Source organism: Anopheles gambiae, chromosome 3 (assembly GCF_943734735.2).
Source record: "Anopheles gambiae chromosome 3, idAnoGambNW_F1_1, whole genome shotgun sequence".
NCBI lineage: Eukaryota > Metazoa > Arthropoda > Insecta > Diptera > Culicidae > Anopheles > Anopheles gambiae.
In genome coordinates, this window is record NC_064602.1 from 44,207,140 (window position 1) to 44,278,541 (window position 71,402).

At 41.6% G+C, this 71,402-nt stretch overlaps 5 protein-coding genes across 9 annotated transcripts; 1 reads left to right on the top strand and 4 right to left on the bottom strand.

The window, feature by feature from the left end:
- Positions 1–470: 470 nt before the first annotated feature.
- On the top strand, positions 471–2,107 carry LOC4578106 (pupal cuticle protein 36a). The gene is made up of 3 exons (XM_001238069.4): positions 471–605; positions 728–1,016; positions 1,179–2,107. Exons 1-3 carry the CDS (start codon positions 588–590, stop codon positions 1,874–1,876), a joined length of 1,005 nt encoding a protein of 334 aa, XP_001238070.3. The 5' UTR covers positions 471–587; the 3' UTR covers positions 1,877–2,107.
- A 5,284-nt stretch (positions 2,108–7,391) lies between these two features.
- Positions 7,392–13,334, bottom strand: LOC133393780 (uncharacterized). Of its 3 annotated transcripts, XR_009766384.1 has the most exons (5): positions 13,187–13,334; positions 12,630–12,735; positions 10,206–10,371; positions 9,545–10,128; positions 7,392–8,475 (listed from the first exon to the last, which is right to left on the bottom strand). XR_009766384.1 is itself a non-coding variant. In XM_061660247.1 (4 exons), exons 1-4 carry the CDS (start codon positions 13,214–13,216, stop codon positions 9,609–9,611), a joined length of 819 nt encoding a protein of 272 aa, XP_061516231.1. In that variant the 5' UTR covers positions 13,217–13,334; the 3' UTR covers positions 9,475–9,608. The 3 variants fall into 3 exon arrangements, 2 of the variants coding, with proteins under 2 accessions (XP_061516231.1, XP_061516230.1); XM_061660247.1 differs by lacking the exon at positions 7,392–8,475 and having other exon boundaries at positions 9,475–10,128; positions 10,206–10,368; XM_061660246.1 differs by lacking the exon at positions 7,392–8,475 and having other exon boundaries at positions 9,475–10,128.
- A 4,077-nt stretch (positions 13,335–17,411) lies between these two features.
- Positions 17,412–29,103, bottom strand: LOC1279293 (uncharacterized). The gene is made up of 10 exons (XM_318993.5): positions 28,991–29,103; positions 28,721–28,927; positions 25,487–25,678; positions 21,907–22,062; positions 21,586–21,768; positions 21,330–21,504; positions 18,779–18,810; positions 18,163–18,716; positions 17,929–18,094; positions 17,412–17,832 (listed from the first exon to the last, which is right to left on the bottom strand). Exons 1-10 carry the CDS (start codon positions 29,000–29,002, stop codon positions 17,761–17,763), a joined length of 1,749 nt encoding a protein of 582 aa, XP_318993.5. The 5' UTR covers positions 29,003–29,103; the 3' UTR covers positions 17,412–17,760.
- A 4,802-nt stretch (positions 29,104–33,905) lies between these two features.
- Positions 33,906–40,090, bottom strand: LOC1279296 (pupal cuticle protein 36). The gene is made up of 4 exons (XM_318997.6): positions 39,859–40,090; positions 35,068–35,368; positions 34,759–35,008; positions 33,906–34,694 (listed from the first exon to the last, which is right to left on the bottom strand). Exons 1-4 carry the CDS (start codon positions 39,865–39,867, stop codon positions 34,094–34,096), a joined length of 1,161 nt encoding a protein of 386 aa, XP_318997.6. The 5' UTR covers positions 39,868–40,090; the 3' UTR covers positions 33,906–34,093.
- A 13,265-nt stretch (positions 40,091–53,355) lies between these two features.
- On the bottom strand, positions 53,356–56,512 carry LOC1279297 (endocuticle structural glycoprotein SgAbd-1). 3 transcript variants are annotated; one of them, XM_061659674.1, is made up of 5 exons: positions 56,285–56,512; positions 55,922–56,218; positions 54,865–55,105; positions 54,473–54,750; positions 53,356–53,597 (listed from the first exon to the last, which is right to left on the bottom strand). In XM_061659674.1, the coding sequence occupies exons 1-4, from the start codon at positions 56,303–56,305 to the stop codon at positions 54,560–54,562; spliced, it is 750 nt and encodes a 249-aa protein (XP_061515658.1). In that variant the 5' UTR covers positions 56,306–56,512; the 3' UTR covers positions 53,356–53,597; positions 54,473–54,559. The 3 variants fall into 3 exon arrangements, with proteins under 3 accessions (XP_061515658.1, XP_318998.3, XP_061515657.1); XM_318998.4 differs by having other exon boundaries at positions 55,922–56,221; XM_061659673.1 differs by having other exon boundaries at positions 54,440–54,750; positions 55,922–56,221.
- Between the last annotated feature and the right edge of the window lie 14,890 nt (positions 56,513–71,402).

The window sequence follows — 71,402 nt, forward strand, 5'->3', positions numbered from 1 at the left end:
CCTGTTGCTGGTGCGGAGACGTGCGCGAACGATCGCACGCCAGCCAGCCAGCGAGCTAGCCAGCCAAACGGCACCAGAAGAAGACGGCGACCACGGAGAGAGATGTGCGTGTGTGTGACAGTTAGAGTGGGAGCGAGCGTGCGATGTACCATTTGGCTTAGATATCGGCAAACGCGATAGTGGGGCTAAGTTCGAAACCGTCATCCCATATGGATTTGGCTGCTAAACGATCCAAAAAGTGTAGATATGTGTATGTTTTTTGTTGCTGCTGATGCTGCTTCTGTTGTTGTTGTTGTATGTGGTCCATCTGCTTAGCTCGGCTTTGGTCATTTTATCTGGTTTGGCATGCGTGCGATGGTAAGTGTGTGTGTGTGTATATGTGTGTGTTTGTGCCGGACGGGGCAGAATCTTCGTTCAAACTTTTCGGAGCACATTTCGGCTAAATCGTACTATAAAAGCTACGCGAGCGCGAAGATGCTACAACATTAGTTCTTCTGCTTTCGGCACAGTATAAGCCTAAAGGAGGAGCAGCAGTGAAAGTGCAAATATCAATTTTGCCCCAGCAAACCGTTGAAACGATTTCCACCATGAAGTGTGTTGCATTGGTAAGTGTGGAGTGTGCTGTTGGTGCTGTTTCGAAAGTGTTGGCTGCGGCGCCCTGTACAAACCTGGAAGCGTTCTGTTCTAATTTTCATCCGCTGTGAATGTTTGATGTGCTTCTCTGCAGTTGGCGCTGGCCATGTTTGGCTGTGCTCTGGCTCAGGCCCCCGTACCGAACGATGGTCGCTACTATCCCGAGTACTACGAGACGAAGTGGGATGATGGCCGCTGGCGTCCTGACGGTCGTGGCCGTTACGACGATGGCAAGTACCGTCCGGGAGCGCCGGGCAAGGTAGGCGGCTCGGGTGGCTTCGGAGGTGCTGGTGGTGCAGGAGGATTCGGCGGCGGTGCTGGCGGTGCTGGCGGATTCGGCGGTGCTGGTGGTGCTGGTGGATTCGGCGGTGCTGGAGCTAGCGGTAAGTTTCACTTTCAGCTGGGATGTGCATCAAACGTAGCTCGATAGTCATGGCTTGTTTGAGCCTGAAAAGGGGCTTAGCTGTCTATGGCTTGTTAGGAACTTTGAGCTTTATTCTTTCTATACCCGGACAATGGCATTCTAACCCTATTTTTCGTTACAGGTGCCGGCGGTAGCCGTTTCGGAAGCGGATCGGGCAGCGGCAACGCTGGTGCTGGTGGATTCGGTGCCTCGGGCTTCGCTAGCGATAGCGGCAGCTCGTTCTCGGCTGGTGCGTTCAACGATGGCGGTGCTGCTGGTGCCGCGGCTGGTGCTGGATCTGGATTCGGTGGTGCTTCGGCTGGTTTCGGTGGTGCGGCCGCTGGATTCGGTGCTGGCGCCGGTGCCGGTGGTGCTGGAGGATCGCGCTTCGGAGCTGGAGGTGCCGGTGGTGCCGGAGGCGCTGGTGGTGCTGGATCGGGATCGCGCTTCGGATCGGGTTCGGGCTCAGGCTCGGGTGCGGGCACTGCCTCGCGCTTCGGAAGCGGCAGCGGAAACAACGGCGGTGATGCCGGATACGAGAAGATCAAGGAGCAGGTGAAGCAGTTCAACGACGACGGATACTACTACAAATACGCCAACGAGAACAACATTGAGGCTGCCGAGTCGGGCAAGATTGACGACCGCAACACCGAGAACGAGACGCTCCGTGCCAAGGGATACTACGAGTACATCGGCGATGATGGCCAGAAGTACCGCGTGGACTACGTTGCCGACGAGAACGGTTTCCAGCCGCTCGGCGACCATCTGCCGACGCCGCCGCCGACGCCCGAGCCGATCGCCCGTGCCCTGGAGTACATTGCGAGCCAGCAGCGAAAGTAAAACCATTCTGTCTGAGAGCCTCGGGTAAGCGAGGCAGTCAGCTTCGTCAGAAATCAGTCAGCAGTGTCAGTCAGTCATGGGGACATTGTCGCCACCGTGGCTTGTCACGCGATGGGTGCAACAACTTTTCCAACGATCGATTCGCTCGATCCCGCCACAAATGAACTGTGTTCTATTGTAAATTATTAGTTTTCGACATCGAATAAACGAGCGTTAAGTGAAATTTTAAAATTCTGCTTATTTTTAACTCAATTTCCGAACGAGATTCACTTTCAATCGTCTAGAATGTTCTCACGAAGCGCCAGTTGGCGAATGGTTTATTGCATAACATGGCGCTCCAGTTTGTGATCATTTACCTCGCAAATGTGCCATGTTTTAATCCAAAATCATCCGTTTGTCGAACAAACTCGATCGGGAAGCGCAACAAATTGGTATATGCACTAGAAGTGAATATATTAAACGACAATCGTTAACAAAAATGGGTCCCTAACCAGCCGACATTTATTATAACAAACATTCTAATCCACCAAAGCGTGTGTGATGGAAAGAAACGAAAAAGAAAAACAAAAAAAAGACACTCCACCAATGACATCCACTGCAAAAAAGAAAAGCATACAAATTTGCATTTATCGATCTCATGATGTTTTCCGCATTGGTCCGTGGCACGGTTCGCGAAACCCACGGAACGATTTGTGGCGGAGATTAACCACGTCAATATATTTCCGACCGAGCATCGCGAGCGTCAGTCTTATCTGTTTCTGTGTTTTTTGTTGTTGCTGTAGGATGAGATCGATTTAAAAGCACTCAACCAGCGAGGAAAGGATCATGGCAGATAATCCAAACAGTAAAAAGAAGAAACATGTGACACGTTCCACGGTGATCGGGCCGGCGTGAAGCCATCGCCAACGAAATGGTAATCAATTTATGCGGGACTTTGTTTTGGCTTCTTCTGCTCGGACTGGACGACCTTGGAAGATTTGGTGCTGGACGGCCGTCTTTCTTTTGCCTGCGCTGGACCGACAGGCCTCTGCAGTATAGCGAACGATATCATAATTAGCAGGTGTGTTTGCATACACCCATCAAGTTTATGGATTGGATTTGTTAACTGTAACGTTGGCCCTAGTTTTCGAGGCGATGCGATTAAGCAGACCGTAGCAATCGAGCCCTTTGCCATGCGTCGAAAGCGAAAGGGTCACACGATTGGATGCAGACAGAGATTTTCTTTTGAACCCTTTTTTCCACGTGCAGTAAAGGTCGCTTTGGAAGGTTTCCGATAAGTGATAAACCACGCCGCCCGGTTGGTTAGCGAGTGGCCAAAAATATCGTGCCTGGGACGAAATCTTAATTTGAACCCGTTCTGTTCAAGGTCGGCGCCGCTCCCTTCTGAAGATGGCAATTTTGTCACTCCCCCGAAGATGTCCCCCGTCGCGATCGACTAGAACTAGTATAATGAGGCAGGAACGATCGCGGCCCGCTGGCATTTCCATTTTTCAAAATGAGGAAATTATTAAAATCCAACCGCTAGTGCGGAATGTACGGTGTGGCGAATTCCGGCAGCTAATTTAATGGAGCCGGCCTACGATCATTAGGATCGAAGCATCGAATCGGTGATCGAATTTCTGAACCGCTGTCGCGAGATCGGTAGGGCTATAATTTACGAGTCCAAAAATGAAACCCTCCCGTGTGCCAGGCAAACCGGTAAGCCGGCCCCGGGTCGTGACGATATGATAATGTGACATCGTATTTTATGGAACCATTTTGTCTTGGGGTGGTTTTGTTTTGGATTTTTCCCCTGTGAAAGGGCTACAAAGGGCTTGCAGCCAGATGGTTTCGGTAGGTCGGGTGGAATTCAGTGTGTTGATCCAGTTTGCAACCACTTGCCTGTCAGCAAGTAGTAGCCGCTGGCCTATGTGAGCGCGGAGGCATGTAAGCTGTACCCGTTGTCTGATAGGTGTTTGTGCATGCATTAGCTTTTTTGTTTGAGATCGCGTCCAACGGGCGAGGCCGCGATCGCGATCATCCCCCCAGCTGAACTGCTGGCACGTTGACATTGAGCTTTTATTTATGGTGTGGCCAACCCCAGTCGACATGGCTTATGCCAATGGTAGGCGCATCGCTTTAAGAGGGATTTTATTTATGGCGTCCAGTTTTTCCACCTCCCCGCCGAATCTTTCACCAACCTCTGGCGGTCGGTTTTGGTGAAGTTCCGGAACGCCAAACAAGAAAAAAGACAAGAAAGCAGTATGGTGCCGCAATGATTGTCCCTTTTGCGGAGTAGTTTTGGGGTGAAGGGAGAGAAGCAAATTAGGCTAGATACTCATACATCATCCGATGCAGATATATAGATTGGGTCTGGGTTCACTAGATTAATAGATTGCATTGACAGCACGGAAATAGGATTAGAGTGAGCCGTAGGAATTTTAGAGTTATTTTATTAAACAGGGTGTGATCTTTAAATAGCAGATTATTTTTCATCATTTGTAATCGTTTGAGATATGAATGGGGAGTTATTTATTATAATAACATGCGATTGGATTGAGAAGCCAGGATCATACGTTTTATTTATAATTTTGGGTGGAAATTTCCCACAGAAGAAAACACACATTTCGTAAATAGTTTAAATCTGTTTGTATCGCAAGTAAAAGTAATTTCGGAAGTCTATGCACAATAGTGTCTTTGAAAAATTATTTGAAAAAGAGTGCTACAACATAAATAAATTTCATACAAAATTAAAATATTTATAATAGCTATATCGTCATTTCACCATTGAAAATGTGGTTTGTGCTTTAACACATTAGTCCCTAGAGGTTATAAACATGACAACTAATAAATGAAGTAGTAAAGGAAATTTAAAAAAAAACTCATAAGTGTTTTTTTATAGTGTTATAGCTGCAGCTTGATATAGAGCAAACCTTGATTGTATCGCTAACCTCAAGATCAGTGGTTCTCAAACTGTGTTCGACCAGCGCTCACATAATTGGTATAATTTAGGCTAGCGCTTATTCATTGAAGAGTTTAATGTCGTGTTATTGTAATCTCAGGGAAAATTAATGGAGAGTTCGCCATTAATGAATATTCTTTTTATCATAGGCGTCATTTATCAATTATGTAATGCAACAGTCGCGAATTGTAACCTAGTATAACAAACTGCAATGCTGTTAGAAACCCACCTCAAAAATTACAAAATAACCTCACCCCCTCTAAAGCATATTTCGTGAAACAAAATCAGATTTTTTGTAAATATTTCTTTTTAACATTATTGTGGTACGTTCACAATTTTTAGAATAAAACAAGATAAACTTATATTGCATTTTACATAAAGAAAATTTGTCCCATACAGCATTCAAACTCAAAAGTGAATATAATTTGGTTCCTGCATCACCATCATCAGAAGCGTATTTCATCCAGTCATTTTCCTGATCCTCCTCATATATGTCCATCTTTCCAGAAATGATTCTATGGCTTTAAATATTATACCATCATCAAATTTATTATTCTATTTCACAACATATGTGATGCTAGGCATGTTTCGCATGTCTTACAAAATTACGAACAAAATCGATAGTGTTTGCAAGTGTTTGGCTGAATTTTCGATTTATCCATAAAATTACGACCAATGATCAACTTTGATGAAAAATGGGTTAACTGCATTAACTCCATTACCAATTTGTTTGAAACGACTATTCGTTTGAAGATTGCAAGGAGTTGGATTGAGAATACACCTGTTCCAGTGTTCTGCGAATCGCACGTCACTATCATCAAATGCGAGCCTTTACAATCGAATACGTGTCACTGCGGTCTTTGCAGTAACGGAATGCAACGTTACTGCGACGATCCTTTGGTAAGTTCTTCCGTCCGACCTTCCGTGGTAACCAAATTCCGTCGTGGGTTCAATCCTCGTACGAGCCGACCCCCTAGCAATGACGAACTATTTGGCTGCGTGGTACATACAAATTAGCGAATTCCTTTTCAGGCCAGCATAACAGCAAAGGTCGTTCATTCCTCATTTGTAATTAGCAAGAATTATCGTTTATTCCTCATTTGTAATTAAAAAAAAAAAAACACATTTGTACATTTGATTTTGTGTTGGGTAGCAAAGGTTCCACCCCCTCTTTCCCCTTCAAAGTTTCCCTCTAAAATAATTAGGATTGACAACACCCCCTCCCCTCCCCATATCAGCGTTAAATAATTGATGGATGACGTTATACCTTTTTTATCATAGCTCTCAGTTATGGTCAATACAGGAATAACTATGTGTATAAATGTTATCGAATTTGTACTCAACACTAGATGTTCAGAATACTAGATTAGAATCAATGGTCCATTTGATGGATCATTCAAATACGACAGGTAGAGGGCGCTACTTGCGTTTGCGTAGATAACAGGTGAAATAGATTGGGCTGCATCATAGCAAAAACTAATTCCAACGAGACGAAGTTAGTCTGAAGAAAAAGGAGCAATGTCCGATTCACCGAGGGAGCATAGGAGAAACTATTTAAACGCCGACCGCGGAAGATGGATGCTTTTTCTCGCGCGTATAAGTCCCCAAACAAAGATTTAATTTTTTATCCCTGCCTGAAATAAAGGATTCGAAAGAACTTTTTGCGTTTACTTTTCGCGGACTTATGAGTTGAGTAAAAGCCCTTTTGCAGCGTTGCAACACTACATATATTAGTTTTAAATACGAGTGATGAAAAAGCAATGACAGCATTAAAGTATCATTACTTTTTCATCAATCAGGTCCTCCTTACAACTAAACTATCCTGCTTCTAATTGTGGTTTCGAGGTTTTCATACAAATGTGTCAAGTAGGAGAGTTTTATCTATGAAAATGTCTACGGGCTCTTTCGATTCCAAAGTTGATTCAAACCCGTCAAATTTCTACCAAATTTCTCGACTTGAGTCGAAATAAAAAATAGAAGAGGCCTGAGTATCACATCTCATGATTATTTCGGATTCATCCTATCCTATCAATTGAAGTGCCATAATTGGCACATAATTCTCATAATTCACACAGTTCTCGAGCCAGATGTGGATGTAGACACACTGTTTTGGTAAACTGAATTCAAATAATTCTATCAAATAAACAAGCTTAGGGGATGCCATACGTGAAAAAATCGCAATACGACCAGTCAGATACTTTATTAAAATTAGAAATTGAAGTTTTCAATGCCGATCATCCACAGCACTCATCTGTACACAATTTCATTCTCACCGCTCACTAAAAATGCCTTGCGCTATTTGGTGTGCAGTAGAGATGCACTTTGAGAATCACTGCTTAAGCCACACCATTCGTGTAATAGATAGGGTATATATATATATATATATATATATATATATATATATATATATATATATATATATATATATATATATATATATATATATATATATATATATATATTCATTTTACTGCTATATTGTACCCCTCATGTAGGTGTGATTCCTAAAGTCGTGATATTATAAAATAATCCCATAGTAATGGCAGTGAAACATACCTTAACACAACTGACATGCACCTTAGCACCTTTTTTATTGACTCAAGTTAAAGTTTCTTATAAAATATCAAACTTCTGTGTCATTGAATTGTGATAAATGCATACATTTGACTGTTGAACATATACAGTGTGACCGCATGGAACAGAGCCAATTTGCCAACAGTCAATTTGTTAAATTACTATGTGGTTGGATTTGTAGATGGTTAAGAAATTATTTTAGGTGTCGATATTTGCACTAATTCATGAACTTAGGCATCTTTCACATACATTTGCCGATTACGAAACCAAACTGGGATCAACTTTTTTTTAAACCAAATGACCAAACTGAGAATTCTTAAACGATTCAAATATGTTTTTATTGGAATTTACCATAGTCTATTACGCAATGCCTAATGATATAAGATGATAGAATTGTTTCTCTAACAGGATAAACGGGTATCTTTTCTGTTAATAATGCTACTATTTTAATTCCCTCCTTCTTGATATGTAAATCCTTTACTTGATAAAATGATAAGTAGCACGGAGAAAATATACCAATTTAAACGCATATGTTGTTCCATTCGTCGAACAGAAATAATCAAAACAATTAAAATGATAAGAACGGTCCACTACCACCGTGATTTTATATTGCTTAATTTATCCTCTAGAAAAAGCTTTTTGCAACTATTTGTTCAATATGCTCCCAAAAGCTAAGTAAAAATAGAGCGACACAAAAGGTCAAAACACAGCAAACGAATGCAAATAAACCACTATAAATGGTACAATCTTGCACTAATGATAGACGGTTCGTGGTCAAAAACAGGAATCGGGAAGTTTTTTTTTAAATTAAGGCACTCGTTTTGTCGCTTGCCCTGTCAACCAGCCAACAGCCGAAAAGTCCATGAGTTCAAATGTTTTTTTGAGTCAACAATGGCGAAAATAATACGGAACACTGCTCGGCAACATAGATAACGGCCCACGAAACGGAGGAAGAATTCTAACGATCGCTTAAAGGCGATCTTGTTTTTCGACCTTTAGCGTCGATGATCTTTTCACATTTGCAGCGCAAGGATGACGATCACCGGGCATGAAATTTGCCTCCGTAAAGGTCAGGTGCCAGGACCTACAAGTAAAAAAGAGAATATTTATAGAGAAAGAAAAAGAAATAAATAATAAGAGAGTTAGAGAAAAAGAGAGAGAGAGAGAGAGGGGGGGGGGGGAGAACAGATAAAGAGAGACGAAGCTTGAGAATCCTGTAAAGAACAGCGTTCGAGGAAGAACCAATATGGTGGCCAAAAATATTTGTAAGCATTAAAAGGATTGCTAACGAGCGAAGGATGATCGCTTTCACGGTGGTGATCTAGTTTGAACAAAGCAATGAAGGAAATCAAGAGCAATATTTCCAATGTGTGCGGGTGATCTTGACATTTAGACCTAGCATTGCAAGCAGGTTAACCGAACAGTGTCGAACCATGGAGCATCCTCTGTTTTCCGGGGTTTGCTGATTATTATGATCGCGTCTTCTTCTTTCTCTTCTTTTTCGGGTCGTCAACGAAGCGTGCAGAAAACATGCAAATCAACCGTATTAACCATAATGATGTAGGCGTATTGTTTGCGACAAGATCAGCGGCATGTGAGCAAATGGGCGAGGATCCGAAAAGCCAAACACACAACACCTCATCAACCATCCCGAGCAAATCCTTCAGATGACATACGGCGAGCGTGTGGTTCGCCTTTGTTCGCCACTGCCGCTGCACAGTGGAGACACTTTGGGATGGATTTGCATAAATCTGCCCTCAAGTCAAATGCGACACCGTTTATCTTGTCAGCCAGTGTTGCTCAACTCATTAGAGCATCGGAGTGTTTCTTCGGGTCATGTTTCGGTAGCATCTGCAAACGAAGCATCATCAGCACCACCGGAAGCAGTTAATTTGTCACCGTACTTTATGACGTTCAGGTGGCCTTTTCGGAGGGATCTGGAGGGGTTGTACATACCTTCGGTATGCCTCTAGTCGGTGATATTTTATGGAGGTTAATTTTATACCTTTATCAAAACAAGATCACATCACACCGCTCGATGTGACTCGTGTCGTCAAGGTCGTAACAATCTTTCATCATCGTGTTTGTGGGGGGAATATGTTTATGGGGCAACAACTTTCAAAATACAGAGCACGAACCGCTTATCAACTAACCTAAGTGGATCATCACAGCAATGCGGTGAATCCGTAAAAGCTCGGCGAAGCTTTCATTCACTCGTCACGTTTTGGAGAGCTTTAGTGGGGCGCTGGTGGCAAAGCAGGGACGGCCGTGCAGCGAACTGTCATCGATCGGATCGGACCGATCGGTTAGTATATTAGGCACTGTTGTCGTCTCGATCGGAGGCTGTGTTGTCGTAGCACGCACGGAGTTACGATCGGAGCTCGCAGCCGTTGTGAGGTGATCTATACTGTCGATGCTATTAGGATGAGGAAGGATTTTTGATCGTTTTTCGGAGGAGCCGATCGCAAGATTCTGTTCTTTGGAAGACACCACAGGAAGGTACGCCGTTCCCGGCCCAGGAAGAAGTGATTGACGAACGTCGAGTTCCCCTGATGCTGGTACGGGTAGGTATGCCGTTCCTGGTCCGGGCAGTAACGACTTCCGGACATCCACTACACTGGAGGCGGTGTTAGTTTCGGACACCGAAGGTATACCGTACTCAAGATAGATGGATGGTTTCTTGATATCGTATGAATCCGCTCGGAAAGGATCGTACGAATACTTATTCACTTGTTCGCTGCAAGAGAAAGAAAACAAAAGCATGTAAAAAAGGTCACAAGCAGGATCCAGGTCCTTTTTCAACGATCCACTTACGCATACTCTCCGGCTGGATCGTACGGTGGGAATCGGTAGGGCTCGTGGCCACCCTCGTAGTTGCCGTAACCACCATCATACGGTATGTGTATGTGGTAGTACCTTCCGCGATCGCCATCGTCATAGTGCACGTACCGGTACCGGCTCAGATCCTCCACGTAGTCTCCTGTCCCGAATGGAAGAAGATATCACGATCGCTCGTTAAACACATGTCCATCTCTTAAATTACACGATTAGATATGAATAATTCTCCTGTCCGTCATGGTTAATGGGATACGATTTAATTCAATTTTTAACATTACAATTAATATTAACACAACTTATGTTCGGCGTCCGCTCTGGCCGCCTCGGGCTGCAGATCATTCGATAGCAACGGAAAACTCCTGTAAACATAAATGTTTATGATGTCCAATCAGAAACAAATTATGCAAATTTCCGCAGCCGACACACCACCCAATCGCTCCTACCAGTGTTCAGCGGTTTAGAGAAGTCGTCAAAAAGGGTTGCGAGTGGACCGACAAACACATTATCTTGATTTGATACGCTCGACCAATACGCGCTGGTTTCACATCATATACATTCGAATTGTGCGGCTCTGTTAGTTTTGAGGGTGATTTGATGTGTCTGCGTATTTCCGTTCAATGCAGATTTTCTTCGATGGGTAGCTGCGTGTGTCCAAGATGTGGTTAATAATTTGGAACAAAATATGGTCGTATGATTGAGGAGCATGGAAAACATCACAATTTAGCGTGGTGACAAAGCGTAGTGTCATCCTTTTGATTGGAAATCCAAATCACAGACACAATCACTGTATGCTAATGGGAGATCGTAGCATTAATGAAATTAAATGATTGATGATTTGGAAAGTTTGCGGGGATCATTTAGTTATGTGTAAATATCTATTGCATATATTAAAATCTAATCGATTTTGAATGGTTCAAATGTGTCAGTGCCCTTTTCCACATTCATTTTTAATTCCTTGTAACTGCTGGGTAAGTAAGCTTTATGTTTCATTAAAATTTTTATTAATTTGAGATAAACGAGGAAGTTACTCTATTAAAATAAACCACATCTCTTTCTCTCTCTCTCTCTCTCTCTCTCTTTCTCTCTGACTCACTCTCTCTCTTTCATTTTCTCTCTGCTGTCAGTCTTTCGTTGGTCAGTTCGCTGAAGAGCACGTTGTCGTGACATGGCCCGGTTGACAGAAATGATTCGTTTTGAGCCACTTTATTTAAAATGTGTGATTCAAGGTGAAATATGTGGTATTGTTATTGTTTGAAAGATAGTTGATTTGAGAATTTTAGTTAAACTTTGACGTTATTAATCTTTAAATTTTATTTTCTACATATTTTCTTGCAAAAAAAAACCTTGAACTCAAAACTGAACATTTGCAATATAGCTTTGAATAGCATTGGAACAAATCATAGTAACAACGAACACATTTTTTTTCGTTCTGACATTTTGGAAACTAGTAAACAAAAGTCAAAATGTTTGAAAATGAGATACTTTTTTTCCGGTAGTTATCTGCTCTTTTTCAATGCAAAAAAGTACACTCTTGTAGTTTTCATCATGTGAAAAAAGAACAATTTTAGTACAGGTGTTCCCCGAGATATGACTGTTTTTAACCGAAGTTGAAGAGTTGGAATCTATGATATCGCGTATTTTGTTGTAAATAATGTTCGATAATGTATTAATTATATTCCAAAAGCCGTTTACACGATATAGATATTCAAGATCGGGTAGTTGTGGAATCTTTGGAAATGTGTGTTTAATGTGAAATGTGTGTGTTATAAGCATAGACATTCAAAAAAATACATCAATTTCTTCTCAATGACAACTTTTAACTGTCAAAATCAAATTATCGTATTATCGTTCTGTATTGCTTAGTTTTATTACTTGTACAAGGTGAATTTATTTGACAGTATTTCTCCACAGTAAGGTAAATGCCAGTAGTTCTTTATGATTTTTGTCATTACTTTAACTTTAACTATTGGTGAGGTAATAATTATGCAGATAGCGTAGACAAAACATTATTGCACTAATTTTAGCGAAATGTTAAACACTAGATGACGATTCAACGAAAATATTTGAACCATCTATGACAGTAAACCAATTCAAAAAGATTATTATAAGGACATGCTACAACGCTACAAACCTAAATGCCAATAAAACGTATCAAAACTCATAAATGGACCGACTATCCCATACTATGGACAGATAAATATAGCCTAACTTATTATTGGTTACCTAGGTTCAATCCGTAATTTTACTGTTTACCGAGCAAAATGTCAAGACAAAGAGTTTAAACAAGAACACATATAAATCTTCCAGGACTCTTATGCGACGAAACGTCTATCTGTTAGCACGCTTAATTTTACTTTTAATTCTTTCCTTTTTCGCACACGAATATTAAACACAACTCACCTTCACCTCTGTGCACGTATTTTCCATTTTTGTTGTACTTTCTCGGGTTATACTTTCCATCGTTCGGTGCACATAGAGCTATGTGGCACACCAAACAGAAGAAAATCTGCAAAACGAACCAAACAGAGAAAAATGGGTATCACTAAAGAATTCCTGTTGCACATTCCACACATTCCTGGACATTGAACGCATGGCGTCGTTGGAGACACATCGTTAAACGGGTTAATCAATTCCGGAGGCACACTAAGTCAGTCCACCAACACAATAGGTAAATCATTGCGCCACTAGCACCAACCACAAGGTCGATGACGATCGTCGGTTTCCGGATAGTTCCCAGGCATTTGTTGATGACACTATTCCCACCTCACCCAACGCACACGCACACACACACACAAACCCCACAGTTTCATAGGGCAGCTGGGGATAGGCAATAAAGTTTTCACCATCCCACGCACCCGAGACACCCGTTGATTGACATTCTCTAAGCGCCACAAATCCGATCGCGGATCGTAAACCATCCTGCATTATAGTAACTGTGTGTAACTGGGATGACTCACTAAGATGGACGTAGGTGTGCGGTACTGCATTGCCACTGGATTGCCACTGTCCGGGTCGGGTTGGCTCGAAGTTGCACGAACTCGCCTGCGAGCGCGTACTTGCGGTGTCCGTAATTGATTAAATCAAACTAAACTGAAGCTGCGGCAAAGTTCCTATTAAATACTACACTGACGCGGTGTGGTCGCAATGTCCAGCTAGATGGTCGGTTTGGGAGAATGCCATACTCGAACGAAACAAAATGGGGGAGAGCTAGTACTACGGCCTTCCTGCGCGGTGTGAGAGGCGCCAAAAAATATGACAGTAAAAAGTTTATGTTTATTGCCCGTCCGAAGACGATCGATCGGCGATCTGGGGACCGACACAACACTCGCCCGTCAATTGCACTCTACGCGGCTTCCATATGCCGGCGCCGACGGGTAGGGACGAGGGAGGCTTAAGTATTCAGGATAATTGCGCTCAATCGTTTCTGCCCAAAAGCGGGCCCGCTGGCGACGCTTGCTTCCGTGCGGTCCATCGATCCTGAGAGGGGTGAGATTGATCACTCAGCGAGATGCAGGGCACCAAAATTTAGAAACATCCCATCGGTAATGGCGAGGGAACGGACGGTAGTTAAAGCTTACCGATAAACCACTCGCAAGGCCATCCAAGGCCGGTGATGTGAACAAGGGTCAAGGTGAAACGAACCGAATCGAATAGAAAGTAGTGCCCACATCGATCGTACCGGGAATGCACCCCTTTCCCGTGAACACACTACACACTCATAAACGAACAAATGCAAAAGTTACGCATTTTAACACTTTTTATAGCTTTATTTACATATAAGGCAAATGAGCGGAAGAATAAGATGTGTACGGTTTTTATGGGTCGTAAAATCGTTCAGAATCATCCCCTCTTCCCCTGTTTTCCGGGGCGCATTTGTGAGGTGAAGCGAAAGTGGCGTTTATTAGACGCCCAGTAGCATTGTGGGCAATCGTGTGTTTGTGTGTTTAGCGATTAGATGACAAATCATCGAAGGTGCTACTCGTGTGAATGGATCGTTTTGTACCGAATCAACTCACTTTCGGTCACCCTTGGGTCAGGAAGGATACAGTCGACCTTACCATGCTAAAAGATGGGTTCGTTGAATTTCGTACATGGCGTGCAAGTCCTTCACTGGGGCCGAATACGATCGATTGTGGGAAGAGCCGATGAACGACGCTTTAAATGGAGAGAACATTACAATTGTGCAGAATTTATCTGCATACAGTACGGAGGTGGTCACTGGTGCCGTATGCGTACATCAATTTGCAATCCTTGAGCCGTACTTCATTTTCGATCGAATCTTCGAATTTCGAAAGTAGCGTTTCTAAATGTTTTGTGTTTGGAAGCGTGTTGATGAAACGGAGCACTCAACGCTGCGGTTGATGGGTGGCTGTACGAATTGCTAGTTGACGTTTATTACAAAGGAGAATATATGGTGTATGCAACGCTGAAATATTTAGCCTTGTGGTGTCGCAAAATGTATGCTTTCGTATTGGTGGCACTTGTTTGGGGGAAATGTTCGGTTAATTGATATCATTAACGAAAACTGCCTATTTAGTGCATTTTGGTAAGAAACATAAATTTCTGAAGCATTTACAAATATCCTATTTAGTTCTGGTTTGCTTGTTTTATCAGAAGGATCGGCTTTAGCCGTATTGTTTGAAAATTGTCGCTCTTTAAATTAATTTAAAAATATGCGGTACTGTGGAACCCATCATAACGAGTACCCCTTACAGCTAAATTTTTGCATCTAAATCTAACTTGCAAATCTAAATACTCTACGAATACCCCTTCGAGTAGAGTAACGAGTAAAATCTTGCATAACGAGCAATTTCATTTTTGTTCATTTCCCGATAAGAAATCGTGATAATTTCGAAAGCTTCAGTACTAAGAATCGTTAAATATCAAGCTATATCCAAAAGAGAATGTATAAGTGTGGAGGAAAAATGTAAGGGAGGTGACACATCAACACCCACTGACAGTCCAAAACTCACGAAGTCATACAAAAATCGAAAAAGCCGGAGCGGGTCGTGGACGCGTTCACTCCACGTCCAAATAACTCTTTTGCGATCAGCAGCCACTTTCCCAAACTCGATCGAAGAGCAACTATAGTTGCCGTTCCCTGGATACAACGGTCGCTTTAATTTATATCACCGCGCGGCGACATGAGGTGAAATATACAGAGAAATGAACTATTTGACAGGCGAAATATCTGATAGATAAAGTTTCAGAGCAACCAGCTAATGTGCAATGTAAACAAATATCGTGCACTAAATCGTAACTAAATTCATTGAATAACTTCAACATCGAGTACTTCGTCAATTTTCAGTCAACAGTTCATAATTTCTACCAATTAGGGAATGTTCTGCTTAAGAAGATATTATTTTTAATAGAATTTCGAAAGCGGATGTTGTGTCTCCCCCAACCCTTTAGCTGTACATGTCAGATATTTCACCAGCCAAATAGTTCATTTCGCTGTATATTTCACCTCATGTAGCCGCTCGGTCATGTATCCTGCTCAGTTATGCGTACAATATGGCAAAATGTTAAAAAAACAACCAAGTAAACCATCATTTTATATCATTTTGTGAATCGCAACGACCGTTCCCGAATTCGATCAAGTATGGAACAAGCTGCAGATAGCGGAACTGAGAGTTTTGCTGTGTTTATCGACAGGTGGAGTAAGTGAGGTAGTGTCTTCAGTTTAATTGACCCATTTCTTTCCTTCTTATTTGACCATATTGGAGGCTCTCTTTGGCTTGTAATATTGATAGGAATTGTATTGATAGGTGTGTTCTTGCATGCATTCTTGATCTACTTACTCATGAAGGCAAATATTTCGAGACTATCTATTGATAAATGGATTACTGTCGCCACTTGGAAGTGTTCCGTATGGTTGTGATGCATATAATCCCTATATACCTGCACTTTTCATGACCTGGAACCATGTTTTAAAAACAAACACATTTGACTTTTTTTTTTTAAATTTATTATATTCTTTACAGACTTCGACCTTACGAGTTCATGTTTAAAAATAATTTATTGGTCAAAATGAAGTTAAAAAAGATCAACTCTATACTAAGATTCCTTGCATAAAAAATGTATATCTAAACTAGCAAGGCTGATTTAAAAAACATGCAAGAAAAAAAAGAAGATTCTTACATCGAATCAATAAAAACGCCTGATTTTTCATTAAAAACCATAATAATCTTAAAACTATTTTAAAACTATGCACTGGATAATCTTTTTTAACATTTAATTTATTCATCTAAATATATGTTAAAATGAAGTTTTTCAACAAAAAAATCACCACAGTTCAATTACAGAAAATTAGAAGTAAATATGTTTTACCAATAAAAACGTATATAATGGTAGGTAATAAAAACGGCACGAACATAACTTAACGTATGTATAAGACAAAAGGCTAAGACACACTTTAATGTTGTCATTCTCTGGACATAAAAACTCACACATGAAAAACATCGGTCATCAATTGTATGCATACAAGATAATAGAATCAACTCAATTTCATCAGTTCTTTTTTTACATTTTTTTAATGGATTAGAGGCGACTGGCAACATTCGCTTTTTGGTGACATCGAAAGAATTTCTTCAGTGCCTAAGGAATTTCTTGAATTATTTAGTACACGAAAGCCTACATTTAGGCGTTATGTTTATGTTTGCTGTAACAGGGTTCGCCAATCTGTGCCGGCAACATCATTAATAGAACAAACAGCATGCTAAATTTTGTTACACGATAAATATTTGCATATGTACAATAAAACTACACTATAGTTTGCGTTATAGTATAGACACAGACATTTGCCATTGATCTTAACATCATAACATAATTCTTTCGTCCACTTTGTCTACACTTCCTCATATCTCATTGTTAGTATCTATCTTTGAATATTTGGAAATCGGTAATGCTGCTGTTGTTTTCTTCCGGTGTACCAAAAGTATTAAAAAACAGCAAGAATGAACCTACAAACAAGATTTTTACATCTGACGAGCCGAAACAAACTAGTACACATTTGATATTTATAGAATTCAAGCCAATATTGAAATCCAATGAAAAAGTGTTGACAATATGGTTTTGGTTTAAATTTTAAACAAGTACGAGGAGCAAAATGGCCTGTACTAAATTAAGAAATTTCTTTCTACTTTTGTTTTGTGAATGCAAAAAGACATTTAGAAACCTCTATTATGTGAGTATGCAAATTGTAAAATTTTGTTTTATTTATTTATTTTTGTATTTTATTGGTTTAGGATTACATCAAAAACATTTTTTTGTATTACATTAAAACAAATATAACAAAATTCAAATTTTAATTCGTAATATTGATGGCTCTGCCCTGCATTGTAATATCAACGATCTTCCTATAAAACATTCTTTTATAGCACATGTACGCCGTTACGAAAGCGTTACGTTTTTGAATTTGTCTTCGAATCTCTTCGCTATATGAAGCATTCTTTTCCAAAGATTTGATTCTCACCAGTAAAACAGCGTTATCGTTCCTCAAAAAAGTGAATCTAACTTGGTTTCTTTAGATTCACTTTGGTTGTGCGGCTAAATATTTGAGCAATTTTTCGATCGCCGGTGGCACCTTTGGTATATGGTCACCCTGTGCAAGATGGTAAAAAAATACATTAATCATGTTTTTAAATTCCCATTGGTGATCAACCATGAGCATTAGTCACACATGGTTTACTCATCGTACCTGCGGCAGAAAACCGTTGCCATCAGCGACATAATCGACTCGATAAACTACTCCATCGTCTCCGACGTACTGGTAGAAACCTTGCGAACGAAGTCCTTCCGCAGCAGTGCCCTTGTCTTCGATGCGTCCTGCTTCTTCCGCTAAAATTCCGTTTTCGGTTTCAAATCTACATAGATAGTTTACAAAGCGCTAATAACTTAAAAGTTCTGTTTCAAATTGCCAAGCTTCACTCACACATAGTGGTAACCGTCGTTTTCCACCTGGTTTTCCAGACGTATGATTTTCCATCCATCGGGGGCGTATGCTGGCTTGGGAGCAACCTTCACCTGGGCTATTCTAGCCAACGTTGGAACAGGGGTAGGTGGCAGTGCAGATGGTGCTGAAGTAGTGGTTGCTGGTTTTGGTGGGTTAGTATCAGCTGCATTAGCTCCCGCTCCAGAAGCACCTGCTGCGCCACCTGCACTGCCCGCAGATCCTGCCTGACCTGCGCCGCTGCCACTGGGTCCTTCCACGTGCTTGTATCGGTTGTCAACGTGCACGTAGCGGCCATCATTTCTAGGCACGTATTTACCATCATTACCCGAATTGTATCGTCCATCATTTCGATTGTAGTAGCGACGATCGTTCGAGTAACGGTACGTGTTGTACGGATATTGAAGATATCTAGGATCAACGTACGGCTGGTATGGTCGGGGCCGCTGAGTGGTCAGCTCTCTCGGCGATGGTCTGTATTTGCCATCGTCCTGACCCAAGACGCATGCCAATACAGCGCCTAGAACGATAAAGCTCTAACAACAGGCAGTTTAGTGAGTTTAAGCTAAAATCAATATTATTACAAGCTACCACTTACCAAATGGAGACGCATTGTGAATTCACCGCAAGCTACAACCGTTACGCACAATTAGAAAAGTGTGTTTAATTTCCGTTCAACATGATTGTCTTTTTATATACGCCCAGCTGTACTGTGGCGCTTCATAATCATTCCTTGACATAAATCGAATAGTCACATTTCCCAGGGATGATGAATTTATTTGATTAGAAACTGATGCAAATATAATCATCGGAAAGGTGTCGGTTCTTCCAAGCATCGCGTAAATATGAGCTGGATTCTATATACCATTGAGTGTGGTTCAACTTGCGCGTCGCACTCACAACTGCCTCTGTATCGCAAAATCAGTGAACATTAAATTTATTACAAAAATGCTCGATATTTTTCACCTTTTCGCTCGTGTCCCCTGGAGCCCGGTAAGAGTTATTATCCTGCCGCCGAATGTCAATTGATAAACCAGATGAACCTGTTGCTGTTGTTGGGGTGATAGGTGGAGAATGATACGTTTTTCATCTCGTAAAATATACTAATTTAGAGGCTGGTCGAGTGTAGCTAGAATGTACACACATGTGTGACAAAGGTATGGCAAGTGAGCTTAGAGTCAGTTGTGTGAGAGACGTGGGCGTGAACGCATTGTCATTCTACTGTGGTGCATTTGAAGTTAAACAGCTCGTGAAATTAAGTGGAAGTGTTTATAAATTGGGTATCCATTTTACTATACATCTTAATATGAAGTGATTAAAGCTTGTAATTGAAAGTATAAGGTTCAATTTCAAATATGATTTTAGGCCTTCGTATATTTTATTTTATATTATATATATGCTTATAAAGTGACCTCCAATTTAATCGTGTCGCTTAGGTCAATCAAGCACAACTAAAAAGGAGTTTAATACTGCCAAACAAAAATGATAATGAAACAACTAGTTTATGGGCTTATCCTTAAACAATGTTTTATTAATTGAAACAAATCCTTATCCAGAAGTAAGTTTTTAAGCTATATAATAAAATTCATATGTATTGAAGATACGACATAATATTACGTACCACAACTATTTACGAAAAATATCATACAATAATGTATTATATTCAACAATTGATTCACTCGGCTGAAGTATTAACCAGCTGAAATTTTAAAAGGGAATGATTAAAACCTAAGTCTTACCTAAATTTAATATATTTTGTAAGACACGTTGTACGTATTTATGTAATCTAATATCGTACAGTTTGAAAAATAATACAAAATATTTTCATTTCTAATTCGTAAAATATCATTAAACAACGATTTTCACGTTCAAATTCACACAATAATTGAATATAGCTCTGTTTTGAATGGTGATTTTAACATTCCTATTGTAAATTCAATTTATTCGAGTTATAAAAAAGTCAACACTCCAACCAAACAATCTGGTACAAGTGAATTTTGCAATAAGCAAAATGACCTCATAAACAATATCACCCTAACCTTTCCTACGATTCACCCACTCAGAAATATGTCATAAGCCCAAACAGAACCAGAACCGATTGAAATTCATACAGACGCAACTCACCTTCCCGCACACTATATCCAATTGAATGCGTAAGAATACGTCTCAAGACCTATTTTTAAACTCTCATCGGGACCTCTTCCATTGACTGCAATCGCCCACGAAAACAAAATCCAAACAAATCCTCCACTACGCAACCATCGCGAAGATGTCCCCTTTGTCATCCTGCGCTTACCAACGCGGACCGGATCTTCTTGCCCGAAGATTCAAGGTTTCAGGTGAGATTTCACGGTCTCGCAGTCTTCGTTCGTGTGGTCTCGTTGGATCGCATCGCTTCGTCCATTTGTTTAGCATACGTGTGATACGCGCCGATACAGACCGGAAAATCGAAGGCCACTAGTTTCGTCATCACGATGGGTATCATCATCATCATTACTATTATTATTATTATTAATGCTATTACTACCACAAGGCGGGCATGTGTTTGGATGCTGTCGATATAAATCTTTGTGGGTCAGATACCAGGAGAGCAGTATAAAATTATACATCGATACGTGCAAGGTCGCTTGTGGATTGCATTGCCGCCTGCTCGATAGGGGATTTTAAATTCGAAACAGCATCACACAGGAGTCCGAAACAAAACAGCGACGCCAACAAAAGCAGTCTGTTTGCATAACCCATCGCCATCTTAAGCGATACTCAATGTCAAGTTCAGCGGGCGCGGGTGTGGAGGGAATAGAGGATTTTTTCGCCGTAAATAGAAGCTTTTTTGCGTATAAAAAAGTAAACAAATGAGTAACTGCAAACAAACTATCAAAGCATCACTTTTCCCTTGGATAGTCACTGAATCGGTAGAAAAGAGTTCAACGAACGAGTAAGCGACGAACCCACCTGTTTAAGACACACACAAAAAATAATGTTGTACGACACCATCAGCTAGTTTAAAAGAATGGTGGTTTTTATTTCCTTTGTCACTTTACGCTTCAGAAACATGACTAGTTGCTGCCAAGTGCCCGGGACCTGTATCACTAACTTATTTCGCTAAAAGGGGACAGAGTTTGCTAGCTGCTTTAACTATACGGATCCACGCTTGTTCCGGCTCAGGTTTGCCAGCAGTCGGAGGGCGCGCTCAATTGCCTCCGGGATTGGTGGTGGTGTCGGCAGATGGTCACCCTGTGGCTGGAAACCATTCTCGTCGGCGATGTACTGCACCGAGACTCGATTACCCTCCGGGTCGGTGTACGAGTACTGTCCCTGTGCCACCTGATCGTACGTAAAATAGATCGATTGAGGGATGAAACGCAAGTTCTCGAAATGATGGATGTGTCCCTTCTGTACACCTACCTGAGCTTGCTCTTCTCCCAAGTTTTTCAGTGTACCCTGTTCTTCCGCCACAATGCCATTGGAAGTTTCGTACGCATACTGGTATGTACCGTCCGGGTTGACTTCCGCGTCCTGTCGCAGCACGGTTGCGTCCTTATCTGCCGCTACGGTTGCAATTAACGCGATCACGAGCACACTGGCGAGCTAGAACACAGACACATAAAAGTGAAATAGTTTGCACATTTAATGGCAATCCTTTAAAACACATTTTTTAGCACCGTAATGAAATATAATCCAAAAATCGTTAATTCAACAATATTTCGCACTAACGCCACCACACACCTTATTCATGTTGACTGTGTACACTTTGATTACGGCCACACGGAACCTAATTCCACTGCTTAACGTCACGCTAGAAGAGAATCGAAGAAGCAATACACTACTGTTGGCTGTCGAGCTTGGATCCGATATCTGGCAGCAGCCGCAGCGAGGCGTTGGCTATTTATATCGGTTCGTGCGACAATGTGCGATCGCTTTTTTTGTTTTGTTTGGTGTGTGTCTTCTGCCGAGCTCGTGTCGTTTTTCGGAGTTTTTTTTTTCGTTTCGAGTTGTATGGGAGAATTCGGCTCCAAAAAACACGAGCCAGCGTCCGGTTGTCCTAGCAAATCACCATAAGGCGCACACCGATCGTTTTCTTCTACCTTCTTCTGGACAAACCCAGGCCACCCAGTCCACGGGGAATGCTTGATAGAAACGATAAACGAAGGAGACAACACGATAGAAAGAGAGTAAAAGAGAGAGAGAAAAGACAACGGAGGGCCTAGAAACAAGTTGTTCGTTAGACAAAATTTGCATAAATTTCAACGACACCCTCCACAGTCGGAAGATTTGATTGCCCGTGCGGATCAATGGCAGATGGACCATCACCGTCAGGGGCTATTGCATCATTGACAGGTAGTAGTAGTAGTAGTAGCCATCGGCGACAGACGACGCAGCAAGCAGAAGAAGATCACACAAGAAGCGCACCCAAATCGTTATGATCTAGGCACACACGAGCATGAGGTGATCTTGCAGGGTCAAACTATTCTCTCTTTCTCTCGCCGCTCCTACACTTTGCCATGATTTCGAGCAAGATGTCGAAGCTTACCTCTCTAACTGTATGCTTGATATGCCAATCGCAGGAATGCAGCTGTTGTATCGCAGTGCCAGCTAGTCGCCTCCACGGGTCCCTGAAAACCAATTTTAGCTCCATAAATGCATTCAAATCCAAGGGCATTTCGCGGTAAAATATGCGTGCCGCTGCCATTTGCACCCCGCCTGCACGAAGGAAATGAATCCGATCGAGCGATAGTGAAAGCACCCGCCGTCGAATGAAGCCGTGCTGAAGTCAATTAAGTTAAACGATGTAAAATATTTGCCGATTAGCAAATTCGGTACGCATCATGTTGGTGGGGGGGGGGGGGGGAGTAAGGAGAATCAATACCCGTGCCACATCCTGGACGGTTTGCGATCGTTAAGATGGCCCAGCACAGGATTACGGGCGGAAATCGTGGTGGTAACGCCCAGCCGTAAATATTCTTTAGGGTTCATGAATATTCATATTTATACACTAGCCCGAAGGCGGCGGATGTTGTACAGGCTCTCGTGGGCATAATCAAAACAATTAATAAACACCGCTTCGATCGGTGCTGCTAAATCCATCACGCTTCCAAGAAATTTGTATCCGACTCGAGGGCTAACTAACGATGGAGAGTTTGCGATGGAGAGGGTTGGGAGTGTTTTTGTGTTGGTGGCTAAATTTGGTGAAGATATATGCCCGGTGGGCTATTCTATTTCCATGTGATACTATATAAGAACAATGGGTGAAAATCCTCTTAACCGGAAATTAACCTTCTTGTTTTTTGGGAGTGGATAAAAGCCTAAAGATGCAGTATGAAATATTGAAAGTATTTTTTTTAATTTTTAAATATTTTAGTTATACACAGGGGCCGATTAAACACTACGCAAACTAAGTGGCCGCACGAGGAAACCACCTTCCTGCTCACTATTAAATTTGCTTCTCAATCTATCTCTGGTTTAGAATTTCTCATACAACTACTCGCTCGACACTTTAGAAAGGCCTACATTTGTATGACCGCTGAGAGCCTGAACTCGTGTTAATCCGCCACTGGTTGTATATGTTTAACTTCCTTGCGATGTGAAACCTAATATAGCATATAACCTATTAAAATGAATATAACTTTCTTGTAATATGTGTATACCAAATGTGTATACATACAATCTTTTCAACAAAAAGCTCTGAAGTACATCATATTCGATGATTATATCATTCAGAATTAAATCTAAGCGATGGGTGGTCCATCCAGACATGCACCGGCTCCGGTTAAGAGATGGGGTTGTGTAATTCAACCTTAAGGCCGGGGAACATGGTCCGTACTCGCTAGTGTAATTTCGCATCTAGCGGTGGAAGCTTTTTTAGTAATCGATGGAATGGTCGAGCTGGATCTAAAAAAAGTGATTATTTTTTCATCGAACTTTCCGGCGGAAATAACTGAAATGCATGCAGAACATGTGTATGTACCTATTACAAAACATTTTCAGTCCAGTTTAAGTAAAAAATACATAAACATAACGTAAACATTTTCTGAAACGGTTCAGAATGTAGTGCCAAAATGCTTCGGTCAACCGCCGCCAGATGCGCTAGTGAAAATGGAGCCCCGGCCTTTATACCGGTAGTAAAATACTAAATACATAATAATAATTCATGTAAAACTTTCTTAGGCCAGCCTAACTGCGAGAGACGAGAAGAAGAACCCGGCAGGTTTTTCAATTATGTTCACAACGACAGCATTTCTTTTTTGAGCAATTTTAGTTTTCTTCCAGTGTCCATCAATGCCTAGAATATTTTAAAGTTTTAAATTTTCTGGATCTTTTCAATATATTTTATGTTAAAGTTATGTTTTAGTTCTTAAATTAACTTACTATTCATTCGTTCATTTAGTTGTAGATGTTTGTGTATGTGACAGTATAGCCTAATAAAAAAAATATAAATTTTGTTTTCTGAAATAGCTTTATTCCATCTGAAAACAGTGACAGCAGCAGCAACAGCAGTGAAAACAGTAAAGAATAAACTCGATAATGAATGTAATATATACTTCAAACGTCCCATAGTGACTTCTGCCAACCGATTTGACTAGCCGATTGAAACAAAGAAGGCGCCACACGGGAAGAAGGCGCATCCTAAGGTACGCAAAGCCTGTGTAACATACGTAAGCCGATACACCTTCCACATAGATACCCACGAACCAACCAATAAACATAATCTTACCATAGTTCATTCATCCGGACACTCAGGCCCACCCGATGCCACTTGCCTTGAGATTGAAACGTTCGTTTCGCTTCGCCAGTTTATGGTGCTGATCGGTGCGTTTTATGAGCAGACGGCCCATGTAAGAACGAAAAGCTCGCAGGCAGAAGCGTCCGATGCGCGCGCGCGCGAATCATACACAGGATGCTGACGGGTGATTAGTTTGATGGGTGGCAAAAACAGCTATCGATGTGTCGGAGGGATTAGCTAAAAAGCCTGCCTGGGTGAAGGATAACGCTAGACGCTGATACGAAACGTTCGATAATGATGACGCGTTGTTGTGTTCAACGATTAGGAGATGTGCGAAGGTTTTGTTGTACCTTACAGTGCGGAAATCGATGCGTGTGCCACGAGTGTGAATAAGACAATTTGTTTTATATTAAGATACAGAAAAGGTGTTATGATTTATTCACATAACTTGTTGGGTATAGGATTGCCCCGCGACGTGTGGTATGAGCGAGTAATGTATTTCGTTTTCACTGTTTTCTAAACCTAAATGAGCGACTGACGATGGAGTTTTCTACGTGCTAAATGTGTTCGCTTTCCTCTCCTTCAGTACCTCCGCGAAGCATCATCACTCGGTGGCAGACTGGCCAAGTACTCGAGCGCACGCTGGATTGCTGGTGGGATTGGTGGTGGCGTAGGCAGGTGATCACCGAGCGGCTGGAAACCGTTCTCGTCCGCAATGTACTGCACCCGAATGAGCTGCCCGTCCGGTGCGGTGTACGAATACTCTCCTTGAGCCACCTGCGAAAACGAAGAAGCTGCTTAGTGGCAATGCGACGAACCTCACCGTTTAACCTTCTGCGCCAGGACGAGGTGTGAACGGGTGCTCATGTCTGCGCATGAGCTGTTCACGATCCAAGGACGAGTTTCGATCGGAGTGGTTTAGTCGATGGATATCGGCGTGAGCTAGCCACAAAGTATCAATTAATTACTCGTTCTCTGCGCGGCACACGACACACGCATTGAAACGGTGAAGAGGGTGATTGCTATCGATCGTTGTGTTGTTGTCGGATCGTGCCACTTGTACAGTGGTGTAGTTGATGTCTGTGTGGGATTTAAAGTGTAAGTAAATAAATAAACCAATCCGCCGCAAAAGGGCTTTCGCAACAGACCGACAACGATAAATGCCGACCGGTTGGCAACTTGGTAGCATTTGCGCTGGTAAAATTGTGCAATTGCCTATCAGTTTGCGCTTCAGGCTATCGCGTTGATATTGTGAGATTTTTGTTTCCAAAATTTCGACCCAATGACTTTAACAATTGCTCCATCGAAAAGCATGAGAATCAAGCTGATTAAAATGGCAAACCATGGCCAGAAAAAAAATGCTTCAAACCTAACCCTGTCACCACAAATCTGCTGCTTTATTGCAAACTAAGCGCCACGCTCGGATTTGCAACATTGGTTTTATTGGTGGCTTCAAAAATCATAACGAGATTGAACCATATCATTGCCCACCCACCCCACGGGGGGCCATGATTGCCAATTGGATCGTCAAAGGTTTGGCCAACATTTGACACTAAAAAGACAGCGGCCGTCGCTGCACGCCAACCTAAATGAAAACACTCACCCGCACACCCGTTGTAAGAGTGTGGCTGATGGGACTCCCGGGCACACTTTACCGAAAGGAAGCCAATTAACCTTTCCGAAGTGCTGCCGTTTTATTTTTGCACCACCATCTCTCACCCATCGACGGGTCACGAACACCAAAAAGCGAGAGAGAGAAAAAAAAAACCGAACCAGATCGTTGCGCAACCAAGCGGCGGTAATCCGTGTGACCATTCGGATCTGGATCCTGTTCGATTGCACCAGGCTCCGGTTGTGCACGGGCGGGAACGGGAACCGTATGGCGTTTGCATATCTGCTCGTCAAAAGCCAACAGCATTTCAGTCAAAGTGATCATGTCAACCCGTCTCCGAAAGCAACAGTCACAGTAAATTCTCTCCACTGCCAGTGACATCCACGACCTTAGGGGAGGTGCGTCACCATCAGCCCTAGAAATTCCATCGAACGGTGCGCGCTGGGATGGCGATGAAGCAAACAGCTTAGAAAGAAAAGTCACACTGATGAACGAGCCCGTCAGCGGGTCACAGGGCAATGCGGGGGCCAAAAGATGCTATAAATATTTGCTTGGTAAAGCGGATTTGATTAATGGACTTACAGCAATTGAGGGTGGATTGCCGCATTCGCGGGGACGGGTGGGTCGGTTTGCTTTAATCGATGCAATCAGGGGCGCGTTTCACATTTCATTTCACTCTTACATAAAAGAATATTTTGTTTCCCCCAACAAGCTAACTGGGTCGAGTCAAAATGCTTTCTAGCGTGGGTTTTGTTGAGTGTTAAGGTCAGTTGCACAAAAATGATTACCAAATTGTTCAATTTATGCAATCGTATCAATCTATCAATATAATCAATAGTTTTGTCAATGGTATAAATCGTTTATAAAGAACTCTAAGCAAGAGTCATTCTAGTTTTAATAGTGTGATCGGGTTATTATAAAAAATATTTTGTTAAAAACAAACCTTCGTTTGTATCTTTTAGGACGGCATGTCAAAAATAAAATAAATTAATGAAATCGCACAGAAGGTCTTAAATGCTTTAACGATTATTTTTTTAATGAATTGGATTTTAAATCGACCTATGAACTAAACATCTTATGAACACTTCCGAACGATAAGTCCTCGTTGAAGGATAAAATTGATCATTTGTTACATTTACATAAAACAAAATATCAAATTTTTTTTATAACAATTTAATCTTTTAAAGTAGGAACCAAATAAATTATTTTGTGGGGGTGGTTTCATACAATTTTAAGATGTTTTTTAGAACGAAATTTGGACTCTGAACACTCTAGATACAAAAATACTCATGGAACCGATTTTCAGTTTACATTTTTTATCCCTTACATTCCTATTGCTCGTGTTCGAGATAATTTAAATTTATCTAATTTAATTTAATCTGATTAAAAGGATAGTGCTTATTATGATTGATATTTGTTACCAAAGCTCGTGTTAATAAAGGTTAGAATCATTTAAAACGATTTGAAATGTATCATAAATATTGTGACTGTTTTTTAACAAAACAAATAGTTTTGAGATGAACAATTGTTTGTTTGCATGATCTTTAAGAACAAAGTAAACTGATTTTAACTGCTTAATGGGAATGGAAAATACATTTGGAAATAGAAATGGGTACTGGCAAAATGTAACAGAATTGTTGAAATAGCACACCTATTGTTATTCAAACTATTGACGGCCAGTTCCGGTTGGTAAAAAAATCGTCAAGCGCAGCAAAAGTTTATACTAGGATCCAAAGAACTATAGAAGTCCTCCATAGAACTAAATCCTGCATATGTACAAAACTATCAAACTTTTACATGTTAAATCAAAAATCATCTGCCTAAGGTCCGTAGGTCAAAGGTGCAGCCCGCCAACGAACATTATGTTTTAAAGGACTTGATGGGATACTTGTAGATACATGTCTAATTACTTTTTGACCCCGGTTTGAATTTTTATTGTCAAAAATAACGAGATTGAACTTCAGCTTCACTATTTTTATCCAATCCGGCCTGCACACACAAAATATTGAACGACCTTGCGCTAATCAATGAAATTGTAACACGAATAGCCAAATTGAAGAAGTCTAGGCCCAATCGAAAAGGATCTAAAGGGACAGCTAGCTATCGAATCGAAAATAATTCATTTACACTTTCTCTCTATGAGCACACATTCTATAACTGTCCTTTTTGAACCGAGTTATTCTTTAGTAGAACTTTCACCATCTCACCTGTGCTTCCTGCTCAGTGCCAGGATTTTTCAGAAAACCCTGCTCCTCTGTCACAATACCATTGCCCGTCTCGTAACTCCAACTGTAGCTTCCGTCTGGGTTCACCTCCTGCTCCTGGCGTATGATGGGAATCGGTTCGGTAGCCGGTCCCTGTGGAGCACATTCCACGCCACCGAACGCCAGCAACAGCACGACACAGGCGCAAATCTGTACACACGAAAGAGTATGCAATTAACACTTGGGGCACTCGAATTTTTTCACCAAACTTACTATCACTTTCATTCTGGTTTCGTTAAAGCACACACAAAAACTAATGTCCGATTGAAGTGTTGTAGTATCACACGAAATTAAACGCTGGAAGGAACTCGAAGACGAAAGCTGTCTATGCGCTGGGCGATCCTGCTCGGAGGTGGTGACGTTACGTTCTGCCGCTGGGAGGGCACTTTGTGGGAGATATTTATACATCCCTCCCGGAGGTTTCGCTGCGGAGGATACGGTGCTGCCGAATATCGCGCGCTCGTGCACTTATGCGGTAGAGGTGCGCTATCGACTATACACTACCTCCACCGTTGAGTGTTTGGTGTGATTGTTGCGGAGAGAAGACACGGCGAGAGCAGCGGAATGCTGTGTCCGAATGGTGTGTGTGTGTGTCCCTTTTGCCGCTTCTTCGTGGCGATCTTTTCGTCTGACACACTGACTGGCCACCAAAACCTACCGACCCCAACCTATGCACGCATACAGTGCTCTGTCTCTGTTTTTCTCTCTGCCCATCCCCCGTCTGCAAACTGTACAGTCGCACGCGAACTGGGAGGTACTTGATTATTGTTATTATTACCATAGTCGCAGCTCATGAAGAAGCCGGCACGCCGGCCGCTGGACAAGCTGAAGATGATCTTTCCCGCCTCGTCCAGCCCAGCGCCAACCGCCACCGCCTCAATTTCGTGACATTTCGGCCTCGTCTCTCCGGTGCAGCTGGTTTGAAGTACGCAGCACATGAAAAGAGGGCGCTACCCGGTGCCATCTACACCTCGGCCGCTTGCTGGATGGCGCTTCGCCGTAAAGTCAAGGGGACAGATTCGACGATATGGGGGCAAAGACGGGTGGATGCAGATAGCAGACAGTGTTTGAGGGAGTTGGTGGTGGAAACTTAAGCCACTTTTATTTTCATTTTGGATGATCTTCGTTCGAGCACTGGGAAATGATAACGGGACGGTGGTACCGTGTGAAGTAACTGGGCAAATTAACCGTAATCGATTTTATTTTATTATTTTGATTGCATTATTACGATAACCTTTCAACAGCATCGTCAGCAGCGATGACAGAGTAATAAACTAGTGCATAAAAAATAGGTTAAGGTGGGCTAAGTTATTATTCTTCATTATTTGGCATGTACGCACTAGTTTCAATATTTTTTACATTTTAATCAAAGCCTATTTTTTGCACAAAAATAAAGATGATATTTATTAATCGTAGACAAATAGTTTGTCTAGCCATAGATAAACAGTTTTTCTTATAATATTTAACCATTTTTGGTACTCACAACACCCTCTTCTTTTCATCTTTTAACCTTAGGTTCAATCAAATCGCCTGTGATAAAACCAAATCTAAATGAATGCAGACTTCCGATCGATGTTCGCTAGCGATTCCTTATTTGTCCTTCTTTGTGTCGATATAATGCTGCTCCAAGAACGACACCCCAAACAGCCTAACCGTTCGATCCATTCATGGGGAAATACCATCAACGTACGACAAATTATTGCCTTCCGTTCAGCAGACGCCAGTCTAATACCAGAATGGTATCTTGCCATCCACTAATGGACTTACCCATTCGCATAAAACCACCGCACCTAACGGTAGCTCAGACCAATGGGTCGAGAATCTTCCAACAACAACATAACACAAAAACGGATACTGCTTGTGGTCAGGCCACAGAAAAATCAAGTTATCAATTATGACGCCCGTTCGACTCCGTCGAAATCAGCATGACTCCCTCGAACGATCGAAACGGGGCGAGATGTCAAGGAAGATGTGCGTCCCCTTTCGTTCGTAAAGAGTGAAACCAGTTTCACCTTTAAATCTGCCATCCGTACGTGTGCGTCTGCTTGGCAAGAACGCGTACGCGAATGCGAAACATGCGTAAAGCGTCGTGAAGATGCTCTGGTGGACATCGGCGAACTTCGAACCCGTTCGCGAGTGGCCACACCAGACTGACCTTATGAAGTTGTGACTTGGGGAAGAAGGTAAACCCGTATTGTGACTCGATCCGAAACGCCACACCACATATTGAGAGTTGAAAAAAACGAACCAAAGAAAAGGATGTCATCTTGGTGGGCATTGCGGAGGCCACTTCACAGATTCTGGAAGGCGTATATTCCGCTATGACTCGTCTGCCTCGCCATGGTCATCAGAAAATGATCATCATTGTTGCTCGGCATCCCCGACCGAACTACCAACTACCGGGGGCTAGGGGGACACGTTCCTACTTCTCCCGCCATGGATGCCCAATCGCCTCGAACGGGTGGCTAAACGTAGCAACAATGAAGAATTGATTTATTATCTTCAGCATAATTGACACCTTCAAAGACGTTTGGCTGATAAAAAGACGATATTCTTTGGCGGAGTACAGCGGTCACACTGTAAACTGCACGATGCTGCACATACATATGTGTTTATTTTTTACGTTCCAATACAACCCCTGCCTGAAAAGCTCGACGCATTGCAGAGTCAAACGAAACGGTTCGTACATGGTATGAATGAAATTGTTCCAACGTGTAAAGGTCTGTAGTGGACGCTGTTTGTCTGTGGTATGTTTTATTTATATCACAACATGTGGGATAAGATGGTCGAGTCGTAAAATGGACATTGAAGTTGGACGCAGCGTAAAAATGTCAAAAGTTTCAGCAATTGGATTAACGGTCGTCGGCTACGATGCCCTACGTTTTAGGGTGTGGTGGCGACTTTTGAAGACATTATTGGCTATAAGGGAGGATAATTAAGCGAAATGAGGTGAATGTTACACCCGTGAACTTACAATATTTGCCCCTCTGCTTGTAGGGCAGATGCAAACTAAAATGGTTTAGCAATACAAGTACTATTTTTCACGCAGGATGAGGGATATTGTTTACTGTTAAAGTAAAAGTGTGGTAATTGAACTGTTTGTTAAAATGATCCCGATTAAAGCTTTCATATGTTGTGAACAGATAACGAAAGTATAAAGCTGAAATATACAATACTTTCATAACAATAGATATGATACATAACATTGAAGTTTAATTTCTAATATTCAACCCATAATACGTACGAGAATTTCATACATGGAGCTCTCATAACGCCTGAAGCTATGCAATTTCGCATGATTATCCATGTTCAATAGCACTTGACATATTTGTAGTACGTTGTTGTGGTGGAATTATAGAGGGTTTTGATCTAGATTACAACTAAGCTAATGATTACTTCTTCTTCATATTATTCATCTATTTCTATTTTTTTAAATAGTTCAAGTTATGTTTAAGTCTAGATTAGTAGCTATATAGGATATTATTTTTAGGACTTTAGGAGCAAAGTTTTTTAGGCCGTCCACAAGTACAGAGAAGGCGTGGTAGGCCCAAATTGAGGTGGCAAGATGGCGTGGAGGCGTCCGCCATTCAGACCGGTATAACGGACTGGCAGACGAAGGCGTGAGACCGTGTGCGGACGAAAGCGTAATTTTCCAGTGACAACAACGCTCAACACAATTAAAATTAGCCTCAACTTACATAAAATGACAATCAGCTTCAAGTATATTGTAAAGTCGCTGCAAATCTATAACATTTTATAATTATTGTCAGTTATATATTACATCTCCGACAACAAACATACAAAGCCTTATGTGATCAGTATTTACCATAATAACCTATCAATAATAAATTTATCCTTACTGAGTTTGGCTTTCCCTTTTTAAGTTTGAATTACTGCAGTAGAACCCACGCGATTATTAAGCGATAATGAATGGTTAATAAATATCATTCCATGTAATATTTTGTTAGTCAAGCTTCCGTGAACCGCCAATCGATGTGTGGTGACCAACCTGACAGTTTCCTTTTGGAGCGTCCCACCTTCTTTGGTTTTTCTTGGCTATCCTCCAAGTACCCATGTCACGACTCACACAGAGGCGGGTGGTAATCTAGGCGGATAATTCAGTTCGATCGCAGTACACAAACCACTCCACATGAGGATGACATTTTAAAGCATTGTGATCGAAAAGCGCGATCCCAAAGGCTGTGACCATTACGGAGGATGGCATGTAGGGGCATCAAGTCATGCGAATTGAGGGTCAAACGAGTGTCTTCCTTTTTGAGCTCGATTCGGCTCATGTACGGAGCGATATCGCACTCGAAACTGAGTTCGTTTGAGTGCCCTATGGTTTACCTAGACCATCTCCGAACCTGTCACGATTTTTCGAAGCCGGCTCCGTTCCGATTAGATGTTCGATGATCCCCGTCTGATGGTGCTTCAAATTGACTTGTACAAATTATGCTCATCGCTCGTGCTTCTATTTCGATACATTATCTTCACGCCTTTGTTGAACTGCGGATGGATCTGGTAGCATGGAACATAAATCAGTCGGTATGCACGGTTGAACTGTGAAATGGCAATTATGCACGTTGTGATGACATTAAAGAGACATGTCTATAATTTATGGATGAGTGTGATGAGACTATAAGGGAGTGGAAAAACGCTTTCAAGAAGCATAGTAAATTATCCCCCCCTCCAGGTCAAAGAAGGGTTTGCATGATGTAAGGGAATTTCTTGCAAGTGATCTTATGAATTATTTCAACTTATTCTACTAAAACAAATTTCAATAAACGTGTACTTAAGTATATCTATTAGTTATTTTGAAGTGACCATACTCTGTACACCTCATCTCTCTAGTGTGCATCTCATGTCGGAGCTTTTTTCAAAGAGATGCGACAAGCTTTTAAGTCGACTGCTTCAGAGTCGACTTCGAGTCGAGCTTTTTCCATTCATTCATCTTCAACGCTAAAGATCACACCATGACTCCAGACACTCAGGCGGCCTTCGTCTTTCGCGCCGGTCAAGTTCAAGTTCAAACCAGTTCCCAGGCAGCTTGAACCTCCCGCACTGTCATCATCATCTTCCCGCTTACTTTTCTCAACATCGTTAACACAGAGACGTACTCGAAGTGTTTCGTTTTCTTTTTTTATTACAACCGTTCACCATTTCACCTTATTTACAGCGAGTGAACTATTTTTCTCATTTTTTGTATCGTTTCGCTTCAATTTCGTTGGTTTCGTTTGAGTTTTTGCTTGTCGTTTTAAATGCACTTTGCACGATAGTGGTGTTTTGTGGGCTTAATGTGATACGTTGGCGCTTTTAATACTGATAACCGGACTGAGGATTAAAGGACCCATTACCCGACGGTCTTCCGGGTGCGCTGGGACGCGGGGCTGCGGGAGCTCCCGGACCACCCGATGGATATCCAGCGCCACCTCCGGGTGCGGCAGGACCTCCAGCGGCAGGATAGCCAGCCGAACCACCGGCCGGTCCACTCGGGTAGCCTCCCTGGCCAGGACGTCCACCAGCAGGACCGGTGGCTCCTGGACCGCCAGCTCCAGAAGGATATCCACCCGAACCAGTCACCGAGCCGGGATAGCCTTGGGATGGCTTGCCAGCACCAGGATAGCCACCAGCACCGCTTGGACCTCCTGGGCCTCCGGCACTACCACCAGCAGCCTGAGCGGCAGCGATCGCATCAAGTCCCTTCTGAATCTCTGCCGGAATCGGCGGTGGCGTTGGTAGATGATCTCCCTGTGGCTGGAATCCGTTCTCGTCCGCGATGTACGTCACGGTGATAACCTGCCCGTCCGGAGCGGTATAGGAGTAGGAACCCTGCACGCTTGGAATCTCATTGTCGGAACCCTTGTTCTTGATCTCACCCTGCTCCTGCACCTTAATACCGTTGGCCGTTTCGTAGCTAAAAGAAAATAACAGTGAGTATGAGACATGATGATCTCAAAATAATCCAGAAACGCACTTACCTGTATTTGTAGGTTCCATCGCCGTTGTTCATGTTTTCGTAGGAAATGATTTCTATCGGTGGTTGACTTGGACCAGCTGGAGCAGCTCCTGGGGCACCTCCACCAAATCCACTGCCTCCCGACGAGAATCCACCCGAAGGAGCTCCAGAACCGCCGCCAAACGATGATGGTGCACCTCCACCGAATCCACTCGAAGGCGGACCATAAGCAGGTGCCGGCGTTCCTGGACGACCAGCAGCTGGGCCCCCTCCTGTATAGCAAAATATCATGCAAATTCGTTTCTTCACGATTTAAACTCCACAGACTTACCAACTCCACCCGGTCGCTGCGCTTGTCCTCCGAAACCACCGGCACTTGGGCCGGCACCACCAAATCCTGCTCCAGACGGAGCACCACCTCCGAAGCCACCACTACCCGGTGCCGTTCCTGGACCTCCGAAGCCTCCGGATCCTCCCGGACCACCTGGCGCACCGCCAGGGCGGGAACCACCGCCCGGCGAAGGAGCCGTCAGCCCGGGACCACCTCCAGCAGCAGCCGCTCCCGGCGGAGGTAGATAATTGTTGTCCAGGCGGGCACACGAGCAGGCCGCTACCAGCGTTGCGAGCAAGAACTGCAAAGACAAGGTGTTGCAAAGGGATGATACAATCGACCGTAACCTTAGTACCTGAGACACACTGTTACGCTGTTGCAATGCGAGTGCCGCAAGAGTGACCCATAAAAACTGGAGTAAGCCGCTCCATCCCACGCTTCAGCGGTCACGATATTATCATAAAAGCATCTCGAGCAGAAACCAAACACGGGGCCGAGGTCTTTGAGTGTCTTTCAATGCAAACATTGTTATGCATCTAATGGAGGAAGGACGGAGCCGGCTGGGGCCAGTGTCTTAAAGAGTGGCCTTTCTTATCGCACCATAAGAATAGTCTCGAGTGGGATCGTATTGCAGCGCGTCAATCGACAGTTGCACAAGTGGAGGATGCCTTCTTTTGGGCACCTATCTTTCTCGATCGTTTCCAGCGCCAGTAAGTCATGCACCAACATTGTGTGCCTGAGTGCACTCGCGAGCGGGGCATGTTGGTACGATGTTAGCGGATGCGAAACTCGAACACACATACCTGCCAGCGCGGCCCGATGGCAAAATGGCAAACGATTCGATTGAATTGAGAAATGAAGACGCTCGAGATTGAGCGCCAAGAGGAGGACGGCGTAGGAATTCTGTTTCTTTTCCTTTTCTGCATTTGTCGCTTGTGAAAATAAAGCGGATTTTGTGGTGCTGGAAGTCACGCTTGGTGTCGAAACACTGTGCGCATCGGTACGGACGGCACAACATAATTACCGACGACCTTACCCCGTGTTTTGAGAACAGGGTAATGGAGTGGGAAAGGGTCTCTCTCTTAACTGATAAACCTTTCATGTTTCTGCTTCTATTTCCCGCTTTGTGACACCTGGCACAGCATTTGAAAATGACGTTACCATTGAAAGCTCTGGGAACAGAGCAAATAAAACCAAATCTTTCTTTAGGCAAATGATTGAATTGGGTGCAAGAAAACTGGCAATTGTTGCTGATAAACTAACAATCCCAGAGAAGCCAGAGTGCTTTTTTCGAAACTGTTTCAATTGCATTGTATTGTGAATCGGAGTCTTGCATGGACATGCGTCCTAGATGTCGGTGGCAGCACAGATACTAGCCGGAGCTCAATGCAAATGGGATCATTTACACTGAAATCGTGAACCTAAGGGGGAAGTCACAAAAGACTCCTATGTGATGCAAATAAGTCATAAAAACAGTACTTCTGGGGCAGTAGTGAGCGCATGACCAGAACGATCGTCGTTTTTAGCAATGCGGTTGGCGCATTTAACTGTGCATGTTGCAGATATGCTTGCGAACTAGGTATTCCGTCATCACTGTTTTTGATGCTGCTTCCTTTTGTTGTTTCGGTTGGGGGCAAGATTAGGAAATGCAGTAGCTCATTATGCTTATGTTTCATAGTGTTTTGCATCTCTTCATGGTTTGGTTTCTACGCATACCTATTTGCAGACTCATGGACAAATAATTTAAACATGTTTTATGAATGATAGTTTTAAATAATAGCTAATACAAATCATATTTATGATAATCGTTTGATTTAATTTGTTAGGTATTTTAATATTGAAACTCGAAAGATGTTGAGAAATTTTATATTATATTTCAACCAACATACAACAAAGAGACTCTTTGACCAAATACTAAATTATGTTGTTGCTAATATTACATAAAAAATATTATTACATAAAACCATTACATAAAAATATTATTAAGAAAGATTATTTTAGCTTGATTGTCGCGAGCATCTTTGTGTATTGTTTACATGAAATATTTAGATATATAATTTTTATCTTAATAGCTTTCCAGTTATAATATGCATCCGCATGTTTTAACTTTTCATACTCTTCTCTGATTTATTCAATTCGATGTTCACTAATAATTCTAGACAGGGATTCACTTAGAGAGCATATTTCTTGAATGAGAACTGAACTCATATTATGTCGTGAATGAACTTGACGACTTGTTCACGATACCATACAATAAATGTGTCACAGAAGGATCAATAGCCGAATTTAGCAGCTTAGATATAGATTTATCAATACTTATAAATTTTAATAGGGTTATAGGTTTTCAAATAAAATATAAAAATTTTACACTTTATATTAACCTTGGTAGCGCATTTCAAATTGATTATCCATTGTCATTATTATTTTAGTAAAAAAAACTACTTTACTGTTGGAAAGATCATGAGATACATAGTCACATAGTTAAAACAAACCACAGTTCTCAGCACAAAAAAGAACATCGACAGAGACACACCTTGCCGTACACAGTTGTGGTAGCAACAGAAGCTCTCAGTCGGCGTTGAGTTGACCTCTTGTCTCAATGACTCCCAGCTACATGTTTTGTGAGGACATTCGTGAAGATTCTCCCTCGCAATTGAGCTGCCAGCCCGATAGAGCATATGGAACGATCGTGCTGTGGGACAACCACCATACATCCAAAGATGACCTTTTGCAATGCTTGAGTATTTGGCAAAACAGGAAAATAGTACATCGGTAAAAAAGAACAGCAGACAAACCCTCAGAAAGGAACACATCTCGGGCGATGGAAAACTTGTGTTTAATCAAAAATTTTACAGCTTAATAGCGTTACCCAATAGCGGTCGGCGAGCGCAGCGGCCAAAATGGGATACAAATTTAATAAACCATTACTGATCGAGTAACAGCCGCAAGACAATCGGATTATGTGTTCCTTTCACCACCCGCTTGCAACCACCGGGGTAACCGAACCCAATCGGCTGCCGATCGTTGGTGGTTGTATCTTGTTTTTTTTTTATCACTAGTTAATGCTGCATGCCTGCACACCGCTTTTGACCCCGAGGATGGGTCTGAACCTAAGCAGTGTGTTTAATCGCAAACGCCTAGGCAAGTGGATATCTTTATAAAAGTGGCATGATAGAATAGGTCTGCCGCCAAGGATTGACTGTTTCATCACAGACGAGCTGTACATATTCTCTCGAAGATTGTTAAGGAATCGAGATGGAATGCAAAAAACAAACCGTTTCGGTGGTGACCTTTCCGGCCCGCGCTTTGTCGTCGAAATCGTCAAGGATGATTATTTGCTATCATTACAATCAATTAAATGTAAACACCACAAACCGCGGCCATCGGAGGGTTTCTCTTTTCGGGCTCACTCAAGAGTGTAAACGTGACGCGGTGTGCTTGCGTGATGATAATAAGGAGTTCCCCGGGTAGGATTCGAAGGCGCTGTGCAGTTGTGCGACTCTTCGACACCCTTTTCGGGACGAGCATAATAACAACGAGCACACGAAGTGTTTCCCAATCCGGCCACAATCATAATGGTATTGCTGCTTGCAAACAAGCACAATCAGGTATTGGGCCGTGTACAGTACGCCACCCTATTGGTTAACAGGGCCAGGTGAGAACGATTCTCGAACATCGGGGCAGGATGGGTGCTCATTAGTATGGGATTACGGTAATCAACGCTTTGGAATGGAGCGCGATTAGTATAAATGACATGATGAGTGGCTTCTACCGGCAATTGAGTGTACATAATTTTATGGCAGGAGTAGCCACGAGGCTTTCGGTATTGTCAAGGCAATAATGCTTCTGGGTGGTTTGAGTGGTTTTATGCTGGTGCAAAATGGTGTTACGTGTTAAAGCGTAATTTTATGAAAATAAAAGCAGATCCAATTGGTCTTGCAATAACCAATGGAGATGGAATATGCTACTTGTGTGTGAAGAAAAATGTTTTTTAATATAATTTGATATTTTGTCTGCCTAACACTTCTTTGATTTTAAAAAAAGTACTTGAAAAAATATGTGTTTTATCTAATGAAAACATTATAACTCTACAAAAAGAAACAATTTTTAAAGATGAATAAACATGAAAAGAAGTTTTGAGTAGTATTGTTTAAATGTAATGTACTGTATGTCAGACGTGTCTTCAATTGTTGAATAAATCTTTTGCCTTTTACCAAAGATTTCCATTATGAGATACTTTAATACATTTATATATGTTATTTACATGACTTTTATACAGATTATAAGCTAAACTTTATTTTTAATTTACACATCAGTACGAAAACAAGACAAATAACAACAATTTAAGTTTAAGCAACAGTTGAATAACATCGTGACTGACCTTGTATACACGATATTACTTTAAATGAAAGACAAAACGTATGTATAAATTTGAATACAAAATAGAACTAACAGTAAACAAATATGTGTAATACTTTTATTCATTTTGATGTAATCAAAAACATATAAAAACCATTTTAAGGTAATATTAATTAGATGATTTTTTCACTTGTTTCATTGTTGGTATTCTTTTTACGTTCCAAAACGCTAAACTTAAGCACATTTTACACAATTATCAAATGTAAATACATCAAAGGCCTTCAACAGAGTTTGTAAGGTGATCAAAGAGCCAAAAATTGTATTCAATAACACAAAACAATATTCCACTTTCAGTGGCAAAGTAGTCGCAATACACTGGAAAACAAAACACTTCTATTCTAGCAACTATATTATACAAATAAATTCACTTACAACTTTCATGATGAATAACAGATAACAGATCACAAACTCAAACAATCAAAAACAAATCTGTATCACAGATAAAGGTACTATGTTGCACTTGTGCATGCAACTGAAGAGCGAAACTGCAAACGCTGCAGTTGTCAATAGCACCAACGCAGCACGGACACGCGAGCACCGAGCACTGAGTAAGGGATGACACTCCACAGTAGGAAGAGGCACAGATCCGAATGTGTTGCTGTGAGCGGTAAGTTCTGCTTTATATATAATCCTCTTCATTCGTGCGCTCGCCGTACCGATTGTTTTAATGCAGTCGGGTCTCGCGCATCCCTCCAAAGTCCCTTCTTTCTCTCTAGCGCACTGTGCGACAATGGCACTGCAATGCTGGGGGTGGTGGTGGAGCTGGTGCTAGCGATGATGGCACCAGGTCCCCCTAGTCCCGAGCCCGAGAATCTGCGTGGTTCACTTTCCAGCCTTGCCAGCGGGTCGATATCGAGCCGCATTGGGAGGGTGGTGGAAGATACACTGGGCGAAATGAAATCGAGAGTCATCGAAGGCTCAGAAAGAGAAAGGAAGGGTAAGCCAAGCGATCTGAGGCTGGAGTGGTGAAGAAGCTTGTGAATCAAATGCAGTAAGTGCAGCATGAAGTATGGAAATGACCCCAAATTTTGGCTTGATTTTGTGTGATGATTTTGAGTTAGCTTTGATGGATAGCAAGATTATGAATTATTATGAGAAACATTTACCCACTCTTTACGTACCATAAAAATTAACCACGGCATATATACATAAACACAAAACAATGAAAAAGCAAACGATTAAAAGAATGAAAAAGCAATTAAATGATAAAATGTATGCTTCAATTACGAAGTGCAGTATAAATATTATTTAAATTAATTAAACTTGTGTGAACAGGAATACTATAACTTAATTTATTTCACAAAAAGCCAGTTTTGTCTAATTTTAGCTCTAGTTTCATGGTTCCTGCATAATGAAGAAAAAACACGCTACACAAAATACAAATTTAGCAAAACACGTGCATCACAAAACTAATTTCTGTGTGACGATCTGTTAACGTCGAATATCACCACTTCAGAATGACAGATGCTCGGACGGACGACAATCGAATACAATGTGCATCGATTTGTTTCGCTCGATCGATTGGCGATCATTAAATAAACAACGGTTCAAATTTACGATTCCCCGATTAACACTCGACGATTTCCTTCCGTTGCTGCCGTGGGATGCATACTGTCAGGGATGTCATCCTACGGTTGAATCCACCTGGTTGGACGGATCCATCTTACCCGATAGTGCGAATCGTAGCGTATTGCATACAGTGTGTGTTTGTTGCGTTGTTTTTTCCAGCAGTTCTATTGAAGTTCAAGAATATTTCTCCTCTCGCCGTGTGGTTCTTCCATACAGCATGAGTACGGTTACATCCGATCAAGGGCTGGTGTGGGTAACGTGGAACAAAAAAGCTAATCATAATTCCCATTTCGGTTGCAAACGCTTCAAAGGGCAATAGATTTGTTGGCCATAGTGGTTAGAGTGGGAAGAGATCTGAAAGCTGATTTAGTTATGGAAATGAGCCTTGCGTTTCATTGTGTCGTCGATACGAGCACAATATTGTTCTGAAAGCGCCTTGCCAGCTGCACAAGGCAACACAATTTACCGACCGAGGACAGATCGATCCTTGGCGGGCGATAGGCAAAGATGATCGGAGAGACATTTACAGACATCAAGTCGGACTAAACTCTGGGCGACATGAAAAATTGTGTAAAAAGGACGTAATAATGTACCTGAGCAGAATGCGGCAGAAAGAACTATTCAGAACTTACAGTTTGAGGAGATTTAGGCGAATATCGCGTTGTTAAGATGATTCATTTACAACAGATAAATAGCTCCCAAGTGCCGAAACACCATCCAACAACCTGTGTAACGCTTGAGCAGGAAAAACAATCGCATGCTTGCAATAAAATGCGCAACACGGCTTTCGATACGTGCAGATGAGAACGCTATTGATCACCTGTCGATTTGCTGCCGATATTGGTTCAATTTCGGTGTTGAAACGCGTTCGCCTGTGCTCGCTCCATTTCTCGTGCCACCGAGAAGCCATCTGCTTGCGGCTATGTGCCCTCTTTCTTCGAAGAACTCTTCTTCCCACCCTTCCCAAAACACCGATATGCAAACGAACGGAACGGCTTTTCCGACCCACAGTTTCCCAATCGCAAACACCAAACAGGCATGGAACCGTTTTCCGTTCGATGCGATCGCACTGGTTGCAAACTTGTTGCAATGCCGGCCTTACTGGAGCAAATTGAACGTGTGGCCTGCATCTCTGTGTGTGAAATGGAGCAGAGGGAGTGCGCGATCGAGCGTGCACTATGCAGCCGGCGCATCACGATCGTCCGATTACGCAGCAGCCAAATTTATCGCCCACTGGCGGTATCGTCGGTATCAGGTGGCGCTACCTAAATCCAGCTCGGCAGTAGATCGTTATCTTCGGTGCGATTACCGGTTCGATCGGTTTGCCACCTTCGACAGCTGGGAGCATCGTGTCACACCCTGAAGATTCTGTGTCGCCGTTAATCTACCACCCATCCGCGATTCGTCGCACGTGATTGCAAGAAGAAGCAACACCGTGTACATGCGCTTTGTGCGATTCGATTGATCACATCGATCGGTGTGAGTGCGCGCGCGCCCGCGCGATGATGACCTACATTTTGGCAGCTAACCGAGCCGTCAGCCATGCATTCCGAACTGGCAAGATGCGGGATGTGGATGCGAAAAATTAAGAACCGTTCCGGAGAGCCGTCTGCAATCGCACGGCACATCAGTTGGCAGCTTTTGACATTTGCACCCAGCGTGCGCACGTTCCGAGCGGTGCCGATGCGAAAGGTTGCGGATTGATGCAATAATTACTCCCATTTGCTGTGGGCTGTGGAGTGCGGTTTGATAGGATAATGATTTAATTGATTCCCGATCAGGATCAATGAGCGGGCGAGTCGTGTGATGGGAGCTAGTGAGGAACGCCAACGGCATGGCCGCGCTATTTCCGTCAGGTTGTGAGTAGTTTCGTTGTGTGATGGAAAGAAACTAAAGGAGCATTTATAAACGAAGAATATCCTTGCTGTGTGGTCGAAGCTTTTACTGACTGAAAAGGCCGTAGGGCTTTATTTCATAGCGAGACTATAAGCAATATGTAACGTGGTGGAAACATGTTTCCTAGTTGTTGAGGTGGTTCATTTTTTTTTTACTTTTTTATTCTATATATATATTTGGCTCAGAAGTGGCCGCTAATGGTAAATAGTCCCTTAGGGATTGGTCATATAATTATTTATTTATTTACAAGAATGGGGTCCTTTCCGTTTTAAGTTGGTAGGCTGAAATTTCAGCAGTTTTCGAGCAAATATCTAAGTGGGTATAATATACAGGTGGGCTTATCCCACGGTGTATGAATTTAGAAGGGTGATTTTTATCGCTTCTGCTTCAGAATAATGATTTTAAGAGTGTTTTGTGTATTCGTCAAGCCTCCATAACGCTTGTTTGAACAAAAATTTTCACCCATCCTGTCAAAAAGTGATATTCACATTTGGTTATAAACCAACATCCTATGAGACCACCTGGACTACATACAATTTGATTCTGGATTCGACCACCAGATCTCTTTAATGCACCTTGGGATAAATGTAAACACCACCTTGTTTTGCCATTTTTCAAGCAGGTACTCGAATCTAATTCTAGCTTTGAGGCTAGAATAATCTAAACTGAAAATTGCAGGCTAGTTTTGCGTGTGGTTTTGTATGGAGTGTTTACATGATTTCAGCCTCCAACTGTCAAACTCCATACAAAAACTGACTAGAATCGTGAAGGGCCCCAATAATAGAATGAGCTGCCCATAGTCAGAACATTTTTTAATTATTTTGTATCTTATAAATTATAGCTTACGGGTACTGGCATCAGGTACTGGCATGTTGACGGTTACTAAGACATCGGATGACAATCAAACGAGCGATTATAATAAAAAAAAATATCATGAATACATTAAGAAAGTCACAGCAGATTTTGATTAGAGCTTTCTAATATCAATACTACAGTGTTCACGTGTTATTTTGGACATATGCTCCAGGTTCAAATCTTAAACCAAATATTTAGCAAATGCAATCTATAATTAAAATTAATTAAATAAAAAAATGATAAACATCATAAATGGTTTGAGGTCAAAGACTTCAAAATTGTACTAAAATGCTGATTTGATTTTCTGAGTTGTAAAGATTGTTGATTTACAGGCATACAGACTTTAGACTTTAGACTTTAAACAAAAAGACTAAACATTTGTACCAGCCTTAGAAGTGATTTGGTAGGCTATTGGATCCCTGCAAGGTCTTGGTGTTGGTACCTGCAAGGTCTAGTATGGTTTAATTTATTTCCGGATCGTCTTGCCGTATCTATACAAGGACAGACTGTTTTTGGTCTATTTATGGACAAACAAGTCTAAAAATATGCAGCTATATGGCTTTTGAGGTATTATTGTTCAACGTGACGTGGAAAATTTTTAAGACAACCGTTTTTAACGCATTATTCTTAACTGCACTGTAATTTTTTATTTTAATTTTTATAATTTGATTGATAAGGACTACAAAACCATTACAATATCCTAAGCTCTCTTGCTTAGTACACAATTGTAGCATATTTAAATGTATACTTCATACCTATTTTAAGACAATGCTTGGGAACAAGCATCAAAACTCAATTTTTGCCTTTGATCTGCAATAATAACCTTTGAACACCTCATTTATTACTTTGCATGTAACCCAAAACCTATTATTTCGCTTGCAGGAAGCATGCCACAATATTTAATGGTGCCTTATTTTAAGCATCGAACCGACTGACTGGGTGAAGGTCGTACGGTAAGGAAGTTCCATTTTTTGTAGCTTCCAAATTCATGCAGCAGTAGTGGCATTTGCGTTTACAGTATACAACCAACAACACCAAAAAATCGAGGAGCCGATGAAGAAAACGCAACAAAACCCACACACACATACGATTTTGAGGTATTTCAGAACAGTTGTTCCTTGGCAAAGAAAGATTAGCTTTAATCGACCCCAGCGTACGGCAAAGTTCAGTCCAGTACGTGCCATTCAAAGTTCAGTATAGAAAGTGTATGTGCAGCCGGGGCGCTTTGGGTGCGCACCGTAGCCAATCAATCAATTCATCAACTCATCAAACTCATTTACTAATTAAAGGCATCTCCAAAACACTATTACCATCGATCCGCAAACCCCCGGACAAACCAACCGCACAGCAGCTATAATTTCCACAATTAAAAGATTCCATTGTCCTGCAGCACGCATATGTAGCTCCGTGTCCGATGCAAAACCGATGATGTATGGAATGTGTAAAACAATCAATGCCAACCCTCGAACATTGGTCGCGGAGCGGTGCTTGGACCCCTACACAACCCGCGCGACAGTGTGGAGGGCCATCGAGAGTGGATCATTAGATCTGACGTTACACGATCGGCTACCGCGATCATGATGATGACCGGTATCGTTTAGCTCGCTTAATCACGATCGCGAATGCTCATCCGGTCCCGTTGCCCTCTCCCTCCCGGCTACCGCATGCATAAGTGCACACTATCGCACTGATCCCCATCAAGGATGCAATGCTGCCGGGGAAAGGATCTTTGATCGGTGACGGTGACGATACTGGCACCTCGCACCCCACGCCAAGGTCCGTACGCATCCAAACGTACTTTATGTGCCTTTATGTGCACGTATCGCCTTGAACGCCCGGGAAGAGAGCTCCCTTTTTTTTTGAAACCAAAGAGTTGAAGACTTTGCACTACCGATCTGGACGAGTGTTAGAATGCTAGTAGCTTCTTCTTTGCTTCGGTTCGAGTGCCCGCTCCGCTCCCGACGACACTCTGCAACGGCCCACCAAAGTGGATGGCAAGTGACGGCGTACCCTTGGAGATGCGTTCCGTTGGCAAACAAATCGACCCGCTACGGTGCTCGGGCTCGACATTCTGTGGTCTAGCATTTTGCACAGCTCGGCTACCCCCGCCCTCACAAGAGCATCTGCACCCTTGCGTACGCAGCCGCACACACCACGCAAAAGGGATGTTTTGTTTCGAGCGATTTTGTTCGACGAGCATTAATAAGATCACCTTGGCGATCTCGGTGCCGTGTGCATGTGTGCACGGTGTTATTACAAAACACAACCGCGAACGGCAGGGCAACGGATGGTGAATGATGAGAGGAACTGACTCCAGGTGCACTACTGTCACTTTAGCAAACGGTACACGGGGTTTTAAACTGTCGTAGAGCAGCGCTTGGTGCTTGAGAATGGCGCGTGGTGACCTTGGCTCTGAAAACCGAAAGACCAAAGGTTGGTGAGATTATAGGGTTGCCCTGGCTTTGCACCGAACGCCGGTGGCTTCTTCCAAAAGCCGCGAACCGTATGTACAAATATAGCCGTGCCAAAGTTCAGTGCTAGAACGACGAAAAGGGAGCAATCATGGATTCGAAAATAGAAGGAAAAAAACAACTGAACATCACACAAAAAACGCAACCACAAATGCATCGGCTGCTGCTGTACTAGTAGTAGCAGTGGTAACCACATCATGGCTCATCTTCGGGGCGGAACTGGAGCGTTCGCGATGAAGATAGAACTAATTTTAGCAAATTGAAGCAAATCAGTTTCATGCCTGACACCAAATCATCAAAACGAATGATTTGACATTTGGGGTGGCTTTGGGAACGTTTTGGGGAGGCTGTCAGCGGGTTGGATGTACAGAAAAAGGTCGACATTTGATTGATCCGTAGAGCTGTCGCTGATGCGTCGCCGGTATGCTGGAGCACTTTAGTAGTCGTGGCTGACGTTGGGGCAAGCATTTTTGCTGAGCACGATTCGGATGGGGATGATTTTTGCTAGGATGTGTATTTAAATAAAGAGAAGTGGCATTGACTTTCGGCGGGTAAAAGCTGCCGCAGCAAGAAACAAAAGAAGACTGTTGATTTGAATCGTAAATCGATGCGTTAGTGCTTCACATCGGGGAACATATCAGGGAACACGATAATGGGGCGTGAATCCATTCAATTTGCGACATTCAAGATTTGTAAATGTATTTTCAGTCTTATGGCTTTTGCATGCTTAACATCACTATTACTATAATATTTATTTTAATTCTTTTATGACTTTTAGATCAACTTCGTTTTATGAATATACGAATCTATGAAGCATCATCTATGATTGCGAGACAGTCCCGAGTCTGCTTGATGCCCGTCTTTGGTTCTAGCTTCGTATGGACCGTGCCCCCGTGTAGCAAGGACTGACTATCCGACTGCATGGTGCTAAATAAGTATCGAAAGCTTGTATAGCCCTTCATGACCACGTAGGTCGTTACACCAAAAAGAAGAAGAACTACGTCTATGAAATCTGAATCTGACTTTGGATTGGTCACAATCCGGCATTTTGTTCGTCAGCTTCCGCTTGACAGAAGACCCGGTAGTCCGTTTGAAAATCGTATCATCTCTTACTTCACTATACAGCATCGATTCCCGTCGTTTGTGTTCTTCTGAAATAAAATGAAACTATCTGGTCACAATCCTTTTTGGGACAGCATGAACGTACTACAGCTTTACACTAAAAAAATAGAAGAAGAATATCATACATTCTTATAACCGCTCACACGCCTTGCTCTCAAATGTACTGTAGTTGTTCTTGTTGGCCCTCCCGCGGGTAATTTTAACCTGTCACAAATATTGTCTAAATATATTTCGCTTTTTGTTTACCGTTGGGGGTAAGTTCGTCTTTAAAAAGGTTCACGCTCACAGTTTCCGCGAAAATTTTTCCTATGCGGACCTGAAATCTTTTTGATGGAAAGTTTACACCTGGGATGACAGATTATGCGTAAGTTTTTTGAGTTTACGCTGCGTGTGACGTGAGTACAGGATCTCCAACCTTAAAAAGAACATCGTGAATCATCGCTTCTGTTCTTGGTGTTAGACGGTCTTGACGTTAGATATAGCTAACAGAGAACTATGAAACTGAAATGATGATAAAAACTAAAAATGAACTAAAATCTACCAAATATGATCGCTTCAAAAAGTAAATAGCGTTCCCAAGCCCACTGACATTAGACTTTCAGCCATATCTCAACAAAATACTACTCCCTTTCCAATAGAAAGATAAAATGTCAATTGAGCAGGCGCAATCGCATCCCCCAATCTCGCAGCATCAATTGAATTTTGGGGCGGTTGAGCAACAATAAAACGGCTGTGGTGGGCTTTCGCCTCTTAGCTTACTATCTCTTTTTATTTCACAGCACCGCACGCTGACAAAAACTTGCCATTTGTGGCGGTTTCCTTACCGCATTGCCGAGCGCTCGTAAACTCATCGCACTCTGCCGGCACAAATTAAGCAAGCTTCTTCACGCACTATAGACAGCGCATTCACCGGCCAGTGCAGTCGTCCCACCAGCTTTGTAATTACTTCATCGTTGGCTTAAATGGTTCGACAATCGACAATGCTGAAAATTCTTGACCGTCTGCTTGTGGCTTGTGCAAGGATATATTTAGCACCGAAATTACACCTCGCCCTGTAAAAGTGACGGTGCATTCCAGAGGTGACAGCATGAAATGTGAGCTGACATCGAATCATCTCTACGGATCGCCTTCATACAACACCGGGAAGGGTGTTCGTCTCGTTACCGTGCGCCATATGTGACATCTGCAATTACCGCATATGATTTCAACCGGTGGCTTTTGGGACAGATAGTGCGCTGGGTTGCCTTGTGGACCCATGTTATCATAAGGAGTGAAGGGAAGCTGATAGTGAAACCATTTAGATGCGGTCGATGCGCATCCATAAGATACAAGCAAGGCTAATTTTTGGTACATAAATTTCAGCCCCATCTCCTATTTGCTGGTCCCCTTTGTTCGGCTTTGCCTCAAAGCGCCGAACGTAGCATCGGCTCTTCCAACCGACCATCACTGGCTTTGCAAATTTGTAATCTTCGATTCGGTGTGACTTCCATAGATAAATTTAAGCTCATCCTACTTGGCTGTGCTTTGACGCGGCTAGGGAAGGGACGCGACGATCGTGTTCTTGCACGACGGTTCTCTTGCAAACGACAGAAACACACGACACGATCTCGCGCTGAGCCACACTCGTGATGATGATTGTCCCGGCCCGGTCGGTGATTAGCCCGATGATCGCGAGGCGGTTTTCCACATCACTACAATGTTTGCCGCGCTAATGTGATGATGTGAGGTGCGGATGCGGCAAAGAACGAATCGAAGTCGAAACGCGACATTAAGAATTCGATCTCGTGTTTGTCGCACGTTTTGCTCGCTGACTCATCGATGCTCGATCGTTACGAGAGCCCTGGGAAGCAGGTGCTTGAACCGTAAAGGGCAAACCGGAACTGCTTATGTTTCTAACTTATGCTTTGTAAAACGATGCCAGTGTAATTGGGTGCAATGTGAGGGCCCTGGGTATGATGCATTAGGGGAAGAGCAGGGCAACACGTGGCGAATAGTGTATGGCTTGTTTAGGCATCATGTCATTTGCAGTGCTCATTGAACATTGATCCAATCGTTTTGCTGGAATTGTTTTATTCTAAAATTGCTATCGAATTAAAAAAAGGAAATACTTTTGTCGCAACACCAACAAACAACATTTGTCGTAGAGCTTATTGCATAAGTTTAACGTCATTTTGATGTGAAAAGTATTAGTACGAAATCAATTATTAGTAATAAATTATTAAGCAAAAGCTTAGATGAAATAGTAAAATAACACATTTTAAAAGCTTCAACATTAATGATAGGCTGAATTCAACGTTTATATGTAATTTAAAACAGTCAATTGTAGACATTGAAGTTATTGTGACGATAATTAAAGATAACAATTTCACGCTAGCTTAGTTGAAAGTTCTGAAACGAGAGGTAGAATTTTTGTAATGAGACTGCTCTCTGTTATTTTTTTTTATTTTTATTCAGGAGTAACGGTCTAAAAAGGCCGTATTGCTTAACTGCTCTGTGTTATGATAGACTTAAATTTCAAAAATACGTTCCAATCACCAGCTTTAAACGTTTTCATTTGGCAAAAAGCTTTGCAAAAGCTCTGAAAACACTTTCATGCGGTATTTTACTCTGTGCTAAAGCTTGTTCAGTATGCAACCCGCATACACTATCACAATGGTATGCTACGAGGTCATGGTTTGGATTAGTTTGCAGCATAGTAGTTTGAAGTTTACTTACACATGGCCAAAAAAATACAAAATTATATTGAAACCTTTTGTTCGAAACTGTTTTGTTTTCTCTTCCATAAAGATTTTCATGCAGGAAATGATAAAAAAATGTATTTTCAAACAATGGGGCCCTTCACGATTCTAGTCAGCTATTTGTATGTAGTTTGACAGTTGGAGGCTGAAATCATGTAAACACTCCGTACAAAACCACATAAAAAACTAGACTGCAATTTTCAGTCTGGATTATTCTAGCCTCAAAGGTAGAATTGGATTCGAGTACCTGCTCGAAAAAATGGCAAAACAACGTTTAAATTTATTCCAAGGTGCATTAAAGAGAACAGGTGATAGAATCTGGAATCAAAGTGTATGTGGTCCAGGTGGTCTCTTAGCATGTTTTTTATAACCAAATTTGAACATCACTTTTTGACAGAATGGGTGAAAACTTTTGCTCAAACAACCTTTCTAAAGGCTTGACGATTACACGAAACACTCTTAAAATATTCATTCTGAAACAGAAGCGATAAAAATCAGCTTTCTAAATTCATACACCTTGGGATAGGCTCACCTGTATATTTTACCGACTTATATAGCTGCTCGAAAACTGCTAAACAATGCAAACAGCTGACAGGCTGAAATTTCAACCTAAGAACTTAAAACGAAAAGGGCCCCAATATTTGCTTTTAATTGTGATCTTGTTTTCATGAACATGTTAACAGTGTACTTTTCATAAAAATACTGTCATAACCACCGTTTCCCATTTCAAACACCGTATCATGCAGCACCGGCTACGATAATCCGAGCAGAGTTCGATGAATCTTTTTGGTGGTAAACGGTGTAGCCTAGATGGGGTGGTCCCATGATACAGTCGTCACCACGAACGATTCAATAACATGGGGTTTGGGTTCCCTCATGGGAATTGAATCTCGAAAGCTTGTTAGAGACCGTTATGTCCGTTTAGGACGTGTTATGCTAAATAGAAGAAGGCTGGATGGCACAAATCTTGGCATGTAATGTATTATTTAAACACGTACAAAGTAAAATATGTATTTTGATGTTTAAACTTAATTTTAAGATCCCTTTTGATTGGAGAACATATGGTTAAGGAATGAAAGTGATTTTAAAACGGTGAACCAGTGGCGTATTTAACGGTAAGCAAAGTAAGCAATTGCGGGGGGCCCCGTAAATGAGGGGCCTTGGAATCTTTAGTCCAAATTTCAGTTGATAGAATATGGCACTGTATTAGCAAGGAGGGCCCCGTGGGTGATGGACGTTGGGGCCCCGCGCTAGACGAACCATAAGCCCCCCCCCCCCCCCCCGGCAGCAACCAAATTTAAGTTGAAATGTTACATAATCAAAGACAGATGCCGAGTACCCCCCAGTAATCATGTACAACTGGGCCTCAACAATTCTTACTGCTTAGGGCCCCCGACACTGTAAACCCGCTGCTGCGGTGAACACATATATAATTGCGTACATGAATATAAAACAGCCATTTTCTAAATCATTAAATAATCGTGTCATGGAAAAGGATCATATGTATAATATCATCAATCATGGTCAAGTGGTCATGGTCAGTGCGATTATTTTTTTGCCAATCATTCCATGCAAAAGCAATTTATAAATGATCACAAAAATAAATTGAAATAAATGTCTATAAATCCCAGTTGACGTTTGATTATTACGGCAAGACATGGATAAGACGAATTGTAATTAAAACACTTCGATCTTAATGCAAATAAAACTACAAGCATTGCTTTTTTATTCATATCTGCATTAGCATTTATATATTTAGTTCCCTAGCTGCAATGACTTTGATAACTATATTCTTAATTGCATATTCCAGTCATATCCAAAAAAAACTAAAAGATGCTAGTCAAGAGGATCTACGTAAAATTGTCTAAAGTTCTTAAAAGTTAATATTTAAACCAATCTCATTGCCTAAAGCGTTAAAAAATGTAATCATACAGTGGGTGTTTATAACCTAGCACAGGTCCTAATTGGTCTATAAGGAGGTATTTATAAAAAGTTAACTTAAGCTTATATATTCATTATTGTCCAAATTGGTCTACATGGAAGTACTTATAAAAGGTCAAATTAAACTTATACATTTTTTTTATTAAGCATCAATTTCATGCATGTACTTATTTGGAAATCTTATTTTATTTACTTCGTGAATTATTCCGGTACATTTTCTTTTCTCGCTGGATTCATTTACTGCTTGAGGGAATTTTATAGTTTGATTAATCTGGTCTATGTCATCATAATTTGAACATATCATGATGGTTATGTGATATGTAGTACAATTTATTTCATCTTATTGCAAAGGTCCTAAAGCAAAAAATTAAATATAACACGTTTTTTAGGTAATTTTATTTTGGTGTAAGTGCATTCAAAATGTGTTTTTTAGTAGTTAGTAGTTCTTAATTACGTTGAATATTCCGTTAAACGGAGTTTATGGTTTTCTGAACATGGTTTCTAGGATCATTTCAAGTACATTGCGCCAAATCCAAGAAATAGAGAAAGAAGGCAAAGTTCACGCTAACAACGAATAGAAAAAGGGAGAGCGCAATCTAGAGCGTAAGGTGCTTTTGAGAGGGTTGGCGAGTAAAAAAGTAAGCGACCTCAATAAAAAAAATCTATAAAATACACAAAAACAATAAAAAACACAATTATATTCAATGATAAGATACTACCAGTTCAAAAAGGTTATGATATAAAAGTCTCATCAAACTAATAAAAAGCAGAACATTACGAACATTGAGAACAATTGATAATTATACGATAAATTGTAAATTGAACACGAAGAAGAAATGTTCTAACAGTATAACATTTCTTAGTTTTTGTAACATAAGAAATGAACTATTAATCGTAGTTCCACAATGTTGAGTTAAGCGAACTTTACTCAATAAATGAAACTTTTTTTTAAGTTTTAGTTGATTGTACTAGAATTGTGCAGAAATTCTTTTGGCAAATTCAGATTTACGGTTTCGTATTGCATCGTAGAAGTTTCATAAACACACAATCTGGTTTCAAAAAGGCCGATCGAGGTCTTTCTTATCTCAGTAAGCCAAATAATCTAAAGATAATAATCACTATTTATCCTGCCTTTAGTAATTGTAACTTAAAAGAATTCCATCCAATTTGGCCTGTATATCTTTGGGTGTTCACGGATGATACAGAGTACAGCAATACTCGAACATACCGCAGATGGAATGTGAAAAAATAACTACAAGAACCGTACTAAACATATATTCATAAGAATCATTGTTCTTTATTTGCTTTCACTACAACAATCTACAATCTATGTACAAACAAAGATATAACACGATGAGTTGGTTCCGGAAGTCTTGACAGTATATTCCAAGAGTGACATTGATGATAGTGAAGATCGCTGAGCTAGTTGTCTGTCGCGTGTTGTTCATTCATTGCAGAGCAGAATCTCCCCCGTCGGTCCGGTGTAGCAAAACGTACGGATTGAAACGGCGTGTAATATCTTGAATTAAAAACGAAACAACATGCAATTAATGACACATCAGACAACTCGTTCCGGCGCAATCTTCCTCCTCCCGATCTACTGCTTCCAATCGGTTGCTAATGTGTGGAAAAGCAATTACAATGTGTCAAACATGCATGTCGTGTGCGGTGGATGTAACATAAACCCGAAGCAAGCACCCTGCGTTACGATCATCATCAATTCATCTGCACAAAACACAGACGAGGGAAGAGATGCAGGGAAGGTGGCAAACAAACAAACAAACAAACAGTTTACATTGTTTCTTAATCAATCGACGATGACGCGGTTTTGCCTGTTCTCTTCACCAGATCATGATTTGGAAGATCTCGGTTTCTACTCCCTTCGCGTCTGTTTCGGAAACGAGCCCGAAATCAATTTGCATATTAATTGCGCATTTTAGCGAGGCGATGCTATTCGCAACCCACCGAGCTCCACAGTGTACGTACGGGGAGGCAGCGATCCCATACAGAATGACAGTGAAAAGAGATTTACAACTTCGTACTCGTTCGGCGTATCGCACGAATGCATCGTGTAGTTTACGACTGAATGGACAGATTGCATCCTCCAACACGATGGAAAAGCTTCAGTCGGTGCAACAGGAAGAGCAGGGAGTGCGCGGTGGAGTTCGTGTGTGAGATTTGTTAGACGATCGCGTTCCACCATCCCCTCCCCTTTTGTCTGTCGTTCTGCACAAGCACGTCGCTATGCGTGGAATCTGTCTCCATTGTTTGCTTGAGGTAAGCAGAAGAGAAGGCTTCGTTCTACGATTCTTCCGGTGTAATGAATGGTGCAATAACACAGACTGTGTCGAAGCACTTTACCTATACTATAACATATGTGGTGATGGTGTGTACCTGTCACACCGAGACGATCGACGGTCGACAATAAGGATTTTTTGGGGTCAGTCAAATGGGGATAATGTTGCGCTCGCGTCCGGTGTCTTAACCGTATCGGTTGTAATTGTGTCCACTGGCCGACGGAACGTGACCGGCCTGGTGGAAGCGGGGCTGGTTGTAAGCGGCATTGAACTGGGCCGAAACCGGTTGCGTCTGGGCGATCAGGGCAAGCGATTTCTGGATTGCCTCCGGGATCGGTGGTGGTGTGGGCAGATGAGCACCTTCCGCACGGAAACCTAGAGTAAGAGTAAGGGAAAAGTTATTGGCCGCATTAGCGAACGAGTGGGAATGGCTTATGGCCTTGGCAGGTGTGGCGCAAGTTGCGTAAGAAGGGTAAGACGAGCCCGTACCGTTCTCATCTGCAATGTAGGTCACCGTAATCAGCTGACCCTCGGGAGAGGTGTACGAGTACGAGCCCTGCACGGCCTGTGCCTCCAGGTCCTTACGGCCGGCATTTTTCAAATATCCCTGTGCCTGCTGCTGCTGTCCGTCGCCGGTCGTATACGCGTACGAATAGCTGCCATCGTACGAAACGTCATTACTGTAGGAGGTGATTGGTACGAAGGGACGGATTGCGTTCGGGAACGGTTGCTGGGAGCATTAAATGTCAATCGTTAGTTTAGTGTTTATTAATTTAGTGTTATAATCGATCGGTGGGTGAGGGAAGAAAATAGTACTTTAAAGCATTAGATATTGTACAAAAATTAAGCAATACGGCTTTTTGGACCGATCCTCTTAAATAAAAAAAATGTACAAGGATTGCTGTGTTATGTAAAAAGTGTATAACAGATAACATTAAAATTTTATTCAGTGTTTCAGACACCTAAAAATTGAAAAAACTAAAACTTAGGATCTTTCTATTTAACTTGTCAACATCAACGATGCTTATTTTAGTATTGCACCATTTGTTGAAAAAAGGCTTATGAACAAGACCTAAAAGCTTTCATAAAATAATGCTAAAAAGGACCCGTCAAGTTCCGTTTTTAATTAAATAATAAACAACCTAATTTTCTTAAATACAGCATATTAATTAGCTCAAATAATCGTTAATTGTGTACATGTATATTTAAAAAATACTTAAATTTCTGGTATTGATACATTGAAAAAAGTAGGTATTGATACATTGAAAAAAGATTCATCTTTCACATTAACATTTTTTTTTTTCATCCAGACGCAACGAATATCAATAATAGCAATATCAACAGATTGTAACATAAGTTCATTTTTAAGCTTGAGTTTCATATTATTTCATACATTTCATTTTCAAACATCTTATTTCTCTAGAATATTGCCAAAGTATACTGCATTTTCAAAACAAATATTCTGAATCCTAAAATGTGCTCGGTCGTTACCATTAAATATGTTCAAATAAAGTATTGTGGGTTCTTAAAATGTACATTATCTTACCTGTAATCTTTGGCTAAACTGAGTTGGGTTATGCGGAGGCAGCAACGGTGCACGTAAGGCTTGCGGCTGATGCTGGTGTGCAAAATGGTTCTGCGATTGGTGCTGTTGCTGCTGCTGATGCTGGTGCTGCTGGTGCTGCTGGTGCTGTTGCTGCTGGTACTGCTGGTGCTGATTAGTCAGCCGATGGCCAACGGACGTATTACGCACTCCCGTATTCTTGTTGTAGCTAGAGTGCGCGTACTGATTCTGGGGTTTGGCGGTAGCACCACACGCCACGATCACAAGCACCAACGCGCACTGCTAGAACGAAAGCGAACGCTGTGAAACACTTGCCTTTTTATTTATCTGTCACTATCAATTTACCGTAAAGGAGAAACTAGTCATTTTGATGCAATTTCTTCAACTTGATTTTGGCTTGATTTTTTATTCGAAACAATAAACTTTTCTACTCGCTGAGCACTACTGAAACACGTCAAACTACTGATTTCACGCACCCGGTTCCCACCATCCAGCCTATCAAGTAAGCAGCATGGAGCACGAGCCGATCAATAATCTGCACTATCCAAACACTGACGACAAACTATTAGCGATGTTGCCCTCGGCAATTTTATTTATACAACCCATGCCGACCCAACCGGAGCCCTCGCTGTAGCTTCAGCCCGAAGACAGGTGTTCGTGGTGGACCACCCCCGAAAAAAAGTGAATCAAATAAATAAAGCAACAAACAGCAACACAAAAAATGGCTACACTACACGCAAAATGCGGTTCACTAATCACAATACCGCCACGATCGCAGGTGCGCAACGGTACGAATAGAACGTCCCAAGAGGCGATGCACGGTGAAAGAGAGCGCAAGAGTGAACGGTACGAGAACAATCAGAATGATAGCGTAAGATCGCGACAGGGCGATAGGGCAGATCGTGAAAGGAAAAGCGAGATCCCCGAAAAAAAATCGACCCTCTTCGCCCCACCCAGCAACCTACGTAGAACGCATCCGAGGTGGTTGAGATGGGTAGAGGGCGATGTGAACCCCCATCACTCGCTGTTAGGGTGTTCATTTGAATGCCATTATGATCCGTCTGTACCTTACCGGGCCTTTCCATTCAGGCTGAGATTAATGAATTTGCACCTCGTTGAAGGTATGAGATGGCGAAGGTGCAGCAAAAAAAAAAATAGAACGATCAAGCACGTTCTACAGTGTGGTACAAAAGTGATACAAATGTAGTACATAATATGCACTTACAATGTCAATAAATCCAATTATAATTTGTTGCCCTATTTAAATGTATATTATACTCATTATTAACATAAATATTACTATCTTTATTTTTTTTATTATTATTTTAACTAAATTGTCTCCTTATAGGGCTTAATGCGATGTCCTGTAGACATAGACATAGAAGAGCTTGAAAAATAAAATAATAGAATATGAAACACAAGGACAACGTGTATGATTGTATTCAGGTATGGTTCCTATAGTCTAGATATTGTGTACCTTTTAGTGATGTTAATCAAGAAAGCCTGAACAGAACTAAATATCATAGGAATGCATATTAGTTTTGAAGATACCTAGTTTGATATGAGAAAACGTCATTGCTCATACATGAATTATACTGATGGAATAAACCTTTAAACGTAATAACTACGTATTAGGAATACTGTAAAATTAAATTTGAGTACTTTGAATTACGTCTGTCATTAACGTGAATCGACTAAGCTTGGCACTTTTTTGATAATATCAATGTCGAATGACTTGAAATCAGATTTTACTATCACTATTATTGAAGAAGAAAATTCCAACGTATTAGTAAAATTTCGCTATTTAATGTGATGCAACATAGATATTTGTTTTATATACCAACTTTAACGTTTACTTACAGTAAATTTGCTATAAAAAAGAGCAAATCATGATAAAAAATACTTTTTTAGTCAAAAAAATACAATCATTCAAAAATACAATTCAAACTGTTTATTGTTGCGCAGTAATGTTGACTACATCTATTTTTCAAATAATAAATGTGTTGATACTAGTGGTACAATTACTGGAGTTTAAAATTTTTTTTCTTACATTCATATAAAAGTAATGTGATTTAATTAACATTAGTTGTGGACGATGCAGTGGAAGCTAGCAATTATGATATAAAAAAATTACCACTTTTAAACTCGCCACTTTTACGCTCCTTTTGACAAACACTGTAAGTCAAAGCATGAATGATGCTATTTCTTACTTTTTAACCCTAGGCAGGAAACTCCCAAAAAACGACTCTTCGTCTAGAAGAAAACAAACCTCCCTTCCCAAAAAACATTATCCCCACTCGAAACTGTGAACGAATCTCGCACAATTCTTAAGACGGATTGAAACGCACCCACACGACTGCAATAAAGCATGTTAACACATCGGTGTACTGCTTACACCCATCGGACCGGGGCAAAGAGTGGGCCGCCCAAAAGGGAATCCCTTCTTGCGCGGGCCAATCTCAGAATAAACCAACAAACACACCGTTCATCTTTACCGGTTGATTGCATTTGCATTGACCGCGGCAGTCCCAAGGTTTTTGGAGGGTCCACGGCCGGAGGATGTCAAAAAAGACGGACTTCCATCACTCATCACTCATGGTGGCTCCGTTACCGCGACCGAGAACCTTTTCCCCTCATCGCAGCCTGCGGTTGGTCTGTGCACGATTGCGTGTTGAAAGCACCGTCCGTCGGGGAATGTGACGATTGCATTGTTTCAACAAGGGATGATGTACAAAGGGAAGATCCACATGCAGTGATGCCGTTTCTGTTAAAGGTGGCGCCCCACCACAACACGGAGAGACCAACCACACACGCGGTATCGATTTCAGGTGTTCGAAAAGACCTCCCTCCTTAAACTTTTTCCGTGGAAAGTAACAAACAGCAACAACAACAAAAAAACATCCTCACAAATTAACAAATGTATGCCACGGGTCGGGTTCGTGTCTTTTGCAGCATTCAAGTCTTTTTGTTCTTTTGGCTCAGAAAAAACACCTTGAAAGTAACACAAAATACAAAGGGATGTACAAACCCTGTTTTTTTAGGATACCGAAAGGGATTGGTAGTAGAGGAAAAGGCATGTTGCCTCAAATTGTAACCGCAAAAGACTAAGGCGTGTTGAAAATTAGTTTTATAATACCCGTGTTAGGTAAAGGTGAACAATTCTTGTGCACCTTCAAGTCTTCTGACGCCACTCACTATAATGGTTATACTTGCATACTATTAGTGACGTTATACCCACCTTTCCTAATACTAGGTTAATATGTTTCAATAGGTATAATAGGTTTCATCAATCCTGTTTAGCATAAAACAATATCCATATGTTGTAATAAATATGCACAAAACCGTTAAAGATAATGCTCAATACCGGCAAACACACTGTCTTTTCCTAAAAACATTGTATCTTTCTCTATCTGCAATCGATGCTTGACCAACTGTCAGCACGACAGAGCATTGCGATGGTAAATGCTGGATTTTAGAAAACAAACAATCAAAAATGCAGCTTCTGAAGACACAAACGACACAAATGTATCGTATCGTAATGACCCCTCAATTATATATGCTCTCCGCATCCAGGTAATCGGCACCCCGATAGGGGTACTGAGTTATTGCTCCTCAAAACGTTATAATTTAAAAGACACGAATCGCCCGTGGGCACTTCTTTGATCTTCCATCATCGCCACGATCGTGTACAGATCCCGATCGCGTACAATAGCGATTGTAGGTAATAGACATGGAGGTGCAAGTCTTTGTTAAGAGACCGGCATTTGACGGTGTTTGTGATCCGTTTCGAAACCAGAAGGTTCAATGTCAGGAAACGAGTGACGATGTTATAACAGTGCTTTTGTGATATTTTGGCATGTGCAAGAAACCGAGCAAAAAGGTCAGTGGCCCGAGGGGCAATGAAGATGTACTTCGGTGTCATGGTGTGGCTGTGGCTAAATTTTTCATCAGAAGATTGTCGCTTTAATAAAACTACCCATCTGTTCCACTGTATGGGAAGATGACCGATGGATAGGTTTATCAAACAGGTGCGTGATGAGACAACAGTGAATTGAGTAAACGAATGGACAAGCTGCTCGGTTAATGCTTCTGTTTTGTTATGTCTATGTTGAATGTATGTTGCGATGAAAAATGGCTTCTAATGAAGAGTTGTTATTGTAACAAGTTGTCTTTAAAGGTTAGGTTTTTTAAATAATTCACTGGACTTGAGGATGAATTATATTATGATTGATGGTGTCAGGGCCTTTTGCGTGCAACGATACAACCAAAATGTAAAAAAAAAACTTTCCCTTGAAATTCCTCTCCGTACTGCTGTAGATTATTGTACATAAACTGTTTGTTTTAATGGCAGCTACCAAACTATTTAATTTGCCATCAAGCCAATCGTGGGCTTCCCAATACTTTAGAATATACCCTTTTATTACCTTGAAATGATAATTCCAAAATGAGCCTGACAATTAAAAAAATGCATTCCAAATTAAGCTCTATTGATTTGTTTCAAACTTCATTTAAACTGAAACTTTAATAAAATGCAACAAGACGATCTAGAAAAAGGTTATGGAAAAGAAAATAAGAATACCACGAAAAGCTTTACAGCTTTCAACCTAAACGTACAGTTATCATAAATACTACTGAAGTCAACTAAAACACTAAGAATGTCTGTGCGTATTACATAACCATAAACTTGCGTAGTATTTTCAAGTTGATTCAAATAAAATATTTTTATATGATATAAATTGTAGTGAAGTAAAAAAATTATATGCCTAATGTTTTTTTTTTCTAGTTTTTTGCAAAATAAATTTTCTGCTAATTTTAAAATGAAGACAAAGTAATGGCAGATAACAAAAAAAATGTAAAACCTCATGAAAAACTATTTATAATACATTTGCTTGAATCATAAAAACAAGCAATAGCAATATTGCAACTATAACATGTTGTTAAAAATTAGTTATTCCCGGTGTTTTTTTCATTTATGTTATTTGATTTTCGGTGGTTAAAGGCCGGGCTACATTGATCGTACTCGCAAGCGTAATTTTGATTTTCACTAGCGCATCTGGCGGCGGCTGGTGGAAGCTTTTTTTGGTCATCGAGGGAATGGACCTGCCGGATCTCAAAATTTAGTAGTTTTTCCATCGTATTCCATTGCAAAAATGGATGCAAGGCGTGCAGAACATGTGTATCTACCTTTTACAACATTTTTCTTAACCGATTTAAGTCCAAAACATGGAAAAATAACATATTTTCTGAAGCGGCTCCAAATTGTTTGGCAAAATGCTTCGGTCAGCCGCCACCAGATGCGCTAGTGAAAATCAAAATTACGCGTGCGAGTACGATCAATGTAGCCCGGCCTTAACAGCGTTGGAAAAATAATAATAACTTTTGAGTCGCTAAAACTTCAAACAATTTTTTACTTGGTTTATAACCAATTGGCATAAAAACGTAGAGGTCAAAAGAGATCACAATCTCAATAAATACTTCACAACAAACAGTCATGAACTGGTTGACATTTCAATTCTGACATCAGTTGTTGGTAGTTGGTAGTTGTTGTTGTTGTTGCTTTTTTTTTCATGTTTTCGTCGTTCTCGATGCTCGAAACACTAATTAAAAGCAAAAATTTACACAAATAAATGGTAGTATAATTGGGACGAATCATTCGACGAACCTAAACATTTATGCTTGTGCATTTTAAATACTAATTATACCTTAGGCAAATTTTCATTGAAAGTAATATTCACATATCTTCATACCGGAGCCCCGTTTCCTGCCGATCACGAACCGTATGCGTTGTCGATCACACCCTTCACTATCGCGACACCGATGGTATTTGATCGATAAAGTGCGAAAATTAATTTGTCATCCATGCTGTACTTGAACCGTGCGGAGGTCGAGCGGCATACACTCCCTGATCGGTGGAGCAAAAAGAATTAAGATGGTTTCGAATCCGGCATTCCCACTGTCGCAACTCGTCAGCACTTAAATAAAGAGCCGTGTCGTGTCTTCATATATCATCATCTTTTTTTTCGTTTTTGTTCAATCGTCATACCATTACCATGCAATAGCGCCGATATGTTATACCCTTAGGCATATTAACTAAACACTATTGACACCGTTTTCCTGGAATGTTGTACAGCTCTGTTTGTTTCTGAAGTGATCGAAATAAAGAAAGGACATCCAAACAGTCCTGCTTAATAGGTCAGCTGAAATGCACATTCCTTCCATTTCGTGAACCAGGTGACGGGTCTAGAATAACCACATTCACAAATATCAAGCGCCCCAAGGAACTAGCAAAGATCCCGAAGATAGGGAACCACATAAATTTTGTTTGCCCTTCCGATTAAGGTGTGCGTTTCATTGCATGCCGCCTTTTGTCCCCACTGCATGCGAAAGATGAGTTATGGCTACAACGAATTAAAAAGTAATCGCAATTTTTCGCAAAACACAGCTCCATCTCTCATCGTCCTGGAAGACGGAGCAAGCAAAAGGAGAAAATGAGTTTTTCATTTCTCACGCTTCTCCGCGAAGATGACAGATATTTATTTTGACTTTTTTTTTATTTGTCTCGCATCGCTGTGGCGTAAAAGGTGTGAAAGAATGGCGCTTAAACCTGAGGTTGAAAAGGTTAGACAGAGAATCTGCGAGGAAGGAATGCTGGAGCGGTATGGTAGAATTTGTTTTGTTGCTGAAAAGAAGAAAAATATTAATAAAGATCCGTCCACCCTACTTCGAATGCACTTCTGCAACGCAAAAAGTGTACTTTTGGCCACCGTAATCAAAAGCTAATCGTTTACGACGGTTTTAAGGCGAGTAGAATCGTGCCGTCGCAATTGTGGCCGTAGTGGCCATTCAAAACATCGCATCAAAAGAACGAATGAACCTCTAGCTCCCAGTAGCGCATACAGCGGCTACAAATGGCTAAACAGCTCAAAATAAAGCATAATAACAAGCCATGGCTAATGTTCGCAACGTGTACAGTGGCAATTGCAATTCAACCGTATCATGTTTCACTGCTCGTCTGTTAAATCGATCCCGGTCGTTTGTGACATGCTTCGGAGGGTTTTAATGTCTTGGAATTATGGTAGCTTTCCAAGGAGTTAATGCTGTTACGTGATAGGTGCTTATTAGTACAATAATTGTATAAAATTTCGCTGATCTTTAGCTGTGCGAATATTAGTGATAACGATCGATACCCCGCAGACAATGTTGCATTGATCACATCCCTATTATGCACTATTTAGCAATGCCTTATTTTAAAAAAAGAAAAAAAGCTCGTACATTTACTACCTATTTATGTGTGTGATGTTTATGCGATTTCTTAACACACTGTTTTTGACATTCGTTCCATACCGACAGTAACGAAATGAAGAGTCCAACCATGAGGCGATCGTGCATCGTTTGCCTTTCGAAGTCAGCGGGGTTAAGTGTTACGATCCAGTTGCGCGAGCAGATAAATGTTACGTAGAATCGCCCAGTCGACCCTTCCATCTTTGCTCCTGCCCGACGCGTACTTGCAAGTTTGTGGGCGACCGAGATTGGGTGCCCTTTTGAAAAGGCGAGAACCTCTCTAGCTGGCGCTGACCCTACTGGCGGATGGCGCGCAAGTGGTTCATGCTCGTGGTTGGAGATAATCTTGGAAAGTGATCCCGAACAATTTCTGGGATACCATAAAATTACTCTATCGTGCGATGCGATGAGGTGTAAATGATTTCGCACGAAACTAAACCGCCAATGGAGCCCGGTAGAAGCTTAATCTGTGATGAATCAGTAGTTTCCGTTTGAGGGCCGGCGGTTTTTTACGACCCCAAACAGCGCCAAACGCTTTTGCTGTTGTAAAGTATGCACCTGTAAAAACGATCCTAGAAACAATCTCCCCGAGGGTGTGTGGAAGCTATGCCATCATCAATCATGGTTTATTACTTCCAGCATAATTCGTACCATTCACCAGCTACGGAAGATATCTCACGACAATAAAACAAAAATAAGTAGCTCGCATTTTAATGATGGCAATTAATTTTCGATTAAGGGGACAAGCTGGTAGAAGCGGAATCTTGCGAGTGTGAAAGTGAAAAATGGGTTGAGAAGAACGCGACCTTGGCGGAGACACCCACGACAGAATGCTGCAAAAACGATGGTATTTTTTTTGCACTACCGATGGTGCCGGTGTGTTGATTTAATCCTTGGTTTTCCTTGGTCCTTGGATTAATAGAACACATTTTAAAATCCACCTTTATGGAAGTCTGAGAAATTGAAAGCTGCTGATTATAATTTAGCTATTCGACTTCAACGTCCCAGTTTCCCAATTCCGCTCCCGTCTTCGTGACTCCTCATCCCATATGTTTCCCTAGATTATAAGAACACATTTGTAAAACCCTAGAGGCCAACAAATTATTAAATAAATAATAATAATAATATAATAATAATAATATTGGTTAATAAAATATGTATTTACTTCAATATCATTTCTCAGCTCTAAATAAATCCTAATCCAATTCATATCACATTAAATACACTAACAATACGTTAAAAATTCCTAATTTAACAATAGGGAGTTTCGGGATTTCTTGCCAAATTCATTATTAACTACCAAAAATCTCAGTTTTATGACAAAAAATGCAACATACACTATTATTAAACATTAGATCAGACAGTCGGTCCTGTGCTATAGTCGTCATCTCGCGAGACTTAACAACATTTATTTATTTATTTATTTATTTATTTATTTATTTTGACAACTTATGCGTCTGGTGCTACATAGACTATGACTCTTGCCACTTAATTCTATAACTTCTAAAACTAATATTGCCTATTACCGAGTGCGTACAAATCTAATATCCTAGTTTTGAAGCTCTGTTAAACGTTAAAAATTCCTAATTTAACAATAGGGAGTTTCGGGATTACTTGCCAAATTCATTATTAACTACCAAAAATCTCAGTTTTTTGACAAAAAATGCAACATACACTATTATTAAACATTAGATCAGACAGTCGGTCCTGTGCTATAGTCGTCATCTCGCGAGACTTAACAACATTTATTTATTTATTTATTTATTTATTTATTTATTTTGACAACTTATGCGTCTGGTGCTACATAGACTATGACTCTTGCCACTTAATTCTATAACTTCTAAAACTAATATTGCCTATTACCGAGTGCGTACAAATCTAATATCCTAGTTTTGAAGCTCTGCGTAGTCCAATGGACGTCAAATGATTCGAAATGAGAGTTGAACTGTCTACACATTGTCTACAGAGGGTTGTTGTATGAGGCTAAAGTTCACATATACTCATTTTGCAGAAATGTACGTTGTCTATGAGTTCTGGCTCATGCGTAAATGGGGATAGTTTTTAGCAACTCAGGCGCGTCAATCTCTTGTTTCAGCAGCTTGGCTACAAACACACTTTGTGCAACTTTTCGGCGATGTTCGAGAAATTGCAGCCCAAGCAACAAACATCGCGTGGGGTAGATAGGCACATTAAAATTTCCTCTCCAAAGGAGGCAACGAACCGCAACTCTAGTCAATCTACGTTGCACAGATTTAATTTTCGTACAGAGCCCTATTGTTTGAAGACACCACACTACACAGCTGAACTCGAGGATGGATCGAACTAGACAATTATACAATGACTTTAAACACAAAGGATCTCTAAATTCAGTAGACTGTCGGATAGCGAAACATAACATTTTTTTTGCTCTGTCAGTAATGTTCTCAATATGTGTCCTGAAGGTGAGTTTTTCGTCCAGTTCAATGACCAGATCCCTTACTGAAATACAACGTTGTAATTGCGTTTAATTAATGTAGCAGTTGGTAACAAATGGGCGTTTTAAGCGATGGAAAGACACGATACAACATTTATTGATGGAGATTTCCATGTTATTGTTCGCACACCACACACAAAAAGAATTGATTATCTTCTGTAGTCTAATACTATCGTCACTGTTCCGTAATCTCACCTCACATCAACCGCGTGTAAAAGAAAAGAGTTATCGGGTAACATATACATCCGATCGTAAATAAAAAAAAATAGCAAGGGGTCGAGGTTGCTTCCTTGTGGGACTCCGGAGTGACAACTGATTAGCGACGAAACTTTGTAGTTAAGTTTGACTAGATATGTGTGGTCTAGGAGGTATGATCTGAGCCAAACTATAAGGGGATTCGAAGGATCTAATTTACCCAGTTTGGCCAATAGGAATCGATGATCCACTCTATCGAACTATCGGCTTTGAGATCCGTATACACAGCATCAACCTGAGCGCCTGTGTCTATAGTACGTGAGCAAAAACAAACGTATTCAGTTAGGTTAGTTGTGACAGACCTATCAGGAAAGAATCCATTCCGATGGAACATGCTCGTCATGTGTTCGTGGACGGACCGTGCCTACCATACTTAGGTCTGATTATCCTACTATGAATAAACAATAAGTCACTGATAGCCCGGCCAGTGGTACTAGTGACACATGCAGACATTGACCCAGACAACGGACCAAATAAGAATAAGAAGAACAGGCAGTCATGTTCACTCAAAAACTCCTCTTCTTCAGGTGTTCTGTTCTGTGTTCTGTACGAACTACGCTTTCATACCGAACTACGCCTATAGAACAGACTTTATAAAACTATGTAGATATATTTATGATTATTATTACTATCATGCAGATTATACACAAATTTATTAGATTTATTAGTAGCTCGCAGCCGTTAAGTCAGTTCTGCTCAGTGTTTGTGGGTTCGGTTTGGAATCAATATCATCCGGCCTTGTAAGAGCCATAAAAAATCATACGAAAAATATATTTTCCGGATGAAATATAGGAGGCACTAATAGGACTAGTTGATAATCTACTGGAGTATATACTTCTCATACTATTTCTTCTTTCGGCTCAACAACCGTTGTCGGTCAAGGCCTGCCTGTACCACTTGTGGGGTTGGCTTTCAATGACTTTTTTGGATTACCCCCCATAGCAGGATAGTCAGTCCTACGTATGGCGGCACGGTCTATTTGGGGCTTGAACCCACGACGGGCATGTTGTTAAGTCGTGCGAGTTGACGACTGTACAATGAGACCGGCTCAACTATATCTCATTCTCATACTACATCTGATACCAAATTTCCAGATTCTACATAATATTGTAACACATTGTTACAGTTTCCTTTCCTTCTATGAAATTAGTTAGTTCAAATGTACAGCAACACACACAGGCACCAAGGAACAGCGAATTTCACGAACGCTTAACACTTTTTATCTTTTTCAAAATGTTGAAATGATTAATGACGTCTCTCGTTCACAAAAGTACACACATCAGTCTTACAACATAACTAACAAACTAGCTCAAAAGAATATCAATAAAACATTCATACTTTCCCTACACGTTCCCTCTAAAGTTTAGCCACCAAACCAGGATGTGTACATATGCAAATTGATTTCAATTGATGTGAAACTGCTCAAAAGCGCTTACGCGTCACTTATGCAATATTGCACCAGTTACCTGTATTGCAATGATTACTACTGCCAGCAAATTGCCCTCTTCCTAGCTGCTGCCAGCTGGCTTGATTTATGGGATCGCACCGGTCAGGCAAAAGGCAAACAGGAACGACTCCAAAAGGCAAGCCAGTGCTCCCAAGAATGACTACAGAACGAGAAGCGGGAAAGAAGGTGGTAGGCAAATGGGACGGATAGAAATTGAAGCACTACTCTCCGATCCTCACTGCCCAAACGTTGCGACAGTAATCGGTCATAAATCATAGGCATTGTAATGACGTTTCTGAACTTTCCGGCACCGTACGCAGTACGATCGGGGTTGAGTGACAGATGCGCACACTGGATGGACATTCCACCACACAAACACGTGGTAATGATCGGGTTGTGGTTAGGTCAGCCTAAAGAGATGAAACATTTTCCCGTGTGCTGGTGGGACAAAAGAGGTGGCGCACGGTGGGATCCACTCAATCAAAAATTTCCAAAAATAAATAATGTGACCGGAGTTTCTAAAGAGACGATAGAACATTAGTGACAAGGGATTGGGCAGAATGGAGCGGCTCGGAAAGAATAGACTAGAGGGGAGAGGACACTATATTTATTCTACTTCTGCGGACCGAACGTCACCCCGGATAAGTTGCTTCACTTGACATTTCAATTCACAGGGGAGCTCTTCGGACGGACACTGTGAGCGTGAACCACACGGACAAATGGGCACCATGGGAGCCACCTCCGGTACGGTGCAATTAGCTGCCGGCATTTGGTGGTGCCTTGGTCGGTGCAGTTTGTTTAAGTTTATGGAAATTGTTACTCTAATGTCGCTTGTCGCGCCACCCCCTAGTCCGATGGATAAAGAGACGGAGGGGTGGGGGGGAGGTTTCGCAAGGTCGTACCTTACCGAACCGGAGCTTAGACTCTTCTGCCAGATCTTTGGATGAACTTTCGATTAGTTGTTCGCACTCGAGCGTAACCTTGCCTACCGTAAGGGGCAAGCGATATCGTTCTAATGAGAATTTTATGGATGGAGATATATATTCCAAAGCAAAATCCAACATTGTGTAGGGCGGTACAGTAAGCTTGGATGGAGATTCAACAATATTCATTAATACCCAAAGGTAAGCAAGGTTTACCTGCTAATCAATCGGTTGTTAATTCGCTTCACCTTTGATATCGGTCGGTAGCTAATTCGTCTTCATCCACATTGCACGCGCGCAGTACGAGTCTGGTGTCGGTGGGCTGACATTTTGATGTGAGCCCATCCGTCAGCAGACATCAGACACTGGTGAAGATGTCGGGCAACAAAACGATCCAATCGTCCATTAATCTCCAGCCCGGAGCCAACAAACTCCATCGCTCCGGGCCACGCGGGGTAAAGCACGCGTCCACCGGCCATAATATACGAGCTGCGAACGGCGCGAAGGTGACGACGCCGGAGCAAGCTGCTTAATTAAAAGCAGTTTTCAAGCAAATTTATTGACCAGATACGGCAGTTTTATGAGTGCCCGCAGTACTTGCGCCACCTGGACAACCACTCCGAAGAGTAATGGACCGCTTGTTTTTTGCTTTCTTTTTATAAGCCTTCTTCATGTTGCCCGATCACGCCGGGTAAAGTCAACCGGTTAAAGTTTCGAAACGCTCATGTTCACACGCTCAAAAGTTGTGTCAGTGCATCGTTTATGTCGGGCTACCGGATCGTAAAAGATATGTTGCGAATGTAATTTGCCTAAACTCACAAGATCAAGTTCGATCGGCTGTCGGCCACTCGGTACTGATCGATAGAATAGAATAAATGCGTCGTTTACCTCGATCACTGCACTTTATCCTGCTCATCTTGATAAGGCGAGAAAAAACCAAAGCCTTTACCCTACATTGCAACATGCCCACACGCTGGACGGCTTTATGAAAATTGCTTTATCCGAACCAATCGGACCCCTGGCCAGTCCGGCGACCTGAGTATCGTGAAGAAGCGCACCAACAGCAGCAGCAGCCACAGCAACTGTCCGGATGATGCAATGCACCGATATTTCCATTGCGGTTTGGGAGGATCCTCCACCGCCAACGCCAGAACACACCGCCCAGATCGCCATTTGCGCAGCGTCGGCACGCGGCCGATCCTAGATTCGCGTGGCGGAGCGTGCATCATACCCAGCCTTGACGCTCTTGCTCTTGGTTGCGCGTAAAATTGACTGACATTTAACGGTTGGCGCGCGGAATAATAAACTAATAATTTGTAATCATTCCAATCCAGCATCATTGTACCGGTTTTCATGACGGGCCCGTTCATCCGAACGGAACGACATCATTAAAACAGAGAAAACGCAAATTATCCCAAGTGCCGCGGCACCAAAGGAAGAAGGTTCGAGCTGTGACGGACACGCTGTAGTGTTTTTTGTTCTTTCCATACAGTTTTGCAGCACACCAACTATGCACCTTCTAATACTTTGCATTGTGGCCTTTCGATCAATCAAAACAGATCACGTGCAGGTTTTTGAGGCGGGCGTACGCCTTCGACCCAAAGTCGAAATTAAAAGCCATCGGTCGTTAATTTTAAGACATTTGATTTCACACCTGCCTGATAAGCCGTACGGCACGAATATTGGTAATGATTTTAAGCTTCCCGTTTACGAACCAGATGTGAACCAGAGGGCTGGTGTAGGGCTGTTAAGGGTGTGATGGTGTAGAGCGATATTGTATTGTCGTGCCAGTGTGAGGGTGATTCTGATTCGAGCGCCTGAAACGTTCCATTTTACCTGTTAGTACCGGTTTGAAGCAACTAATGTTTTTCAAGATGTCAGTGATGCGTCTAAGCTATCCACCAAGCGTCTGGATAAATTTAGTAACCGTTCAGGCTATCTAATTGAGATAAATTATAATTAAATCACTCATGAATCTTGTTTCTCAGGATGTAATACGTGTAACTAATACATAATTGTTATGAAACGTATTTCCAGACAGTATGCAAATATGTAAAAATGTTATTAATATTATAAATATATATATATATATATATAAATAGGTTTTTAGAACCAACTTATGCCAAACATAGTCTTTATATTTAAAATGAGTCTAATGAAATGGCATTCTAGTAGGCTGACAAATTGGAAAATATTGCTTATTGATATCTTAAAGATGAGGATAACAATATAATTTATTGAAGTATGTATTCTTTTCATTAATGTATTAATGTAATGTGATTATTGTTTACAATTATCAATAAATCTAAAATACAAGTTATTTATACATACATGCAAATAATACTGAACTATCTTCTATAAATCAATGGAGTATTTTTATGATTTTATACAATTCTTCCTCTTGCAACAAGGACGTAAAGCACAGCCGGAGCGCACATACACAGATAGACCCCCAATGAGGATGTGCAACTAATACCCGACCTAATCTCCGCCTGCACCACGACCTAGATGGAGAGCTTACTCACTCACTGACGCCCAGGTATACGCCCCGGTGCAGACAACCAACTCCACACAGGCAAGTCTAGCAAAACTTTGCGACGCGTTCGCGAATAAAATGTAGAAAAATGCTTCATAAACGTGTCCTATCGATTGACCAAAACGATCGGCATCGCGATTCGCACTCGTGCCATCCCCGCAATGAGCCTATTAGCATACGGAGGCAATTAGTGTACGAGGATGAAGCTCACTTTTTTCTAAGCTGCTCAAAAATGAGTTGTGAGAAAATGAGCACCGCACACGGTCTGACGTAACGCTGTGCAAACGGAACTGCGCCAAACCTTTGCAAGGGGGGGGGGGGGGGGGGGGCCTTGGGCAGTGCATTACAACGCATTAAGTTATGGTACTGAAGGCGTTGCCTGTGCTATCACGAGCACAGGCGGATATGTGCCAAGTTGAGTGATGGTTGAAACAAAGTGCAAAATCAGTCAACGCATGCAGTTAAATGACGACTGGCAATGTAAAGACCCACCCCGATTTAAACTGCAACCATTATCCGAACTCCTCATCCGGAATCGAACAAATATA

What these genes read in the sequence shown, in the direction of transcription:
- LOC4578106 (XM_001238069.4), top strand. An exon ending in CGGCGGTGCTGGAGCTAGCG is followed by an intron (nt 1,017 to 1,178) that starts GTAAGTTTCACT and finishes TTTTCGTTACAG; the next exon opens with GTGCCGGCGGTAGCCGTTTC.
- LOC133393780 (XM_061660246.1), bottom strand. Translation starts at nt 13,216, where the DNA reads ATGCAGTACCGCACACCTACGTCCATCTTA. An exon ending in GCACACCTACGTCCATCTTA is followed by an intron (nt 12,736 to 13,186) that starts GTGAGTCATCCC and finishes TTCGTTTTGCAG; the next exon opens with ATTTTCTTCTGTTTGGTGTG. An exon ending in ATACGTGCACAGAGGTGAAG is followed by an intron (nt 10,372 to 12,629) that starts GTGAGTTGTGTT and finishes CATTCGGGACAG; the next exon opens with GAGACTACGTGGAGGATCTG.
- LOC1279293 (XM_318993.5), bottom strand. An exon ending in GCACTGAGCAGGAAGCACAG is followed by an intron (nt 25,679 to 28,720) that starts GTGAGATGGTGA and finishes TCGTTTTCGCAG; the next exon opens with GTGGCTCAAGGAGAGTATTC. An exon ending in ACACAGTCAACATGAATAAG is followed by an intron (nt 21,769 to 21,906) that starts GTGTGTGGTGGC and finishes TCTGTGTTCTAG; the next exon opens with CTCGCCAGTGTGCTCGTGAT.
- LOC1279296 (XM_318997.6), bottom strand. An exon ending in GCAGCGACCGGGTGGAGTTG is followed by an intron (nt 35,009 to 35,067) that starts GTAAGTCTGTGG and finishes TTTGCTATACAG; the next exon opens with GAGGGGGCCCAGCTGCTGGT. An exon ending in GATGGAACCTACAAATACAG is followed by an intron (nt 34,695 to 34,758) that starts GTAAGTGCGTTT and finishes ATTTTCTTTTAG; the next exon opens with CTACGAAACGGCCAACGGTA.
- LOC1279297 (XM_318998.4), bottom strand. Translation starts at nt 56,305, where the DNA reads ATGACTAGTTTCTCCTTTACG. An exon ending in AGTTTAGCCAAAGATTACAG is followed by an intron (nt 55,106 to 55,921) that starts GTAAGATAATGT and finishes TAATGCTCCCAG; the next exon opens with CAACCGTTCCCGAACGCAAT. An exon ending in CTACATTGCAGATGAGAACG is followed by an intron (nt 54,751 to 54,864) that starts GTACGGGCTCGT and finishes CTCTTACTCTAG; the next exon opens with GTTTCCGTGCGGAAGGTGCT.